The sequence below is a fragment of the Misgurnus anguillicaudatus genome, unplaced genomic scaffold (assembly GCF_027580225.2).
Source record: "Misgurnus anguillicaudatus unplaced genomic scaffold, ASM2758022v2 HiC_scaffold_29, whole genome shotgun sequence".
NCBI classification, from domain to species: Eukaryota; Metazoa; Chordata; class Actinopteri; order Cypriniformes; family Cobitidae; genus Misgurnus; species Misgurnus anguillicaudatus.
This window is the reverse complement of record NW_027395279.1, coordinates 10602295-10674383: the sequence shown is the minus strand read 5'-3', so window position 1 is coordinate 10674383 and position 72089 is coordinate 10602295. Positions and strand designations below refer to the sequence as shown.

Sequence of the window (72089 nt, the reverse complement as noted above, 5' to 3'; positions counted from 1 at the left end):
GTTTGATCTCAGGTATCATTCAATGTCTGTAGCACAAATGATTCAGGATGAGTTATGACCTGAATACTGTGATGGGTTTAAAACACCATACACGCTGGCGACACCAGCTGGTGAAAATGTGTACAGTCATTGAGATCTATAGGCCCAAACATAATGACACCTTCGACAAACAATTGCAAATATGTTCACAACAGTGTAATGCTTTCAATATAATTTACAAATCATTAAATGTCATTAAGTATTAGTAGATATTTGTGTTACGTTGAGTGATTACATAGACCTAACAATATTGTTTTCCAATTTCAAATGTTGCCAAACAAACGGCCTTGTTTTTATGTCATTCATTATACAAAAAGCTTTAAATGCCAAATGACCAGCAAACTCAATAGACAAATTTCATTTCATTAACATTCATAATACAACTGACCAGAAATCAGTAGAGCATAGTAGACATTGATTCATGAGTTCATGCTTTTCTGGAGCTGCCAGAAGTCTTTGCCTAATGAAGCAGTGAGGCAAAAAGTCAGCTGCCTAAGTTTTTGGACAGCCTTGACCAGTTTTAAACACGCTTCGAACCAATGACTCGAAACAAAAGATTTGTAAAGTTTTCAAAGCCTCACGAAGCATTGACCGGAGAGTGTTTAGAAGAATATTAAATATGACACCCAGGTTGTTTGTTATTGTTAACAGTTTAGCCTCTGATATGCTAGCCATGTGCAGTGGTTGTGGCTAGAAAGGATACAGCTATGGCCAAAATCTAATCTCACGGGATTTTGCCATAGCTGTATCCCCTCTAGCCAGACCCATGTGTAGTGCACTTTAAATAAAACAATACTTAATACAAAAATAAATACGCTACACATAGTAATACAACAGTAATTAAACAAGTTACAAGATAAATACACAGGTCACAGTAAATACACTATACACATGTACATAACACAATATGATACAGTATATGATGAACTTCACAGAACAGTACAATGATTCAGGACAGAATGAAACAGTATTGTGAATGTGAGTTAGTTTTATGAATTTGGTGCTCTGATGGCCTAAGTGAAGAAGTTGTCCCTGAGCCTGCTGATCCGGGCTTTGATGCTGTAGTGCTACTATTGGAAGCAGGGAAAACAGTTTGTGGCTTGGATCTTTAATACTTTTTCTGGCCTTCCTCAGACAGCGATCTGAATATATGTCCTGGAGTAAAGTTAGTTTGGTTCCAATTATGTGTTGAGCAGATGGCATTACCCTCTGTAGCGCTTTATGGTTGAGGGCAGTACAGTTCCCAAATCTGACTGAGGTGCCATCAGTTAGTATGCTTTCTATTGCACATGTGTAGAAGGTTTATGAGAATACTCAAGCCAAACATCTTTAGTCATCTGAGGAAAAAGTGGCATTGCTGAAACTTCTTCACATTCTTTTGTGTGTGTGTGTGTGTGTGTGTGTGTGTGTGTGTGTGTGTGTGTTCTGTCTACTTAAGGAGCTCAGCGATGTGCATGCCCAGAAACTTGAAATATTGTTTGTAGTCAGATCTGTTGTAAAGGACTTGATGTTGATATCCATTAATATACTTGAGGCACCAATGAGACTCCGTTATATGGTCAATTGAGTGACCGTCTGCCACACTATTCCATCTTCTGAGGTTGCTCATTTCGCGTAAGCCCTTGACATGACCTAGTCTCAATCTCTAATGCCACAATCTCACCACAACCTGACCATACACGCCAACCCTGTATGGCATAAAACTAAATGAGTTAAAAATATATATATTTATAATTCATATACACTCTCAGAAAGAAAGATACAAACGTTGTCACTGGGACAGTTCCCTTTCAAAAATGTACACATGTATCCAAAGAGTGCACATTAGTACTTCAAAAGGTACATATTGGCAGTTCAAAGATACATATTTGTACCTAAATAGTATATATTAAGACCTTTTTTAAAGGGTACTGCCCCAGTGACAGCTTTGTACCTTTATTTGTGACAGTGTACATTTATATTTTTTGGTTTATATTCCTTACACTAAGTTTAAACAATAGATCCTCTTAAGCACCACTGAAAACTGTGTTCACATGTGTATATATATCATTGTCAAACTCAGCATGAGTGACCTGATGGAAAAGTTGAGCTCATTGAGGTTTCAGTTTCAGTTCTGTTTTAGTTTTGTGGTATTAACCAATGTGTGAAATGTGTGACGTTAGTTGTTCATCAGCTTCTAATACATATTTTTCTTTAATTTACAAAATCGGTCACTACCACAATTATTATGTGCAGTCAGTGACAAATAAATGAAGTTTTACTCTATTTGATTCTGTTTGAAAAAGTTACAACCAAACATTTTTGTGTAGAAATTAGTCTTTGTGACTCTTCATTTGTGGATTTTATGTTAAACATTCATGTATGCTGCATTCTAGTTCACCCACTTATATTATGCCCTAAAAGTATTTATTCTTTTATTGAGAAAGTATACTGGATGCATCTAAATGTACAGTAATAGATTGTAGTACTTGGACATAATATGAAGTGGTTGTTTTTGTCTAGACGCATCCTGTTATTATTTACTTTCACTCACATCAAAAGACATCTTCTAACATTTTAGCTTTTGTTCGTACATTATTTCTTATGCAATGTTCACTTCATATAATATACATTTTTCAATTAAACATCACTAAACACCTTCCTCTCTGGTAATATCAGCAGTTAGATTTTTTATCTATACTTACAGAATGTCCTCCAAGTATTATAAAGATACTTATTTCAACATATAACATTTGGGACACTAATTAAAGGTTTAAATACTATTTAGGACAGATGGTATGCAAAGTTGAAGGCAAGGGAGGTACATGGTGTTGTAGAGGAAGTGTTAAGTGTTTAACACAGAGTGTTTAATGTTTAAGTGTCATTCATCAGTAGATCAGTATGGAGTTGATTTCTCTTCCTCTAGTTCTCTGTGAGTATTATCTTCTCATTTGACTACACATCAATTACTGTCACATTGTTTACAGGATTAAGAGATTTACTGCTCCTGTATTTTTATTAAATCTTCTCATGATGTATGTGTGAATGATGTTTGTATGAAGGGCTGTTCAGGTTTGTCGATAGGTTTGTTAAATCTGCACTCTTAAAACGAATGTGTTAAATTAACACATCTTGTGTCTAGTTAAGGACAACACATCTAGTGTGTTTTCCTTAATTTAACACATCTCTGTGTTATTTTTAGAACAACACACTTTGTGTTGTTTTAACACATCTTGTGTTGTCCCTTTTATTTATATGAACTCTAAATCAGCACGAAATGACACATAAGGGTGTGTTAATTTTAACACATTGCTTTGTGTTAAACTATTTAACACATTATGTGTTAATTTTAACACATTATGTGTCATTTCGTGCTGATTTAGAGTTCATATAAATAAAAGGGACAACACAAGATGTGTTAAAACAACACAAAGTGTGTTGTTCTAAAAATAACACAAGATGTGTTAATTTAACACATCCGTTTTAAGAGTGTGTAAACAGCACAAACACCAGAGAGAGGTTTTGTGTGATTCTGTAGCTGAGATGAAGCTGAAGTTTAACAATGCTGATCAAGGCTTTATACAAAGTGTTTTTCAAACAATACAAATGACTTAATATTTATTAATGAAGAAAAAACATCACTGTGTGTTAAAAGTGGGTTTCAATCAAACAACACATTTAAGCTATAGATACATGTACTGTAGGTGATAACACATATGTTACTATAGACTCGTGCACTTTATACACTCTTAAAATGAATGTGTTAAATTAACACATCTTGTGTCTAGTTAAGGACAACACATCTAGTGTGTTGTCCTTAATTTAACACATCTCTGTGTTATTTTTGGAACAACACACTTTGTGTTGTTTTAACACATCTTGTGTTGTCCCTTTTATTTTTTATGAACTTAAATGACACTTAATGTGTTAAAAACAACACATAATGTGTTAAAAACAACACATAATGTGTTAAATAGTTTAACACAAAGCAATGTGTTAAAATTAACACATCCAGGGTGTGTTAATTTTAACACATTGCTTTGTGTTAAACTATTTAACACATTATGTGTTAATTTTAACACGTCATGCACTCTAAGAAAGGATGTGTTAATTTTAACACATTGTGTGTCATTTCGTGTAGAATGTGAGCTTAAATAAATAAAATGGCTACACAAGATGTGTTAAAACAACACAAAGTGCGTTGTTCTAAAAATAACACAGAGATGTGTTAAATTAAGGACAACACACTAGATGTGTTGTCCTTAACTAGACACAAGATGTGTTAATTTAACACATTCGTTTTAAGAGTGTAGTGTCTGTAATGCACATCTCCAACATTCTGTAACATTAATATGGTAAACGTGGTATAAACGTGTGTTGCAGTACTTCAGTGGTTTTTACATTGCATTAGTGTCATCAATTATGAAATGTTTTGGAATTTTTTTAAAGAAGTGATTTACAGCAGACTGAGGCTATACGCATTATTCAGTCCACCGGTTTTTTATACAACAGTTCTTTCTGGTTCTCGAATCTGATTGGCTAAGAGCTATACGATATTGTACTGATAACGGCACTGTAAACGCTTCACCTTTCGTATTATTCCGCCACCTAGTGAATGGAGGTCCTAAGCAGGCTCATCTCTGAATGGAAAAACACAGACGCGCTGTTTGAATCACTCTCCGTGTGTCTCATTAGTTTACTAGCTCATAAATCAGTCTGTGAATCCCCAATCGGAAGTTATTATTCCTTCAAAGATCAGCGCTCTTGTATGTTACGTTAAAGTTAATGGGAGAAATGTCTTGTCACATCGTGTGGACGATTAACACTTGGAAAGAGGAATATAAACACTCGTTTTTTTATGGAGCTATATCTTTTATCAGAACGCGAAAACACGGTGGAACTGCAGGTAAGCACCGCAGCTTTTAAATGTGGACATTGATCATTTACTTTATCGTGACGTGACTATTAAAACATGTTATGAGATATCGCCACTGGTATATTTATAAGCAGCATGCAAAAACATCTCTCTGACACTTATAAAAAAACGTTTTGTATAGTACTGACAAGAACAAAGTTTAATAATAATAATCGAGTGCTCGTATCGCGTTAAGAATAAATGAGAAAGCAATAGTAACGTTACACAAGTATAGTTTTATTAACTTTTACCTCGCGCCAAAACAATAACAAACACAAAAGACACTAAATATGAATAAAAAACCAAGTACTAGTTTGATCATGACACCAAATACTGCTGATTTGATCTCATTTTGACGATCATCATAAACAAACAAGGCCAACATGAGAGCCAGGGAATCCCTTTCAGAGATGTAGCCCAGAGAGGGCGGTGGTCAGCGGGGCGAGTGAACACTGACGTCCGCTCATGCTTTGGTTCTCATTCGTACCGAATCTCACTAAGCAAACGTTCAAACAGGCGCTATCTTTACTAAACGACTGCAGATTTAAATATAACACAGATACATTCTCGACTGAACTAATCTTAAAACTACACTTTGTGACCAAGAAACGGTAATATAAAGAAACGGCTTTTCTGTCCATTGAGTTGTTATGAGCTTCAAAGCAGCCGAAAGTTTTACCTGTCATTCTGGCCGCCCTCAAATCCGTGGCGGAAGAAGTAGTTCTCAAACAAAGAGGCTTTTAAAATAACTCCGTTGTTGTTTTCTAGTTTTCGTTTTTCAAACGTGTGCCGTCGAACTGTTGTATAAAAGCAATATCGCTCTCGTGCGGCCTCGTGCCTCTGGCCTAATCACAGCCGTGATGATATAGAGCTATATCACACTCCTACTCGAGCGATATTGCTTAAGTATCAGGATGCTGGTCATTCAGCCATCAAAACTAATACAAAAACACAGAAAATACATTGCTTTACAAATTTCCACAGGACACAGAACCTCAGAAAACATGGATTGTTAAAATTAAAAGGGACATATGACCTAATTTGAGATGAGAATAGCGCATTGTCCACATAATATCTGTTTTGGATATTAACTTGTTGGCTAATCTCTAATTTCTTATGTTGTAAGCATTTATTATTCTTAAAAAGAATATGCAACAATACAATCTTTTATGACAACAACCAAGTCTACATCTCCAGTTTGTATAGATCAGGGATGGGCAACTTTGATAATGCCGAGGGCCAGCATTTTTCTCCTTCATACCAAGCGGGCCAGAACCACACACACATTTACATCATTTTTAATTTCCTTTATTAAGAAATAACAATATACAATAAACATGTCTTTAAAGATTTTAACTATAAAACTTAGCAATTATGCTAATTCTAAATCATAACTTTATTTTCAGTGGACAAGCATTTCAGATAAAACTTTTTAACTGCATTGCTTTAACATTGTATCAAGCAAGGCACATTTAAATTAGTATAGAGGAGTTTCTCATCCCGCCCTTAGAGAAAAAAATTATTTGAAATAAATCACACATAAATTCAAAACAAAATATATCAAAAAAATGTTAATAACAATGTATTTTACCTTTTAAATCTGAGAGCAATTCTGGCCCGAGTACGACCTGTCACCCAAACCAGTGGCATTGGTTTTAACCCGACTGGACCCGAATGTAAACTGACGTGTGTGCAGTCTGCAGCCCTGGTGGCCTCGCAACAAATTTGGCGAGCTGCTACATTTATTTAAATGACGAGGAAACAAAGGTAACCGCTAAAATTTACATTTCAAAATATCTGACAATATCTGTATGTACGAAAATTAACCTATCGCCAGCCACTCAATGTCGCAAGCGCTCTTGCAAACAGAGGAGATGTTTGAAAAGGACATTGACACACACATGCGAGAGTTCAGGGCTTCTCGGGTCCGTTCGGCAAAAACACATTAATTTTAAATAACCCGAGACTGGATTATTGTACCCGACCCATGTCCAAGGCACGCGTGAAACTTTTAGACCAGAACCTGATCTGTCAGGACTGGATGATAAACACACTGAAGCAAGGATCCAATTGCAGATAACTCAAAGTTTAATAAAGACAAAATTATAGACAGAGAAAAACCACTGGGCAAGCCAGGGAGCAAAATACTGGAAACAAACTCGGGGACTCAATCCACTGCTCTGCCGGTCACAATAGTCCATGAAAGAGTCCAAAGCTCTCTGCCGCAGAGAGGAGTTGATGATAGAAGTCACAGACGTGCACTGGAGATCGTGCGGCCAGCACGATGTAGGGAACCATCGATTTGAATCGGGGAGAAGAGTAATGACAACCCGGCAATACAGCCAGCTGAAGGCTGGACACCAAACGATCTGTCACAGTGCTACTGGGCAGTAGGAGTTACCAGTACTCTGGACAGCGCACAGCATGTAGTCCGGTAGATACAGCAGAGCGGCGGAGAGGAGCTCACACAGTGCAGCAGAGCCATGGCCACAAACGAGAGACAGCAGGGCAAAAGACCGGCAGGGCAGAGAGAGATATAATAATCCACAGAAGCGGAGAGGAGCGGAGGTGCTGTAGTCCTAATGAGAAGTGAACGAGAGAAAGCAGACAGAGCAGGCAGAGCAACAAAAATGGCAAAAAGACAAAAGGGTCAAAAAATGTATAAATCCAACAAACACGGTGAACACGACATGACAAGACTGAATCAACATAACAATGACGAACTCGCAAGGAGCAACTAAACACAGAGAGCTTAAATACCAAACGAATGGGGAGACAAAACAGAAACAGGTGATGTCGCAGGTGAATGAAATCAGTGCTGATGAGATCACTCCGGTGGCAGACGCGCATGTGAGAGCTGTCAAAACATAAAACACACACACAGAACAAAGCAAAAGAAACAGAACAGTCGAAAAGACCAAAGTCATGACAGTACCCCCCTCCTAACGACCGCCCCCAGGCGGTCCCGGAGGAGGCTTACCTAGTCGCCGATGGAGATCTGCGATCAACTCCGGATCCAGAATGTCCCGGGCCGGGACCCAACACCTCTCCTCCGGACCGTAAGCCTCCCAGTCAACTAAATACTGAAAACCTCTGCCCCGTCTACGCATATCTAGTAAAGTTCTCACTGAATAAGCAGGAGAGCCGTCCACTAGCAAAGGGATGGGGGGAGCAGGAGCAGAGGGAACAGGATTAATACGGGAAAAGAATACAGGTTTAACCTTGGACACATGGAAAACAGGGTGAATCCGACCGAGAGCAGGAGGCAATCTGAGCTTAACCGCCACCGGACTAACGACCTTAATAATACTGTATGGACCAAGGAACCGAGGAGTCAATTTACGAGAATGCTCTCGGAGAGGCAGATCCTTGGAGGAAAGCCATACCTTCTGCCCACAAATATAATGGGGCGCAGGTCGACGGTGTCGATCGGCCGCGGCCTTGGTTCGTCTGGCTGCCTGAATTAAAACTGTTCTAGCTCTGTTCCAGGTGCGTTTGCAGCGTTGAACAAAGGCTAGAGCAGACGGAACCGCCACATCGGATTCTTGTGATGGGAACAAAGGTGGCTGAAAACCCATCGAAGCCTCGAAAGGGGACATGTTGGTAGAAGAAACAGGAAGAGAATTATGAGCATATTCAACCCAGGGAAGCTGTGGCACCAGGAGCTCGGAAATTGAGATGTCAGACAGCGGAGCGTGAACGACAGCGTTCACATTGCCCATTGGTCTGAGGGTGTTAACCTGAAGATAAGCTGGCGGTAGCGCCAATCTGTCTACAGAACTCTTGCCAAAAACGGGAAATAAATTGAGGACCCCTATTAGATACCACGTCAGAAGGCAGACCATGTAAACGAAAGAAGTGTTCAATCAATATCTGTGCCGTTTCTTTGGCAGAGGGCAACTTAGGGAGGGGAATAAAATGAACCGCCTTGGAAAAACGGTCCACCACAGTCAAAACGACAGTGTTACCTTTAGAATTAGGTAAGCCGGTAACAAAATCAACGGCTAAATGTGACCAGGGAGGGAACAGAAAGGGGCTTTAACAGACCAACGGGGGCTTGATGAGAGGTCTTATTACGAGCACACACCTGACAGGCTAATACAAACTGTGTGACATCTGATGACATAGAAGGCCACCAAAATCATTGACGGACGGTAGCCAACGATCTCCGAACTCCAGGATGACAAACAAACTTGGACTCATGGCCCCACCGGATGACCTCGGAACGGAGCGCAGCAGGAACCCACAACCAACCTGCCGGACACCCATCTGGCACTTCCCCCTCTCGGCCGGCCTCCCTCACCCGCTGCTCGATTCCCCAGCGGAGGGCACCCACCACTCGCCCCTCCGGGAGGATGGTTTCGGTCCTCTTAGTGTTAGGAGAATCGAACAAGCGAGCGAGAGCATCGGGTTTCGTGTTCTTAGAACCCGGACGGTACGAGAGGGTAAAGTTAAATCGGTCAAAGAAGAGTGCCCAGCGAGCCTGCCGTGAAGTTAATCTCCTGGCTGAACGGATGTATTCAAGGTTTTTGTGATCCGTCCAGACCAGGAAAGGTTCCGAGGCACCCTCCAACCAGTGACGCCATTCGTCCAAACCCAGTCTGACGGCCAGCAACTCCCGATTACCTACGTCGTAATTACGTTCAGCAGGGCTTAACCGGTGGGAGAAAAAGGCACACGGATGCACCTTCCCGTCCTTAGAGGACCGCTGGGACAAAACGGCGCCTACCCCGACATCCGATGCATCCACCTCAACAATAAACTGAGCCGTAGGATCTGGAATAGAAAGCACAGGCGCAGTGATAAACCGGGACTTTAACATATTAAAGGCTTCCTGAGCTTCCCTGTTCCAGCAAAAACTCTCCTTAGAGGATGTGAGTGCTGTAAGAGGTTTAGCAATCTGACTGAAATTTCTGATGAATCGCCGATAAAAATTAGCAAAACCCAGAAATCGTTGAACCTCCTTACGTGAGTTGGGGGTTGGCCACTCGACGACCGCTTTGATCTTAGCCGGATCAGGACGAATCTCCCCTACGGCAATGACAAAACCCAGGAACGAAACCGACTTCCTATGAAACTCGCACTTCTCCGCCTTAACATAAAGCTGATTTTCCAGTAAGCGTCGTAAGACCCTGCGAACATGCTGAGTGTGTGCCTGCATAGAAGGGGAAAAGATGAGAATGTCATCCAGGTACACAAAGACAAACTTGTTTATCATGTCTCTCAACACGTCATTAACCAGAGCCTGGAAGACGGACGGAGCATTCGAGAGACCGAACGGTAAAACGGAATATTCAAAGTGTCCGGAAGGGGTATTAAATGCCGTCTTCCACTTATCACCCTCTCTGATACGCACCAAGTGATAAGCGTTGCGCAGATCTAGCTTGGTGAAAAAAAACACGCTCCCTGCAAAAGCTCAAAGGCAGTAGACATTAAAGGTAAGGGTTATCTGTTTAACAGTAATGTCATTTAAACCTCTGTAATCAATGCATGGACGTAAGGAGCCGTCTTTCTTCTTAACAAAAAAAACCCCAGCTCCAGCGGAAGAGGTCGAGGGACGAATGAGACTAGCACGCAAACAATCATTAATATAACTGTCCATAGCCTCTCTTTCAGGACCAGATAGAGAATAAAGTCTACCTTTAGGCGGAGAAGTGCCTGGGAGAAGCTCAATAGCACAGTCATAGGGCCGATGGGGAGGCAGGGAGGTGGCCCGGGCTTTACTGAAAACCAGAGATAGATCAGCATACTCCGCCGGACCCCGGTCAGATCGACCGTCGAAACCTGAGAAACAGAAAGAACAGAACCAGAAGAGGCAGACCCAAGACACGACACATGACAAGACTGTGACCAAGCTAAAATAACATTACGCTGCCAATCAACGTGAGGATTGTGCTGTGCCAACCATGCATGGCCCAAAATAACGGGAGAAAGAGAATCATGCAGGAGGTACAGCACAATCTCCTCACGATGATTACCAGATATGTGCAAAATCACGGGTGCAGTGCAATGGGTAACCTGTGCTGTCTGCTTTCCCTTCAGAGTCCATACAGTTAACGGAACCTTGAGAGGAACGGCAGGAATTCCCCACTTCCGTGCCAAATCGAAATCCAAAAAATTCCCCTCCGCTCCGGAATCGAGAAGAGCTCGAGAGGGGTGTTCCATACCATCAAAGGACAAAAGGACAGGCAGAAGAGTGCTGGAAACAGAGGAGATTTCATGAACGGCCGTGCCCACCACGACTCCCGGACTCACTGATGGACATTGTCTCTTAAGTGAACAGTTCCGTGCCTGATGTCCCGGTTTGCCACAATACAAACATAATCCATTAAGCAACCTCCGCTCTCTCTCCTTAAATGTCAGCTTCATTCTTCCAAGCTGCATAGATTCACTCAATACAGGGGAAGGAACAGGTGAGGAATAAGAGGATGAATAGGTCACCTCGTCCTGCAGAGCACGATGGCGTAATGAGTGGCGGTGGCGACGATGCAGAAGACGATTCTCAATACGCAGAGAGAGCTCAATAAGACCATCGAGGGAGCGTGGAAGATCATGAGTAGCAATCTCGTCTTGAATCTCGTCTCTTAATCCCTCTACAAACTGAGCTCGAAGAGCCGTCTCATTCCAACCACACACCGCCGCTAACGTCTGGAATTGGATGGAGTAATCCGTGACAGTGTGATTATCCTGCACCAGACGGACCAGATGAGCTGCAGCCGCTTCTCCCTGTGCTGACCGATCAAATAATTTCAGCATCTCCAAACGGAAATCCTCAAAAATCTGACAAAACGGAGCTCGGGCATCCCAGACCGCCGTAGCCCACTCTCTAGCCCTGCCGGTCAGCAGAGTGATGACGTATGCCACTCGCGTCTCCTCCGCGGCGTATCTGCGGGGTTGGAGAGAAAAAATCAATGAACACTGGGACAAAAATGACCGGCAGGCATTAGGATCTCCGTCGTATGTGGGTGGATTGGTGACATGGGATCAGATGGGCTCAGGATCAGATGAACGGTGAGGAATGGAGCCCTCCAACCGCATGCATTCGAGGTGAGAGTTGAGATCGGAAACTCGAGCGGCAAGGCGTTCCACCTCCCTTGATGTAGTAGAGAGCTGAGCATCCTGCTGCCCCAGCCATGCCCCCTGTTGTGCCAGAGCAGAGCATACGTTGTCGGCATCCGCTGGATCCATCAGTGGCGAGTTCGTCTGTCAGGACTGGATGATAAACACACTGAAGCAAGGATCCAATTGCAGATAACTCAAAGTTTAATAAAGACAAAATTATAGACAGAGAAAAACCACTGGGCAACCCAGGGAGCAAAATACTGGAAACACACTTGGGGACTCAATCCACTGCTCTGCCGGTCACAATAGTCCATGAAACAGTCCAAAGCTCTCTGCCGCAGAGAGGAGTTGATGATAGAAGTCACAGACGTGCACTGGAGATCGCGCGCCCAGCACGATGTAGGGAACCACCGATTCGAATCGGGGAGAAGAGTAATGACAACCCGGCAATACAGCTGGCTGAAGGCTGGACACCAAACGATCCGTCACAGTGCTACTGGGCAGTAGGAGTTACCAGTACTCTGGACAGCGCACAGCATGTAGTCCGGTAGATACAGCAGAGCGGCGGAGAGGAGCTCACACAGTGCAGCAGAGCCACGGCCACAAACGAGCAGAGGCGGACAGAGTACACAGGTTCATTACTTGAGTAAGAGTACAGTTACCCCTTGCTAAGTTTTACTCAAGTACGAGTAAAAGTACTGCAGTCAGATGTCTACTCAAGTAAAAGTAAAAAGTACTTGTTTTTAAATGTACTTGAGTATCAAGAGTACAAGAGTACATTTTAAAATTTTGCATTACTACTGCCACAGTGCACATTGAACCACATGAGATGATTGACAGCTGTACAGCAAATGATAGAGCTCTGAGGTCAAATGTGACACGAATCAGGAAGAGGAGACACACATCTCACTCCGCTCTTTGAGCTCTTCAGATCGCATAATTCAGTGGAAAATGAATAGAAATCTTATTCTGTAAGACTAAATATTATACTAACATGTGATAATTAATCATTATTTCTCCAAATATGCGCACCATTGTACTAATAGCCCTGGCGGATACAATATATTTTATGTATTTGAATACAAATAAACCGGAGAAGACGAGAATGAATGTTTTATAAGTGATGATTTCTATTCAAAATAACGAACGTTACAGATTAATTATTTTGCACTCCTGGAATAAATTAAGATATTAATGTCACTGCAAACCAGTTTAATAACAAACAGTGGTCAAATGTCGAAGCTGGAGTCTTAAACCTGTCTTGTGATGCTGAGTTTGTCCAGATCAAGTAAGAGTGTGATGTTTTGAAGAGTAATGAATTTTGAACAACAATAATCCGGGATCACCAGTGATCCCTGCCGCTCTCAAGGGGTTGAATTTTTGTAAGCGGTGATGAAGTTTTGTTTTGGTAAACACAGCAAACGCTTAAAGCGAAAACTATCATTAACTTGTTTAGAAAATAAAAATAGTCTGGCGAGGTGGAGCCACGGGTTGTCACATTCCCGGGATGGACCTGCTGCGTCTTCATCCATTGTTTCGTCCATGGTTTCTTCTCTTATCTAAATCTGACTATTGGGACTTTGGCGGAAAGCTGAAGGTGATAGCTGATAGGTTGTCCCAATCAGTGGAGCCTGCACAATCCAATCAGTGGAGCCTGCACAATCCAATCACGTTTGAGAAAAGGGAAACAACAAACCGAGGGCTTCTGAGATTTTTCTTTTTCCTTTTTTTAGAAGAAGTAACGGGTACTCACGGTTATGGATAGAAATGTAGTGGAGTAAAGAGTACAATATTTGCCTCTCAAATGTACTTGAGTAAAGTCATGAGTACTCCCCAAAAATAATACTCACTAAAGTACAGATCCCTCAAAATTGTACTTAAGTACTGTACTCAAGTAAATGTACTCCGTTACTGTCCGGCTCTGCAAACGAGAGACAGCAGGGCAAAAGACCGGCAGGGCAGAGAGAGATATAATAATCCACAGAAGCGGAGAGGAGCGGAGGTGCTGTAGTCCTAATGAGAAGTGAACAAGAGAAAGCAGACAGAGCAGGCAGAGCAACAAAAATGGCAAAAAGACAAAAAGGTCAAAAAATGTATAAATCCAACAAACACGGTAAACACGACATGACAAGACTGAATCAACATAACAATGACGAACTCGCAAGGAGCAACTAAAAACAGAGAGCTTAAATACCAAACGAATGGGGAGACAAATGAAAAACAGGTGATGTCGCAGGTGAATGAAATCAGTGCTGATGAGATCACTCCGGTGGCAGACGCGCATGTGAGAGCTGTCAAAACATAAAACACACACACAGAACAAAGCAAAAGAAACAGAACAGTCGAAAAGACCAAAGATATGACATGATCGGGTCTTGGGTCGGACCTCGGGTTTTCTGACTCCGTGAAGACCTATTCTTCACAGAAGCCCAAACATGGGACTATGCTTACTGTGAGGATCTGCTGGACCTAGCGCCCCCTCCTGGTTGGGAGTATTTACGTCCTAATACAAAAATCATCATTTTAAAAGTATTTGATTATGTATAATATGGTCCAGCGGGCCGTATTAGAATTTACCCCGGGCCAGTTGCCCATCCCTGGTATAGATCATAAGAGTTTGTTCCATGTATTTTCTCCATTATGTTTTTTCACTTAATAACATGTGATTGACTTCATAACAAGCTAAAGCAGGGGTGTCAAACTCAATTTCATCCCGGGCCACATCAGCATTACGGTTAATCTCAAAGGGCCGGTTGTATTTGAACGACTGTATGAATGTATCAACTCTTTTATTACTGTACATTGCATAATTTTCTCTGCATTTGCTTACTATTGGTTTTGTTAATAACTCAATTAATACCTAGCTTTGAAAGTAGAAGCCCAGGCAAATAATGACAAAGTGTATAGAGTACAACTATTCTACAGATTATTCTAAAAATAATTGTGGTGACAAAAACACATGTTGTATGTGAGTACACTCAAAATGTTCTGTTATCCTTCATTCAGACACGCCCACTCTAGTATTGCGTGCGTGCAGGGCACTGCTCGTTCTTTCTCATGCAATCATCAACATTATCCCTATAATTACATTACAAAAAGATTTAAGCGGGACAAAAATTAGTTTTGGTGGCTGTTAAAAAAAGCAATGTAGGAAATAACCTGCAAAAAATAAAACTTATAATAACAATAAAATAACCTGTAAACTCTCACGGGCCACATAATTAACATAATTTGTAAACTCTCGCGGGCCAGATGAAATGAGGGGGCGGCCGGATTTGGCCCGCGGGCCTTGAGTTTGACACCCCTGAGCTAAAGTATTTAAGTGATAGTTTGTTGTGCAAGTATCGTTAGAGGTAAAACCCATATGGACCCCCAAATTTGTGTACAATGTTATTTAGTTAGAAAAGAAATCCTGCTTCTGTTGATTCTGGTCAATGTGCTTACTGTAAAAAAAACTTACCAGAAAGTTTTTAACGTATTCATACCTTGCGTTTTTTGTAATCTGTACGAATTGGAGATATTTACTTAGTTGTAGTGTCTGACTGTTGTGTTCATGCAAAGGGTTTTGTTGTACCCAATAAACAACAGGAGATGATGTCAGAAGTGGGATTGTGTGAAGACGCAAGGCCGGCGTCGGGGGGGGGGGGGGGGGGGGTCGGGGGGTCGTGGGCCTAGTTTCTCTGATTGGTTGCATTGCGGCATCTCATGCGTCTTTACGTCTTTAGCAAATTAATGTGACTTGATACTAGCAACGTGTTTTTTCGCGGCATTTTATGGATCGTGTAAAATATGGATATTAGAACATTTAGAACGAACCAGCACTGTCTGCTCCATCCGACTTCATGCAAAACATGCTCAAACTCGGAGATTAGAGGTCGAGGTGGAATTTTCAAATCTACAGGACACTGTTTTAAGGAAGTTTAATGTTTGCACACGCCGGCTTCAGCTTTTTTAAAGGTAAGTTACTGTTGTCAAAGTCAAAGTCAAAGTACCTTTATTGTCCCACAAGGGGAAATTGGATTTGCAGCAATGCTCCACATATAATACATAAACATACAACAACACAAACTGACCAACAGAGATAAAATTCACATTAACGCCCCAAATTACATAATGTGCAAACAACAATTTCACACATAAATACGTAACACAATCAAGTGCAAAAATGCAATTTGTGCAAATTATGCAAATTGTTCTAAGTGCTAAGTGCCATTAACTCTTTCACCGCCAGCATTTTTTTAAAAAGTTGTCAGCCAGCGCCAGCGTTTTTCATGATTTTCACCAAAGTTTAATGCCTTCCAGAAAATGTTCTTCTTTAAATATATAAACATACAATATACCAAATGAAAGAACAGACCCTCTGCTTTAAACAAAAAACCCGTTTCATCCTATCTTCAGAGGTTCTTTTGTAATTAGCTTTTGAATATGGGTAGGTTTCTGCAAAAACACCACATTTTGAGCAAAAAGCAGAGATAATTCAATTTTTGTAACGGACTTTTCATAGAGATCTCATTCAGAGCAATCTTTAAAACAGACACGGACATGCAGGCGCTTGGGCAATACTTCCGGGTTAAAAAGCGGTAATAATAGCGGTATTGCGGAAAGACGGAAAATCTCGTCATTGGCGGGGAAGCGTTTTCTCTTAATTGACGAGATATCTCGTCAATGGCGGTGAAAGAGTTAAGGAGCCTCACAGCTGATGGAATAAAAGATATTTGCATCCTCTTTGTTCTGCATCTAGGAACTCGATAGCGCCGTTCAGAGGGCAAAAGCTCAAACCCTATTCTAAGGGGATGATCCTGTGAATGAGCTATAACTCTAGCTTTCCTCTGGACCTGTTTTATGTATAACTCCCCAGGTTGAGCCTGACCTCTCCTGGAGATCTTGCTTGCCACTTTAACCAAACTTCCGAGTCCATTTTTGTTTGTCAGAGAGAGGCTTCCAAACCAAGCAGCAACACAAAAAGATAAAACCGATTCAATAAAAGAACAATAAAACAAAGTCATCAATTCTGAAGAAACATTAAAATAATTCATTTTCCTAAGGAATTACAATCTTTGTTGGATTTTCTTTGATACAGCGTCAACCAAGGGTTCAAAACACAGTTTGTTATCTAAAATGAGTCCAAGATATTTGTATTTCTCCACAAGCTCAATGTCTATGCCTTTAATGACCGAAACTGTAGGTGAAGGAGGTGACCTGCGAAAGTCAATGATCATGTCCTTGGTTTTGGATACATTTAGCTGTAAAAAGGAGCTATCACACCATTCAACAAAGTCATTGAGGACTGGCCCATGATCCCGCTCATCCCCTGTTAGCAGGCTGACAATGACAGGATCATCAGCGAACTTAAGAATGTATCTGTCCTGATACAAACTGCGACACTGGTTTGTGTACAGGATGTACAGGAGAGGAGACAGACAGCAGCCTTGGGGAGAACCAGTTGATGTAAAAATGACTTCCGATAGGGTGCCATTAGCCCTCACACTCTGGGATCTATCAGTTAAAAAATCCAATATCCAGCCCACCAAATTTAAATCAAGGTTAAAATCCGTAATCAGTCTATCAGCGAGCAGGAAGGGCTGAATGGTGTTAAAAGCAGTTGTTTTAATTTACATAAGCCTAAATGTGAAGTGTGGCTATAGACCGTTAACAGCATTGCGACGTGATTATGGTAATACTGAGTAGTTTGGGATCATCTGCACTTTATACGGGAAATGAGCTGACAGTCTGTACTAGTTGTATGAGTGTGTGCTTGCACTGTATTTGTTGTTTAAATGCCTTGTTTTGCAAGTTATTATTGCTAATTGCATGCCCCCCGTTGGAAGCCGCATGCCCCCCTGTTAGTTATGGTCTGGCGCCGGCTCTGTGAAGACATTTGTATGCAAGTTTGTTAACTGCTGAACTGAGTCTGCTTCAGTCAGCCAACAAAAAGAAAGACAGGCCGAGACACCATCATATCTCAGTTTCAAGTTTCTTAACTGGAAATATTCTCATTTAAAGCAGATGACTGGCTGAAATTGATCAAGCGTTTGAAAGGTTTTGTATCGAATCAGGCTTGGAAACGCAGGCGGATGAAAATCAAGTGAATGGCCTAAACTATACGATGAGTAAAGAAGCTGAGGTCATATTAACTTTACTTCATTTAAGCGCTCAGGAACGAATTAGTACAAAACGGTAAAGAACCGACTGAATGATCACTTAATAGCTCGTAGAAATGTGATTTTTGAAAGTTTAAATGTAATCAGAGACAGCACAGGTGGGCGAGTCTGAGGATCACTTCATAACAGATCTACACTGTGTAGTCGAGCACTTGGAATCCGGACAATTGCGCAAGGAGATGGTGAGAGATAGACTTGTAGTGGTACTTAAGATAGATTAAAAGCTGTCAGACAATTAAAACTTGAATTAATCCTGAATTAACATTACAGAAAGAAATTAAAATACAGAATATAAGTAAAATAACAGTCTCATGCAAAGCATTCTGAAAACCAGAAATCCTCATCAACCTTTTCTGTTTTTTTTTCTTTTGCTTTTGTTTCCCAGAATGCTTTGAATGAGGCTGTTATTTTAGTTTTATTCTGTAAAGATAAAGACTTGTTAATGTTCATTTAACTTTGAACAAATTGTTGCCAGTAAATAACATAAATTTAAATCTACAGTAAGGGGGCCTGCACAGCAAAGCTTTTACACCTGTGGCCGGCGTATGTTTTCAATTGTTTCCAATGGAAGCTTGCCGTTTTTCAAAAAAGCCAGCAGCTAGCTGTTTTCTTCCGCGCTGAAAAACTGTGCTCTGTGGTTTTTCCACGCTCAGCGGCTGAGCGCCGAGAGTTGAAAAATATTCAACTTTGGGTGAAAAGCTCAATTCGTCAATGTCAGTTCTTACACGACCATCCAATCACAGTGGAGAAAGCAGGACATTACCACAGTAACCAACCAGCTCACAGCTCAAGTATCACAGCTACCAAAGCGTTCAGCTGAACAAAGCTGGCACCCAGTTGAAAAACAGCTGGCATTCGGCGTCCTCCAGGCATTTCAGCCACGCGTTTAAAAGTTTTGGTGTGCACAACCCCTAAATCCACAGTTTAATACATACCTCATTTTTAGTTATCCAGTTTGATTCGGTTCTGATGATTTGGCCCACTAGTGTTTTTTTTTTTACATCATTCTGGCTTGGATGGCAAGAACACTGAGATGTTAAGAAGGAAAACAATTAGTTTTAATTGCAAACTTGAATTGCTAAATTGTTTATTTTCTTTATTTTACTTCATGCAAAAATCTATGTGTACCAAATAAAATAAGATGTCAGTGTTTCTGCAAGGATTTGTGGGGCTGAATTACATTACACGCTATTTTATATATTTGTGACATCATCACTTATTTTGAGTTGCATTTTGTTAAAGCAAATGTATCAGTTGTTTGCAAGAAATTTCAGCAAAGAATGTTTTTCTTAGGGAAGATGAAAACATTTAATGTATGCACCAAGATGATGATTTGTAAGTCGTTTATGAAGTCAGTGTTTTCCTTTTGCATTTTCCTTTTGTAGTTTAGTTTGGTAATCTTACATTGGGAACAGTAATAGGTTCTATAGTGGCAGAATAGTCTCTTCAAAGTGGCAGGAAAAGTTATAAGTGTGAGTCAAATCATTGACATTTATAATAGACAGGTTTAATGGTCTCTTTCTTTCTGTGTTTTTAAAGCTACTGTATGATTGAGTTTACGGTGCACAATATAATGTGTGTTCATGTTTCACGTGTAAAAAAAGCACTTTTCACATAGTTGACCATCTCTATATCCTTGTTTTCACTGTCCTAAAAACGGGCTGATGTCTTCCTTGTCCTATGAAGTCCCTCCTTCAGAAATACGTCACGAGTTCTGATTGTGTAGCTTGTTTAGTCTGTTGTGATTTGACAGCAGCTTAGGGCACATTGTCTGGAAAGGTCAGGTCAGATTGAGGAAGCTGTCATCAGCGTAGGACAAACAAATGGGATTTGACTCTGGGATGACAATAATAGCGTCTCGGTGGCATGGTGACTAAAAATCTCTACTAATGCAACTTCTTCGTCTTCTCCGTTGAAGTGTAACAAGGTCACGCCCTTTTTTGGCATATTCCTGTAGGCGGAGCTTAGTAAAAAAAAAACAGAATATTGTTGTCATCTAACTGGGAAGTAGAGGGCTGTAGTCCAAACCAGCCATTCTCTGTAGTCCTTGAAAAGTGAATTCTGATAAAGAAATTGTATTGCTTTGCATTGAACTTTGAGCACTATAATTTTGCAGATATTATTTATGCTCTAACAGCAACATAGAAAAATGGTATCACGAAAAATGGCATCTTTAAATAAGGCACAGTTTCAGTTTCTCTGTGTCGTACTTTATATTGTGTAAAATCTAATCTACAGTAAAATAAAGTGAACAAGCACAGAGGGTCTTACTGGTGTAAGCTGAAATTTTGTTAAAACGTTAAAAGTCATTACACCTTTTCAATGTTAGGATCACAAGGAAGGCAATATAAAGACACTGCACAATGTCTCTGAGGTATCTCTATAATTGTATTGCTTATGTAATTCTGTGTTTGTGTGTCAGCTCCCACTATAGATATAAGTTGGTGGGCGGGGCTAAAGAGACAATGATGAAGAAGCAGGCGTTGATCTTCTTCATTAGGGAGACAAAATCTGACCTGAAATGTTTTGGCAGCTTGGTTTCAATAAATGCTGTTTCTGTTTTTGTACTAATGATGAAGTTCTGAAAATAGTTCAATGACCTCTTAAATATTAAAGTATCAAGGGGGAGATAATATTTATGTGTTCCTCTTTGTTATTTTCCAGTGCTGATTTCAAACATCCACTCTCAACGAACAGAAGGTAAATCAATTTCATTCATTTTAAAATGTGTTTGTTTGTTTGATTGATTTAGTTTGTTTTGTAATTTGTATTATGTTGTACAAAAATAATTAAAATACTTTAAATGCTTAAAGTCCCCATTAAAAAAAATCCAAACTGACAATTCTTATTTTTTTAATGGAATATTGAAGTGTTAATTCTAAGCAGTTTATTAGTTTGGGTCATTGTTTTTTTTTCACAAACTTCAGCTCCCTTGTGGTGATCATTCTCTGATGAGAATTCTCCATCTGTTAGTCTGCGTCAAGTTACATTTTTAAAAGAAATGCCTACTTTTCTATATCAAATAGCCTAAAATAGGCCTAATACAAAAACATAGCCTCAAATTAAGTTTTTGTCTAAGATGACATTCAATTACTTTACACAAATTACGCAAACTGAAATAGCGAGTTGAAAATGCATTTACAGTTTTTTTCGATTGCTAAACGACAGTGAGCACAACTGGAGCTACATGTGCAAAACTCTAACTACAGTCTGTTCTACCAACAGTCACCTGAGCACAACTCTTAACACATGACTCAAAACAGCTCAGTGCAGCCAAACACTATATACAACCCTCACTGAGATAACACACACTGTCACTCAGAACACACTGAGAGGAAAAACACTAACATCAAACACCAATACAGAAATACAAACTTTTCATCTTTACAGTTTGAACAATTTCAGTAACTTCATACAAAGTAACATTTCTTCAAAGAAAAGAGTGACATTCTTTCACATGATTTATTGAAATTTTTAGAACATAACAATTCTTTAAGGTAAATGAAAATTAGCAGTTTGCTTCAGTAGTCTGGAGTAATTTGCAGAATTACAGTAACAAGAAAAAAAAGTAGAAACTAAAAGTACATACTGTAATTCAAACAAATAATTGAGGGGCTAATCCTGCCTCTCTCTAGCATCAGGCCACTACATGCCACCATTCTCCCTCCACGAACCCGTCTTCCTTGTTCCATTTCTAAAATTAGTCTTTCTGAGCTCTACTACTATTTATTCATATTTATATATATTTATATTTACATATTTATGTGGAATTGCAGTCAGCAGTGTTTGAAAGGCACAAGGCTAAAATCTTTTCTGTTTTGAATGTGTGGTTCACAGTTTTGACAGCAGTGTGTTAGCATTTGAACAAAGAGCTGTAAATCCACAGTGTTGTGCAGGTTGTGGTTAAAGTCATGGGATAAGTGTGTAAAGTTTTGAAAACTGTGTTTAAGCAATGAAAAACGAACTAGAGTTTGGTCCACATGAACTGCTGCTGTGCAGACTGTAGTTAGAGTTTTGCACATGTGACTCCAGTTGTGCCCACTGTCGTTTAGCAATCGAAAAAAACTTTAATAGAAACACTCCCATATATCGCAAAATGTTTTTTTTTTACTCGGGTGAGGTGGCTTTTCAGGCAATGCAAAAAGGAACATCTCGCAAAACTGCAATGTAAACGTAAAAGTCACATGATCTTTCTTTAAATATGGCTCAGTATGTTTGGTTGGAAGACAAGACAGAAGTGTGTTCGACTTCAGGTGGCACTGCAAGAATCAAATTGATCTCGTGGTATTTTGATGGCATCTGCATATTGGTCTGCGCAGTGTTATAAGTTGAACAGCAAGAGAAAACAAAATTACATTGTAGTTGCATCACATTGGTTCAGAGGTGTAGTGTATAGACTGTTTCATCGGACGCACGTGATACACGTCTGGCTCCGAACCTTACTTCCGGTTTCGTTTTTGTAATGGTCTGACTAGTTGCTAACCTGATCTCTTGAACAAATGCCTCGTCGAAAATAACAAATGTTTTGGTTTCCTAGGTAATCTATGTGTTGTTTTTTTGCTTGTTATATAAATAAACTACGTTTAAAGAACTTTGTTGTTATTTATTCTTAGCGGAGTTTACCGGAAGTTACGTGCGGGACCGCGACAGCCGCTTGTTTTTGTTGTTACTGCTGAAACCGTCTATACTACTTAAGTATTTTAGTTACATTTTCCAAGCATCTGTGCTTTGTCAGAGTGTTTGTCTTGGGAAAAAAATCTTTACTTTACTAAAATATGTTCACTACATTTGTACTCACTACTCACTACTAATTCATACTGTGTATTCCTTTTATATTGCATATTACAATTGATTTAATACCTAATTACATACAAATTTTGTACTTTTACTTTCTTGAGTAAAAGTACAAAAGTCCTTTTTTCTTAGGTAAAAGTAAAAAAATTACTAGATGTTTACTTAAATATTAAATATAAACCAAAAACTTGAAATTATGAAATGTAGTGGAGTAAAAAATTATGATAGTATGCTTTGGAATGTATGTTTTCCAAAAAAAAACATGAATACATGAAAATTTACTTTTATGTAGAAAGTAAAAATACTTAAGTATACACCTCTGCATTGGTTAATGGAAACGTTACTTCATATCAAGGGCTAGTTTGTCTAGTTTTTTTCTGTCCACTCCCAATAAAAACAGAATGTTGTGCTTTTCGCAAAATTAAGCAAATAAACATGATGCGTGTTTTGTTCTCCCTCCCTCAGTGAAGTCCTTTCAGAAACATGACAGAAAAATTTACTGTAACTTAACGAATCAACATGATCTCACAAAGTTCCGTGGGAATTTTTTGCTCATTTTTCCGTGACATTCTCACGGATCTCCGCATATTTCCGTGGCCCTGCCACGGACTTTCTTTTCCGTGGCATTCTCACGGATTGGTTACTCAACTGCTTTTTCCTATTTTCAAACCATTGTCGCTTCGGTTTAGGGTTAGATTTGGTGCTTGCATTACTTTGTCACTGTAAATATTGGTTTATACAATTTTTTCTGATGTATTCTTTTATATTTTCTAAACTTTAATCAATTGTCACCTGGCATTGGGGTTAGAGTTGGGTTTGGGTAGGGATGTCATTTTATGTAAATCTAACCCTAAACCGAAGCGAAAATGGTAAGAAAATAGGACAAAACAGTTGAGTAACCAATCCGTGAGAATGCCACGGAAAAGAAAGTCAGTGGCAGGGCCACGGAAATATGCGGAGATCCGTGAAATTCGTGAGATCAGGTTGTAACGAATACTTGTCATAGAAAGAAAAGATACATGTCTACATAATGCTTGGAATGTCTGCTTTTGGAAGATGTAAGTGAAATCGAAAACAAATATTGTAATTCGTTGTTAACTGTGTTAGAAGAGGGAGATGTACCGTCTTTCTCGTGTTACTGCATTATCTATAATGAGCCACGCCCCGCTCCATTGAAGAGAAGAGCAGAGATCATCCATATTCATTAGTCAACCCCAGTCAATGGAGACTCCGTCTCTGTAGCCATTCAGTGCTGTGTTGAGTTTTAATCCAAGTGTTGATGACATGACATCTACTTGTTTACTCAGACTGTAACTAAAGTTATCTCCAGACGTGAGTGTGTGTGCTTCATCAAACAGACGCGTTCGACGTCCAAACGCACACACAAACACACGATGCCTCATATTTGACACGCTTTGTGGTATCATTATGAAAGATGCGATTGCAAACATAACATCTACTTGTTTACTCGTGCCTAAAGTTATCTCCAAACAGACACGAGTGTGTGTGCTTCGTCAGTGACGCGATGTCCAAACGCACACACAAACACACAATGCCTCATATTTGAAGCGCTTTGTGGTATCATTATAAAATATGCTTTCTTGCCTGTAAATACAAGTTATCTCCAGGCGCTTATGTTTTCTTTGTGCTTCCGTCAGACGCGGTCGACGGCCAAAGACACACACAAAGCCTCATATTTGACGCACTTTTGTATTAAGACGCATCTAAACACATCTAAAACCCTGTTTGTTCGCGTATATCTCTGCACAGTAAGTTTATTTAACGCAGGATCACGCATGGGAAGGCATTTCTTTTGTGTTGCTTTCACAAACAAACACGTAACAATAATGGCGTCGTCTTACTGCCTAAAGGGTCAGTATGCAGCTCATTATGTAAGTGTTTTGTTCTTCAGCTGTCAATCACAGATTATTCAAGAGCTTCCATCCTCCTTGCATATTGCCTTCCTAACCAGAAAGTGACTTTGAAATTGTAAATCAATATATTGTTTTATGTGAATGAGTAAGCAGAATGATTTTCACATCATTTGAAAGAAAAAACTCTAGACTACTAGATCCTGTTTTGAAAAGTCTTGGAAAAAAACATGTTTAGAATGGGTTTTTTGGACTTATATCAGTGACTTAAAAATTTAGCTTTTTCAAAAACCACGCATAAACATTTTTCTCTCAAAAATACAAACATGTACATACATGTTGATCATATAATATAGTAGCCCAGTTTGTGATGAACGCAGTGTTATAAGACTTTTGCCATTATTATGTTTTTAAGCAACTGAAAAAAGCACAAATGTCAGTGCATGTCAAAACTTCTCCAGGGCCCTAAAAACCCCTTAGACCCCAGAGGGTTAAAGATAATTAAAAATATTTTTAATAAAATAAAGCTGGTACATCACTAATAGAGATCATTTATACGTGTGTTTGACTTCATGGTATAACACAGGAACCGACAGGCGGATGACACTGCGAGAGCGGTTCGAAAGCAAACTCTTCCGAGGATTTCTCGACTCACCCTCACGGTACTTTGACGTCATCAGCCTGTCGTTCTTGCCATAGATATGCATATAAAGGCTAGATGGCTCAAGGCGGAGTCCCTAACGGCATCACCTGGCGGCCATCTTACGACAGGGCGCTCGCTCACTCGTAGCATTGAGTTTAATGGTGCAGGTACTTTTAAATGACCATAACTTGCTCAATTTTCTACCGATTTTCAAACGGTTTGGGTTTTTACAAACGTTATTAACGTGGCTATAATTCTGGATGCTTTAACATGTTTCATGAATTTATTTTTTATTTTTAGTATAGGTATGCAGTGTCATAGGTACATCTTTGACGTTTATAACAAACCAAACCGTTTGAAAATCGGTAAAAAATTAAGCAAGTTATGGTCATTTAAAAGTACCTGCATCATTAAAACTCAATGCTACGAGTGAGCGAGCGCCCTGTCGTAAGATGGCCGCCAAAATGCGGACGTTGCACTCAATTGGCCAGCAGCGCGGACGAGCCATCTAGCCTTTATATACATATCTATGGTTCTTGCAGCGCGGCTTGAAGTCGAACACATCTATAATAGTGGGGTTCCCGCTGCAGGAGGTCTCATGATGACCGTTGCTTTTATAATCTTTATTTTCGCATGTAAAATCCTTTTTTGTTTTAACATTCAAACAGACTCGGTTCTCCCCCACACTGGCGCTATGCATATTGCATACATTTTTCCAGAAGTAGTATGATTTGTTATCTCTGGATAAATAAACATGTTCTTTTCCACTAGGAAATTGTAGCGCCATCAAAGTGAATTGTATTCATTATTTGAGCACATTTTTGAATATGGCCACTTGTGCAATAAAAACTGCACTACGACAAAATGTAAGACTTGTGTTTGCTTTTAGCCCTGTTTTACTCAGAGTTTTATTTAGTGGTTTAGTCTTAGTTGGTTAATTTAGTTGTGCTCTAATCACATCATTTAAAAGTCTTTATTGTCGTGTGTTTATTAAGTGTTTATTGGCGGTTGTCATGACAAGATTTGGGATGTCACAGTACAGTATGTTTTGTTTTGATATTATCTTGTTTTAGTTTATATGTTGCTGGAGTTGCACTTAGAATTACAACATTTGAAAAGCATTATTAAACAACCATGATTTTCAGTTTGTTTTTCATTTGTATTGCTTCTGTACACCGTGTGCAGAATTATTAGGCAAGTTGAACCACTCGGTGAGAACCACTCGGTGAGTAGTACAGTTTTGAAAATGAACGTTAAGTGTTGTTTTACTTTTAATGACATGTTTGTGCATGGTCATTGACTTCCATTCTGAAGCAGTCAAGAGACGCTTCTAAATGAGTCGAAGAGTCAAGACTCGACCCATTGTCAAAATTTCTGTGTCCATCACTGTAGTTCATCCAAAACAAACCAGAAATGAGACTCAAAGTGTTAAATACCGGAATTATCCTTTAAGCAGATACTATGCACTAAAAACATAGTAATATAGTAATATAGCAAAAGTCTTGGGTGATTTAAGCATAAGTAGTCAAAGGACAAGTTCGGTATTTTACACTTAAAGCCCTGTTTTCAGATTGTTTATGATGAAATAGAACGGTTTTGACTGAAATTTGGACATAGGATGCTGGCCCGAGAATGGTCAGGTCGAGTGGTCAGGGGTGTTCACTGATATGCTCACACAAAAATCGCTGCAAAAGATGCTTCAGGTGAACATGATAGCAGGGCATGTGTAAAAACACTCAATATTATCTTAGCGATAAGGTGCTCACCCCTTCAGTTTAGTGTCCCCTGCTGATTTTACCCATGCATGAACAATGAACAAATGCTCACCAACTCACCAAATAAAACAAAGGCACACCAGCCAGCAAATAGCTATAATTACCTTGCTTGTTTCTCTTATATTGTGGTGAACAGATACATACCCCTATAATAATTAATAAAACAAAAACTTATTATTGTCCTGCAGTCCACCTGTTGACTGTATCTGCTTTTAAAACAGAGTAATTTTGAGTTTCTCAGGGCTGTTGGACAGAAATGATAAAGATAAAGTGATGACGTTCAACTCTGTGAGGGTTTCAGATGACAGCAACTCTGAATCAAAACAAAACTGACAAATATTTTTATAGTGTACTCGTTATGATGTAAACATTAATATAACATGATCATTGTTACCAGACACAACAAAAAGATATTTTTTGAAAAAAAAAAAAAACTTTACAACTCCCAGTGATTTTATATTGACAGATATAACACCAACTCTGACTGTGCAGCCACAGACGTCTGTGTTCATTGGAGACACAGTTAATCTGACCTGTGAGGTTCATCAGTCCACTGGGTGGAATTTTTTATTTACCACACCATTCACCAAGACTGAATACGTTGAAACTACAGGAACTAAAACAATCACATCTGTGCGAGTCTCTGATGGAGGAGAGTACAAGTGCAGAGCCAGAAAAAGTGACAACGTTAATGTTTTAACACAATACAGTGAACCAATAACAGTGACAGTACACGGTAAGTATTTATACTCTCAGAATTCACTTTGTTCTGAAAACACACTGTCAGTTATTTTACTAAACGGGTGGCTATTACAGTTACTGAGGAAAAAACATGTAGTCCTTTGGTTTGAATATGCAATTATGTAAGAAAAATTTATACAAAACATTATTCTAAACAGTTTCCATGTTTTAAATAGTTCCAAATTATATTCTATTAAATTCCATTCAAGATGCGGTAGAATGTAAAACTGTATTTATCTAGGCATGGATAAATAATAAGAGTGCTGCGGTAATGACATAGAGCCTTCTTGTGTAAACCTTGTGCATGCAAAATACTGCTGGCTGAATATATGATCTTATGTATAAATGTTGTTCTGAGATTGTAATTTTATAATCTTGTGTGGTTTTATTTTAAAGGTCATGGTGCGATGGTTAAAAAGGTCTCATAATATCAAAGTTTAGAACTTAAGACGTAAACTCTACTCCTGCGATGGGTGTCACCTCCCAAAGAGATATAGATAACAGATTGTTAACAATCCCATTTGGTGCTTCTTCGGGTCACAAGAACCTAACCAACCAAATCCTGGTTTGGGAAGTTAAAGATTCTTGTCTCATCTGTTTATATAAGGTGGCTTGGAAAGAGACTCTGGGAGGATTCTAGAACCAGAAGCTCCCACACTATGTGTGTATTAAAGCATAATGGAAAAAATCTTTAAGTATCTTCCTACACCACTTGGTGTGTAATATATCCATTTTGGAAGTACTCTGTTGCCAGTGTCTATATGACTTTGTAACTTTTGCAACTGTTGATCATTTTTTATAACTGGAATTGAATCATATTTTGTATTGTATTTTTTTATTGATGTTTATATCTGGAACCTGTCTGGTATAATAAATTGTTACATTTGATTAATTTAATAGAACAATTTGACAATTTTGTGTCTGTGAAATACGCAACGGACGACATATACTCTGTGCGATATTGTGTCCCTAATGAACGAATAACTAAGATTATGAAAATTTATAAATAGTCAATTTCTAAATTATGATCAACAGATAATTGATATAATGCACCAAATTCCTACACACTAAAAAATATTGGGTTGTTTTTTACCCTGGGCTGGGTAGGACAGAACACATTTCTGGGTTAAAGTCACTGCTTTAAGTGGCCCAAAAGAGGTGCCGGTACTCTATTTTTTTATACTCTTTATTTTTTTTTGCTGACTCGACTCCTATATTGAAGGGGTTTTATATTTAGCAGTCAACAGACGACCTTGTAAAAAATAATTAATCCTTTTATAAATTTGTGGATTTGCTTGAGCTAGAAATAGCTACTGAACATAAATAAAATGTGCAAAAGGATTTTGAAAAAATACCATTAGAAAGAGCTAAAGAGTTTTTGAACATAAATAAAATGTGCAAAAGGTAGATATGTGAGTAAAATTTTCAGCATGGTAAATGCTAAAACTAGTAGTTCAGATAGAAAAAGCTTGAAAAAAACTTTAAAATGACACCAAGACCATGTCTATGGGGTCAAGAATAACAAAATACTGGCCATTTGAAACTCTAAAGTCATTTATTTTGTCCCATTGTTTTCCATTTTGCGGGTGGTAAAACTACTGTGCACGTCGTTCAAATTAATTGAAATTTCGTTTACTTTTAGTTTAGCAATTAAACTAAATGTATATTACAATTTCAAGAATGTTTTCTGCACATCGCCTGAGGAAATCCGAAGTTGCGTCGAGGGGAACCAAACTGAAAGCCGCGACAGCGGAGATTATCCAGCATCACGTACCTACAAGGCTTGCGTCTGACCTGCAGCTATCATTCTGGCTTGGTGGGATGTTAGCGAGTCCTCTGATTCTGAAGGTGTTCTTTTACTACTCAGAGTCTAAAACAAGGAGGGCATATTACGTGTTCATTGTATTTTCATTTTAACCGAGCAGCTATGGTTGAGCGTTTCACACACAAACACACACCTCTCCAGAGCACGTTGACAGTGTCAACTTGACACTGACTGAAGGACGCATGCGCTTTTAACTTGTAAACGCAAGGGTGTATGGGTAATGTAGTCTCTGCTCTCGGTGGAACGAATTAGGAAGCGTACATTAAGGGCGCTCTGAAAAGCGGCATCGCAGCCAAATGATTAAATTAAACCTCTGATTTTTAAACAGATGAGCGTTCCGGTACGCTAAAAGCACGTTCTGGGCGCACGTAGAGGTGGTGGTACGCTCAAGAGCTATTTTTAGAAGTGGCGGTACTGAGTACCGGGGCGTTCCGGCCCACTTAAAGCACTGGTTAAAGTGACCCAAAAAATGGGTTGTTTTAACCCAACTGCTGGGTTGTTTCAACATGGTTGATTAATAATAGCCCAGCAGTTGGGTTAAAACAACCCATTAATTGGGTCATTTTAACCCAGAAATGTGTTCTGTCCTAAATATTTTTTAGAGTGCAGTATATTAAATTGGAGTCAGATTATAATTTAAACACAGATGTCAAAGAAAGTAATTAAATCCTGATAAATAGAATTAATCTTTTAGAAGCGCCAAGACATGAAAGAACACGAGATCCCTTCACTGTTGGGCCGATGGGTGGCTCCTTACAACACACATAGCTTCTAAAATGAGCCGCTCTGAGGAAAAGTCAATCAACATTATTATTCATGACCCTGGGGACAAATCCTCGAGTTGTAAATGGACATATAAAACAGTATCTGGGTAATTTTTGCACCTAGAGTTATAAAGTCACATAGCTTCTATGTAGATATCAGACAACAATGTAACATATTGTAATAAGGGATTCTTTAACACCTTTAATATTTTGATTATAATTACACTTTAATGTATATCTTTAAATATAAAAATCACCACTGCGGATTATATGTGGGTTTTTTCTGTAAAATATGACTGCACTAATGATCTTTTACCAGTTACAGTAACAAAATCTTGTTAAAAAACTGACAAGTGTCATTGATTTTATATTGACAGATAAACCAACTCTGACTGTGCAGCCACAGATGTCTGTGTTTATTGGAGACTCAGTTACTCTGATCTGTGAGGTTCATCAGTCCACTGGATGGAAGTTTCTTTTCATCACACCATCAAACCCTCAATCCTTTGAAACTTCAGAAACTAAAACTAAAACAATCAGATCTGTTCAAGTTTCTGATGGAGGAGAGTACAAGTGCAGAGCCAGAAAAGGAGAAAACCCTCACTTAGACACACAACACAGTGAACCAATAAGATTGACAGTAAAGGGTAAATATTTGAAGAGTTTGGTTCCAAAACGCAATAAATCCATTTTGACAAATTTTGGTAAAAACGTGTTTTCTATACCAAGAAAGTGACAAGATGAAAACAACTATTTTCTGTTACAAACTTTCACACAGCATCTTTAGGTTATAAAAACATAAAAAATTCAAATCCATAAGTTGATTTTCAAAGATTTATTATAAAAACGGATTAATTTTTCCACAAAATGCAATAAATCCATGACAAGTTTTTATTCAAAATGCTATAAATCTATTGAATCAATAGCCTATATAAATGTGCATTCATGTTTGCCATGTTATATTCATTTAGTTGACTATTTGTACACACTAATTAAAAATATAAACATTAATGTTATTAATCAAAACACTTACTTTGTCATATTAAGAACCCTGTCATTGCGGTTACTTGACGTCTTCGCTTAACGTCTTTCACAGAGATCATCTGTAAAATGTTTTTGGTCCTGCTCGATTTTCGTTGACTTTGAGTAAAATAATGGAAAGTTTTTCATAAGATCCTCTGGGGTCAATGTGTTAGCATGAGAAGCTTGATGCTGTCGGGAGAACAAGCACCCGTCTCCCGAGTGCCTCTCAGGGAAAATATTAGATGCTGATGGCTTACGTTTCTTTCCCATCACAGAAAACCATCACAGGTTTAGCGATGCAATTAAAGTATTATTTTGTTTTGTTTGTTGATCACGTAGTACAAAGTAGATGAGGAAAACCAGGACTCCGTGTACTCAGCGCGTCCGCCATTGTTTGTTTACATTGCGTGAACGGTGGGCTGTAATATCAGAAATGGAGTTATTGCGTTCTGTAAAAAATGGGAAGTGGCGTTTGTCGCATTTTGGGAAAAAAGGGAGAAAAGATGACAGAATAACACGGCGGATATTGGATTTTGCGTAAAATTAAGAATTTACTTTTAACTACTGACCTGATATAATGCTGATTTTGGCAGTAACTCATTTTTTTCAAAAATGGCGTTTATTGCGTTTTGGAACCAAACTCTTCATTTATACTCACATACTCTGTTCTGAAAACATTATGAAAATTATTTCATAGGACACTGAACGGCAATTACGTTTATAGATAATACAACTTTTAAAGCTTTAAATTAAATAAGACAAATTATGTTTGTTTTATGTTTAAAATCGTGTTGAATTACAAAAGCTAAAACATTTACCTTAATATAAATATTCAATTTAAATAAAAAAATCAAATTTTGCTAATTTAGTTCTTTATTATCAGCAAGAAAACACCACTAAAGTTTGTCTACACTGTAAAGAAAAGTTATAACAACTTGGTTTTGCAATTCAATTTAACCTATTATTTTACGTTTTGAAAAATATAATAGTGATAAGTTGTCATAACATAGAAAAACTGTTGAAAAGTTGAAATTGTTTAACTTAATTTAAGTTAAAGTAACATAAAAGTATATGTTTATTTGACATAATTTTTACAGTCTATTTATATTCAGATAACAACTTAAAGGTTTAATCTATCAATAATACTGTATGAGTTTCAGATTCACTGTTCACAATGATTTTATTTTAACAGATGTAAAACCAAAACTTACTGTGCAGCCACAGACGTCTGTATTCGTTGGAGACACAGTTACTCTGATCTGTGAGGTTCATGAGTCCACTGGATGGAAGTTTATCTTCATAAACCCTTCAAACACTGAATCCACTGAAACTACAGGAACTAAAACAATCAGATCTGTGCAAGTCTCTGATGGAGGAAAGTACAAGTGCAGAGCTGGAAGAGGAAACCCTCAGGTTTATACACAACACAGTGAACCAATAACAGTGACAGTACAGAGTAAGTATTTATACTCACATTATACACTTTGTTTTATTAGCATGATAACATTAATTCCTAAAACGTTGAGCAAGTGCAATAATGGTTACAGAGGAAAAAACTATAATATGATAGCATATATGTTTTGCAATCAGTGTTGGGTAAGTTACCCAAAAAAAGTTATTAACTACTAGTTACTAATAACATATTCAATCATGTAATTGGCTTACTGTACAAATTACTTTCTCCAAAAAGTATTTGATTACTTACTTTATTCTTTCTAAATCCTATTTAGTAAATGATACAAAGATAGGCTTGAAATGGCTTGAACAAATCATATAAAAGTACATAAATTATTCTGGTACCACTTTAGGGTCCAATTCTCTCTATTAACTAACTATCAACTACTTTTGCCTAAATATACTTTATATACTGCTAATTAAAGTTTTTAATTTTAAGTATTGACCGAAAAAGGGCATGGTAAAGGATGTAGAATAAGGTTTTGCAGAATAAGGCATTCATATGTGCTATTTAGGTTCTAATAAACAGCCAATATCTTAGTAATATTAATGCTAATAACCAACCAGTGATAATAGTATTACTATTATTCTTATTTACTATTAAAATATTTAAAGTGAGAAGGATTCATAAAAAAACATTTTAAACATTAGACATTATAGTATTTTGATGTTAAATCCACTATTGTATTATTTAAATATAATTGTTCTACAGTCCATACACAGTATGTAGTTAAATTACATCTGAAGTAAATGTAATTAAATTACTGGAAAAATAAGAGTAATCCCTTACTTTACTTCTTCAATGGAAAAGTAATTAAATTACAGCAACTAATTACTTAGTAACTAGTTACACCCAACACAGTTTGCAATCAAGTGTTTATTTGACATTATTTTCAATGTGAATTGTTGTTATTGTACAGAAAGACCAACACCTGAAGTGTCTGTTTGGCCTGCTGATCATGTATTCAGAGGAGAAACTGTCAATCTCAGATGTGTCATCAATGGAGGAGGAGTCAGCAGCTGGCAGTACAGCTGGTATAAAGATTCAATCATCCAGCAGAATAAACTTCAGTATTACACAATCAGATCTGTTACTGAATCTGACGCAGGTAAATACACCTGTAGAGGAACAGAGACCAGAGGATCACAATACTCACACATCAGTAATGCAGTTACACTGACAGTATCAGGTGAGTCTGTTTATTATCCTTCACAATATACAGTCTATATATATATATATATATATATATATATATATATATATATATATATATATATATATATATATATATATATATATATATATATATATATATATATATATATATATATATATATATATATATATGAAGAGTTTGGTTCCAAAACGCAATAAATCCATTTTGACAAATTTCGGTAAAAACATGTTTTCTATACCAAGAAAGTGACAAGATGAAAACCACTATTTTCTGTTACAAACTTTCACATAGCATCTTTAGGTTATAACAACATTAAAAATTCAAATCCATAACTTGATTTTCAAAGATTTATTATAAAAACTGATTTTTTTACAAAATGCAATAAATCCATGATAAGTTTTTTTCAAAATGCTATAAATCTATTGAATCAATAGCCTATATAAATGTGCATTCATCTTTGCCATTTTATATTCATTTAGTTGACTAGTGTTATACACTGATAAAAAAAAATAAACATTAATGGCATAAATCAAAACACTTACTTTGTCATATTAAGAACACTTTCATTGCTTCGGTTATACTTGACGTCGTTGCTTAACATTTTTCAATGTGTCGAGTGCCTCTCGCGTGAATTATTAGATGTTGATAGCTAACGTTTCTTTCCCATCACAAAAAACCATCACAGGTTTATCAATGCCATTAAAGTAATATTTTGTTTTTGTTTGTTTGTTGATCAAGAAGTACAAAATAGATGAGGAAAACTAGGATTCCGTGTACTCAGCGCGCCGCCATTGTTTGTTTACATTGCGTGGAATGGTGGGCTGTAATTTGTGGAGCGGATTTATTGCATTCTGTGGAAAAGGAGGAGTGGCGTTTATTACGTTTTGGGAAAAAAGGGAGGAAAGATGACAGAATAACACGGCGGATATTGAATTTTGCGTAAAATTAAGAATTTACTTTTAAATACTGACCTTATAAAATACTGATTCTGGCAGTAACTCATTTTTTTCAAAAATGGCATTTATTGCGCTTTGGAACTAAACTCTTCATATATATATATATATATATATATATATATATATATATATATATATATATAGTCAACTCAGGTTATATACACAGGATTAAAATTACTTCTACAAGAGGGACTTGACATACAACAAAATATACACTCATTATTATGAAATAAAATATTAATATTTATGCGGCAACTGTATTGAACGTTGAATATACTAAAAGCAAGGCTTGTCATTAACTTTTTTGCTCACCCGCCAAAGTGGCTAGTTGGTTTTCAAAGTTACTAGCCACTCAGCATTTTCACTGGCCAAAATTTAGTTGTTGGTAAAACTTGATTAAACTTGACTTTGGCATCCTAAAATTACTTTAATTTTACTAATTTTACTTGATTTAGCTAGATTAGATGCAGAATTACCACCTCAAATTAAGACTACATTATTTAGCTGGTGTATCAGTATAGATCATATCATATATTTAGGTGCATGAAAAACATGCTAAGTAAGGCATAAATAGATTAAATTCTAATGAATATATTACAAGTGATGCAGGGGTGTAGAAGATTACCTGAAAAGATAAACACAAAAACCCTAGACAAACATTATTAACAACAGCAGTAAATTTATTTGCAAATGTCGAGAGGGCATTATTGTTGCACAAAGTAGCCTTCATTAACTCTTTCACCGCCAGCATTTTTAAAAAAAAGTTGCCAGCCAGCGCCAGCGTTTTTCATGATTTTCACCAAAGTTTAATGCCTTCCAGAAAATGTTCTTCTTCAGATATATAAACATACAATATACCAAATGAAAGAACAGACCCTCTGGTTTCAAACAAAAAAAAAAAACGTTTCATCCTACCTTGAGTAGTTCTTTTGTAATCAGCTTTTGAATATGGGTAGGTTTCTGCAAAAACATCACATTTAGATAATTCCATTTTTGTGACGGACTTTTCATAGAGATCCAATTCAGAGCGATCCTTAAAACAGACACGGACATGCAGCAGCTTGTCATAGGGCAATACTTCCGGGTTTAAAAAGTTGCGGAAGGGCGCCACCTGGTGGGTAATAGCGGTATTGCGGAAAGACGGAAAATCTCCTCATTGGCGGGGAAGCGTTTTCTCGTAATTGACGAGATATCTCGTCAATGTCGGGGAAAGAGTTAAAATGATGTGCGAGCGGCGAACCTCTCCACTGCTGAGTTTCCTTTGATTTTGGACAAAACTGGGATGTGTGCATTCAGGTATGTGCTATGAATTTCTCTCCACTCTTGCCCAGAGAGTGTGTACGCAACAAATGGTCTCAGTGTTCTCGTACACACTGCAAACTTTCGGGAGTGACAACCGCATTTAAATGCGGGAGTGAATCCCCTAAATGTTCGTTTCATGTCTGTACGGAACAAGACTCACTCCCGTGATGATTGACACAGAAATAACCATAGCAACGTTCTGCCGTCTCGCGTGCTTATCACTCACAGCTTTCACCAAAATAATCTAACAGCATTGTGTTTTGCAATAAACCTCCATCCTGGCATTGTGTATTGTACGGTTCTTTTGTGAGGCTGCTTCACAGTGCGCAGTCTTGCAGTGTTGCCAGGTCCTCTGCTTTTTTGTACGTAAGTATCGTTTTGGCGCTTAACTGTTTAAGGCTTTTGGCTCATGAAACGATCAAGTTTTGGTGTTAATAAAGTGTGAATGTGCCGGTCCCAATATTTTGATCTTTGAAGTAAAGCATTTAGATTTATTTCGGTTTATTATTGGACTTGATCGCTGTTTTTTTAGTGCAAGATTAGGCAACACTAGTCACCAAACCTTGTGCCTCTGTCATTTTCTGAACCGCACATACAGAAGACTTTTTTCCCCTTCTAGGCATGGCCGTAGCTACCATTGAGGACACCGAGGTCATGTCCTCGGTAGTTTTTTCTTGAAGAAAAGCCATCGTTAGCCAACCAGAAGCAGGATAGGCTCATACACTATATACATGCACAGTCCGAGCAGTGCCGTGTTGCCAACTTGTTGATGACTTTGTCGCTAGATTTAGCAACTTAAAAAAAGCGAAAAAGGACAAATCTAGCGATCTTTTCTGTCGTGGTTGGAGACTGACGCGAGATCATGTATCATTCTCTACACTCAACGAGCAGCGGGTGCTGCTGCTAGACACTCACAGACAGCCCGGTCCTCACGTGCAGTCCGCCCGAGTCCCTCACGCCCGCAACGACAGAGCGATGGAAGTACAACAAGCTCAAAGGTAGCGGTCGCAAACACAGAGTATAATAAGCACTGCTTCTATACAAGAATAGTATGCAAGAAAGGCAAGAATGTTTATGTAACATGCAACGTAAGAAAGAGTCTCTCCACGTCTGTAATTCTAATCTAATAATGAAAATGAAAAGGCTGTAACAAACTTAACTATCATCTGGAAAGCCAGCAAAAGATGAGCAGAGAAGGAGGGAAGGTGAGAAAGTTAAAGGTTATGCAGCAAATAGCCTACAATATGGGATGCAATACGGCAATCAATGAGATTAAAACCTACACTACTGTTCAAAAGTTTAAGGTCACTTAACTAAAATGTTAACTATGCTCTTAAAAATCATTAAATCTGAAGGCTTATGGTTAAATGCTTGAAATTACTTTTGTAGACAAAATATAGCTGTGCCAAACAGATTAATTTTTGTTATTAGAAACCAAAAAATATATTTTTTGAAATAGATGACTTACACTGAATATTGAAGAAAAAGCAGCCACCAAGAGCCCATATTATATATAAACTCCTTCTATACTCTTAAAAATTCATCCTTAATTGAAAATTTAAGAAGCTTCTTGAAAAAATGACACAGTTTCTAGGCAAAGGGTGACTTGCACTTCAGATGATGAAATGTAACCATTGATTTATTTTGGATGCTTTTAGTCACCAACAAAATTCTCACAGACACAGTTACATTTGTGCTATGTTGTAGTTTGGAGGTGTTTATTATTATTCTGTAATATGGAAAAAATGTAAATAATAAAAAAATGTCCTCGGTATTTGAAAAATCCTGGCTACGGCCTTGCTTCTAGGAATTTATTTTTTCAGAAGAGAGATCTGTCATGTTTATGATGCACGTTTAAATACTTGATTAACTACTAGTTGTTTAGTTTGGTTATGTACACACTATGCAGAGTTTCTGTAAATGCGTTTGTCACTACCTGCATTTTGCGGGAGTTAATTTGGTTGTAGAATGCGGTTGTGAGTCCCGAACTGAAGTGTGTGTGTACAGAACAGGATTATGTCATGACCCAGTTTCTTTCTCTCTTTCTCTACATTCCATACACACACACACACACACACAATCACACACACAATCATACACACAATCATACACACACACATATCGCCCGCTCTCATTACTCTCTGCCGCAGCTGTTTCCACTCTGTCTCTCTCTTCACCTGTTCCTCATCTTCTCTCATTAACCTAGGCTTTATCTATCGTGCCCTGTCTTTGTCTTTTGTCAGATTGTTAAGCTATGCAGACGTGTTCGTTTCTGTATTGGATTTATCTCTACTATTCCCTGTCCTGTCCTGTCCTGTCTCGTGTGTGAGGATTACATTGTTACTGTTGGAATTACCCCCCCTGCGTTTATTTGTCATACACAGAACTGTGGCTCGAGAGAGACTTGTGTTGTACCTGTGTGGTGCTGCTGGCTGGCATCGGTCTCCTCTCGCTGTCTCCGGGTGCCTTGTGAACCCCGCTGCCCTTTTCGTTCTGTTCTGCCACAGAGGACTATTTAGTTATCGTTCTCCAGCCACCTGGATACTATTCTGTTCATCTGTGTCTTTGTTGGTGCCTTTATCCTCTGCCTGTGGCCGCATTAATAAACTGTGACATTTTTCTGCTATCCCTGCATTTGAGTCCTTCATTCCCATAACAGAACAATCTGACCAAGCATGGACTCAGCGGGTAGCAGCCCCTTTCAGGCAGCCGGTCCCTTTCAGGCTGCCGTCGAACAGCAGGGTGCCCTTCTAGGACGGCACGAGGAGGACATCACCGCTGCCCGACATGCGGTCGAGACGCTTGCTGCCCAGATGTCTGACCTCTCGCAGCAGGTACATCATATCCGCCAGCCGCGGGCCTCATCACCGGTCACTCATGTTCCACCGGAGCCACGGATTAACAACCCTCCTGTCTATTCGGGTGAACCTACTCAGTGCCGTGCCTTTCTGACCCAGTGTGAGGTGGTTTTCTCCCTTCAGCCAGTGACGTATGCTAGGGAGCGCTCGAGGGTCGCTTATGTCATCTCCCTTCTCACTGGTCGCGCCCGGGAGTGGGCCACGGCTAACTGGCAGGCGGAATCGGATTGTGTTCTCAGCTTCGCTCAATTCAAGAATGAGATGATCCAGGTCTTCGACCGTTCTGCCCATGGCACTGAGGCTTCTCGTCAGCTGTCCGTCCTTCGACAGGGTAGAGGCTCGGTGTCTGATTTTTCTATTGAGTTTCGCACCCTCGCTACCACCAGTGGCTGGAACGAGCCTGCTCTCATCGCCCGGTTTTTGGAGGGTCTTAGTTCGGAGATCAGGGAGGAGATCTTCATTCGGGAGGTTCCTCTTTCCCTCGACGACCTCATCGCTCTCGCCATTCGGGTTGAGAAGCGGTTTGAGCTTCGCCGCAGAGCCCGCCGCACGGTGACAGCGGCTTCCCCTTCCTCATCTGTCAGGGCTGCACCTGTTTTCGCCGAAACTGTGCCGGAGCCTATGCAGTTAGGTGGTCTTCGTATCTCTCCCAAGGAACGGGAGAGAAGGATTTCTAACCGTCTATGCATGTACTGTGCAGCCGCTGACCATTTTGTGTCTGCATGTCCGGTAAAAGCCAACGCTCGCCGGTAGATGGAGGGTTACTGGCGAGCGCCATCACACAGAAAACCCCTTCCAGGGCTTGTACGTCACTTCCGGTCATGCTTCATTGGTCTGCTTCATCAATTGCCAGTTCTGCCTTAATCGACTCTGGGGCAGAGGGAAATTTTATTGATGAGGATTGGGCTCTACAACAAGGTATTCCTCTCATGCATTTAAGTGACAGTACTCCTTTATTTGCCTTAGATGGCAGTTCATTACCCAAAGTACAGAAAGAGACTGTTCCACTGACTCTAACCGTTTCTGGTAACCATAGAGAGACAATTTCTTTTTTGATTTTTCGTTCTCCATTTACCCCTATTGTTCTGGGTCATCCTTGGCTTAAACGCCATAGTCCACATATTGATTGGTCTAAGGGATCAATTGTTTCGTGGGGGTTGTCTTGTCATGTTGAGTGTTTAGTATCTGCTGTTCCTCCTGTCTCTTCTGTTTCTGTGTTTCAGGAAGAGGCTGGTGATTTGTCTGGAGTTCCGGAGGAGTATCACGATCTGCGGGAGGTCTTCAGTCGTTCACGGGCCACCTCTCTCCCTCCTCATCGTCCATATGACTGTGCTATCGATCTCTTACCCGGTACCACGCCTCCTAGGGGTAGACTTTATTCTCTGTCGGCTCCTGAACGGGAGGCGCTAGAGAATTATCTTTCTGATTCACTTAATGCGGGAACCATCGTTCCGTCGTCATCTCCCGCTGGTGCGGGGTTTTTCTTCGTAAAGAAGAAAGACGGTTCGCTCCGTCCCTGCATAGATTATCGAGGGCTGAATGACATCACTGTTAAGAATCGCTATCCTTTGCCATTGATGTCTTCAGCCTTCGAGATCCTGCAGGGAGCTAAGATTTTTACCAAGCTCGATCTCCGCAACGCATATCATTTAGTGCGTATTAAAGAAGGAGACGAGTGGAAGACCGCCTTTAACACGCCCCTCGGTCATTTTGAATATCGGGTCCTCCCTTTCGGTCTAGTCAACGCCCCCTCCGTGTTTCAGGCCCTTGTCAATGATGTTCTCCGCGACATGCTTAACATTTTTGTGTTTGTCTATATTGACGACATACTTATCTTCTCCCCGTCTCTCCAGGTTCATGTCCAGCATGTACGCCGTGTGCTTCAACGCTTACGTGAGAACCGGCTATTTGTCAAAGCAGAGAAGTGTTCGTTTCACGTATCTTCGGTCACGTTTCTGGGTTCAGTAATCTCGGCAGAGGGGATTAGTATGGATCCTTCAAAGGTTCAAGCGGTGGCAGATTGGCCGGCTCCCAATTCTCGTGTCTCGTTACAACGCTTCATTGGCTTTGCAAATTTTTATCGCCGCTTTATCCGAAATTTTAGTCAGGTGGCCGCCCCTCTCACCGCTCTAACATCTGTCAAGTCACGCTTTGAATGGTCAGAGTCCGCTCAAAAGGCTTTTGATCATTTAAAGTCTCTCTTTACTACCGCACCCATTCTTATTACGCCTGATGTCACTAGACAGTTCATCGTCGAGGTTGATGCGTCTGAAGTTGGAGTGGGTGCTGTTCTATCACAGCGATCTGCAGCTGATGGAAAGATCCACCCGTGCGCCTATTATTCCCATCGTCTTTCGCCTGCGGAACGTAATTACGATGTCGGCAACCGGGAGCTGCTCGCCATACGCTTAGCGCTCGGCGAGTGGCGACATTGGTTGGAGGGTTCTTCTATTCCCTTTATTGTCTGGACCGACCATCGTAATTTAGAATATATCCGTTCCGCTAAGAGATTAAATGCGCGTCAGGCTCGTTGGGCATTATTTTTCACGCGCTTTGACTTTTCTATCTCTTACCGTCCCGGTTCAAAGAACGTAAAGCCGGATGCCTTGTCTCGACTCTTTGATCCCTCGACCTCCTCCTCGTCACCGAAGGAGATAATTTCTCCTGGTCTCGTGGTGGGAGCCGCAGGGTGGGGAATCGAGAAACAGGTAAAGCGCGCTTTATCGCGCGTTGCCGTGCCACGAAATTGCCCTAAGGGCTTACTCTTTGTTCCGGTGCCCACACGCTTGGCTGTCCTACAATGGGGACACTCATCTAAATTAACTGCCCATCCCGGCGTTCGGGGCACTCTTGCGGCCATCCGCCAGCGTTTTTGGTGGCCCACATTAGAACGAGACGCTCGCCGCTTTATTGCTTCATGTGCGGTTTGCGCTCAAACTAAGGCTGGTAATGCTCCGCCAGCCGGTCTGCTCCGTCCGCTGCCTGTTCCTACTCGTCCATGGTCTCACATCGCGCTTGACTTTATCACCGGTCTTCCCCCGTCTAATGGTAACACAGTCATTTTGACGGTGGTTGATCGGTTTTCTAAGTCTGCCCACTTTATCCCACTCACTAAACTCCCCTCTGCCAAGGAGACCGCCCAGATAGTTGTAGACCATGTATTTAAATTACATGGTTTACCCTCTGAAGTAGTTTCTGACAGAGGACCACAATTTTCCTCTCTATTCTGGAGAGAGTTTTGTCGCCTCATTGGTGCCACTGCCAATCTCTCGTCGGGCTTTCACCCCCAAACTTGTGGCCAAGCTGAACGAGCCAACCAGATCATAGGTCGGCTCTTACGTAGTCTCGCATTTCGTAACCCATCATCTTGGTCTGAGCAGCTCCCGTGGGCAGAGTATGCCCATAATTCGCTCCCATCCTCTGCCACGGGACTGTCTCCGTTTCAGTGCTGCCTCGGGTACCAGCCTCCTTTATTCTCTTCACAAGAGGTTGATTCTAGATGCCCGAGCGTGCAGACATTTATTTCTCGCTGTAAACGAACCTGGAGAAGGGTAAGATCCGCTCTGTGTCGCTCTCGTAAACGCATGTGCATCACTGCTAATAAGCGTCGGATTAAGAGCCCCCGCTATTTGCCGGGTCAAAAGGTGTGGTTATCCACAGCAAATTTACCTCTCCAGTCTGAATCTCGTAAATTGGCTCCTCGATTTATCGGACCTTTCCCTATCACTAAGATTATTAATCCTGTCGCTGTCAAGCTCCGTCTCCCGTCTAATCTTCGCCGGGTACACCCCGTTTTTCATGTCTCTTGCATTAAGCCTGCCCCCCGCTCGTCCCCTCGCTCCGCACTTTCTGCCATTCGTATCGAAGGGTCACCCGTTTACAGAGTCCGCAAGATTTTGGACATGCGTCGTCGGGGGCGTGGACATCAGTACTTGGTCGATTGGGAGGGCTATGGTCCTGAGGAGAGGAGTTGGGTTTCTCCCCGGGACGTCTTGGATCCTTCGCTCATTGATGATTTCCTCCGGTCTCGTCAGGCTTCCCCCTTAGGAGCGCCAGGGGGCGCTCTTTAGTGGGGGGGCACTGTCATGACCCAGTTTCTTTCTCTCTTTCTCTACATTCCATACACACACACACACACACACACAATCACACACACAATCATACACACAATCATACACACACACATATCGCCCGCTCTCATTACTCTCTGCCGCAGCTGTTTCCACTCTGTCTCTCTCTTCACCTGTTCCTCATCTTCTCTCATTAACCTAGGCTTTATCTATCGTGCCCTGTCTTTGTCTTTTGTCAGATTGTTAAGCTATGCAGACGTGTTCGTTTCTGTATTGGATTTATCTCTACTATTCCCTGTCCTGTCCTGTCCTGTCTCGTGTGTGAGGATTACATTGTTACTGTTGGAATTACCCCCCCTGCGTTTATTTGTCATACACAGAACTGTGGCTCGAGAGAGACTTGTGTTGTACCTGTGTGGTGCTGCTGGCTGGCATCGGTCTCCTCTCGCTGTCTCCGGGTGCCTTGTGAACCCCGCTGCCCTTTTCGTTCTGTTCTGCCACAGAGGACTATTTAGTTATCGTTCTCCAGCCACCTGGATACTATTCTGTTCATCTGTGTCTTTGTTGGTGCCTTTATCCTCTGCCTGTGGCCGCATTAATAAACTGTGACATTTTTCTGCTATCCCTGCATTTGAGTCCTTCATTCCCATAACAGATTAAGCATTAAAAGGTGAAGTGACAACCGAATTACTATGCAGTGTGTACGGGACCAGTATGCGCTGGGTGCAGAGAGTGCTCATGGGAGTTGTATTTTCCCAGTGTCGCATTGCACATTGTTTACTTTTAAGAAAACTACAATAAAAAATATATTCAACCTGCCAAAGTGGCTAGTGGGATTGGCTGTCTTACCCGCCACAAACAAAATCTACCCGCATCCGGCGTGTTGGTGGGTGTTAATGTCAAGCCCTGACAAAAAGCTACCTTTAACTTTTCCTATGCAAAAAGAAACATCAGTGTTCAGTGAAAAGACTGAAGTGTGAGATAGAGGATCAGTACAGAAACTGCAGATATCTGTGGTATAAAGACACAACTGAAGTGTTTAACTCTGAGCATTACACTATAAACAGAGACTCTGTGTTTTATTCTCTTGCAGGATCAATACCAAAACCTAAACTCACATCAGATACTGAAGGATCTGTACTGACAGGTAACACAGTGACTCTGAAGTGTCACATTGATCATTGGTCTACTGGATGGAAGTTTTACTGGTACAAACATACACAAAACACTGAGAAGACGACAACAGAAACAAACTCTTACACAATCAACAGTGTTAAAGTTTCAGATGGAGGTCAGTACTGGTGTAGAGCTGGAAGAGGAAACCCAAACTATTACACAGACTACAGTGATGGACTGTGGATAAATGTTACAGGTGAGAGATGACATGGATCTCAGTCACTGTAGACTGAATTTAATCTGACAGTCTGTTATGGGTTGTTAGAAATTTCTAATGTCAAAAACGTTTTTGCCATCATTTGCTGTCCTCTTTGTTATTCCAAATCTTTATAACTTCATCTTCTATTTACTTGTTACACTAAATAAGAAATTGGAGAAGAACAGCTTTAGAAGACTTGGAGGCATGCTCCTGATTAGGGTTGGGTATCATAAGAAATTTTATTGTTCCGATTTCAGTTCCAGTTATGCCTAACGATTCCCGTTTCAGATTCCGATTCTACATTTATCACTTTCAAAATATTTTAAATGTAAAGTGAATTAATATTTTCAGTCACTATATAATTTATTCCTGTTGAAGTAGCCCTTGTAAGATCTCACGGCCACGTTTTCCGCATGATTTTAGACATGAATTGTGAAACAAATATTAAGAAATTAAGCACTTAAAACTTAAAGGAACAGTATGTAAGAAATTTATATCAATTAATCATAAAATGGCCCTGATATGTCACTAGACATTAAGAAATCATTTTCATTTCAAATACTTATATCACTGACAACAGTGGTCTGGCCAGGATATTGTCATTTAGAAAGTGGAGTTGCAGCCCTCAACAGATGTTTATATTGTCATTTTGTGTATTGGCCACCAGTTGTGTGATTGCAGTACCAGTTTTAGCCAAAAGTTTTGTGATTGCAATACCAGTTTTGCCCACAATCCTACATACTGTTCCTTTAATAATTCCGTGCGGTTCCGATTCCTTTTAAAAACAGAACCGGTTCTGAATAAGAAACTGTTTTCTGTTCCCAACCCTACTCCTGATTCACTTTTATTAAGTGAAAAAATATCAGCCTTTTTTTAATATATTTATTCGTTGTGCCTTTTTGGAGAAAAGAAATTCATGCAGGTTTGAAACAAACATGATCGTTAAAGTTTTTTACAACCCGTTTTTTGTCAATTGAGAAATGTTTGCTGTTTCCCCAACTATGGTCTTTGTTTAAATCAAATCAAGTGTTTAAATATATGAAAGGTTGTGTACATGTGTTTTGTTAAGCATTTTACATGATGATATAACGAATTAATTATAAAAAAATAATTGTGTTTGTACAGAGAATCTTAAACCTGTAGTGAGTGTTGATCCTGACAAACAGCTGTTCAGAGGAGAAACTGTTACTCTGAGATGTGACATACAGGATACAGGAGACACTGAGTGGACATACAGCTGGACTGTAGAGCCATATAACTTGTATAGACGGTTCTACTGTAAGACACAAGAGTGTAAGATCAACAACATTCAACAGACTGACAGTAATAAATACACATGTAGAGGAAAGATACGTGAACAAAACGCAGAGATGAGTGATGCTGTTACACTGACTGTATCATCAGGTGAGTTTATATGTTTGTTCATCATTATTAGTGTGAAGAGATGAAGTGTAACATGTTATTCATGAGAGATTGATCACTTTCAGATAAACCACAGACAGTTTTAAGTGTTTCTCCACAGCAGTGGTTGACTGAAGGAGATTCAGTGACTCTGATGTGTGAGGTTATAAATTCATCTACAGGCTGGACATTCAGCTGGTTCACTGTTTACACAGGTAATATCTCATTCATTTCATAACATCAACTCAACTGGGTTAATTCAAAACATTTTAAGGCTTAAATAGATTTTCATTATTTAATTTTAAAAACATTTATTTCACATTTTGACTCTTTGGTGAATAAAGATGATTATGAGCTGGTGTCAAACAGCAGTAGAGGTGTTAAAGGCATCTACACAGTGAGTTCAGTGACTGTGAAGCACACAGGAGTTTATATGTGCAGAGCAGAGAGAGGAGATCCAGTCTATCACACAGACAGTAACACACAAACACTGTGGATCACTGGTGAGTTCATCACACACAACTAAACCACAACAATCTCTTACACTCTGTGTCTTATATCATTTATTTATTTATTTATCTCTTATAAAGATGATTTTCTGTCATTTTCTTCTCAGGTGTTTCTCCTTCAGTCTCTCTGATCATCAGACCCAACAGATCTCAACACTTCTCATCTGAATCTCTCTCTCTGAGCTGTGAGGATCACAGTAACTCTACTGGATGGACAGTGAGAAGATACACACACAAACTGAAACCTTGTTCATCATCAGACACGAGATCTACAGGAACAACATCTAACTGTACAATCAGATCTCTCAACACATCTGATACTGGAGTGTACTGGTGTCAGTCTGAATCTGGAGAGAAACTTTATCCTGTTAATATCTCAGTACACAGTGAGTTTGTATTTATTTATTTTAGAGGCAGAAAATCTTAACAATCAGTGCATAAAGACATTCATGAACAGAATTAAATCATTTCAATAATCAGTAGCTATTAAATATTTTTTTTAAGTATAAATGCATATACTTGCTTCTGCAGAACTTAAAGTCCATGCAAATTTCAATATTAAATGTGTTATCAGTTTGTGACACCACAGAAAAATGTGATAAACCACCCAGATAAATGTGAATGATTAAAAAAATGACTTTAAACTGACTAACAACACAGGGCAGATGCAGATGGTTGCCAGAGTGTTGCTATGCGACTGCTAAGGTTTCCAAGTGTTTTTAGACCAGCACTACAGTATATTGTTGCAAGTGTTTTCTTGCTGGTTGCTAGTATGTTGATAGGTGAGTATTATATTCTGGACCTTATATAATGGTTAAAGATGCTCTTTCATTTTAAGTCTATGGAATTTACTTTATTTTTCATCATCTACCAGATGTAACACGCTGAGAGAAAATAGCAATAATCTGATATATTTTTATAATTTATAATCATCATCATTTCTTCTGTTGTGTAGATGTTAATGTGATTCTGGACAGTCCTGTTCATTCTGTGACTAAAGGAGATAATCTGACTCTACGCTGTTTATATCGAGATAAAAAACCCTCTAACCTGAGAGCTGAATTTTATAAAGATGGATCAGTGGTGCAGACTACAGGAGACATGATGATCATCCCTACAGTCTCAAAGTCACATGAGGGTTTCTACTACTGTAAACACCCAGAGAGAGGAGAGTCTCCAAAGAGCTGGATCTCAGTCAGAGGTGAGAGTCGATAGAAAGGATCTCAAGAGATTTGTTTGTTTTGTTCAGATATACTGCATGATAATGTGTTTGTGTTTCAGGAGACTCTCAGATGAAGACACGTAGCTTCAACATGATCACTTTTCTGCTGGCAGTTTCTCCATATTTGTTAGGGACAGTCGTGCTGATTGTCAAATGCTGTAGACTGAGAGGTGAAACATCTCTTTGATTTATTGGGTCATTATAATCTATTATTATACTGAATGTAACAAATTAGTTAATATTGTCATTATTACTCAGTGTGTCTGGATTATTTCTGAATAAATTAACATTAATGTCTGTATGATGGATGAGTTGTGTTGAATTTGTTGTGGCATCTTGAATTTGTATCATATTTCACTTTATTAGCGACACTCTTTATCTGTACAGATCCTTTGATTTAGATTTTTCTAATGTTTCTTCTTCATCTACTTAAACATCTTTGTTCATTTTACTTATTATTGTCACCCTTAGCTTGCTCACTGAGAGATTTGTCAGCCATTTTTCTTCATAAAGGGTCGTTGAAATGTGATGCATTAGATTAAAAAGTGCTATGCAAAATAAATTGAAATCATCCTGCCTCTCTCCTTCTGATTTTCTCATTCAAAAACACACTTTGTATGCATTTAGTGACACAGACATGACTTTAGTAATCTTTTTTTTAGTTTGTATGGTAGCCTGTTTCCGTCATGCGCTTTAAAAAAAAATTATATTTATTAAAAGTCATAATTATGAGATTAGAAGAATTCACTTGAATGAAATGTTTTTCATGATCTTAAAGGGACAGTTCACCCCAAAATGAAAATCCAGTCATCATTTACTCACTCTTATGCTGTTACAAACCTGTATGACTTTCTTTGTTTTGATAAACACAAAGGAAGATATTAAAAAACAATTTTCATTTTTGGGTGAACTATCCCTTTAAAAATTGTTTAATCCAAAGTGCATGTAAAAAAATTTGATAGACAAAGTTTTTTTTTAGTTTTTATTAATTTAATGATTATATGCTGGCCCTTTGCCTACAAAATCAGTTGTCCTCGGTTAAGAGATAATCATTTCAACTTGATTAAAAAAGCCAAAAGTAATAATTGAATTGAATGATATATTTATCACATGAAAGAGTACATTGTAATATTTATTAAAAACTACAAACAGTGAGTTTTGAACAATATTTACTATTATTTTGTGATTGCTCAAAATGTGTCCCACATATTCGTCACCACCGTCAGATATTTATAAAAAGCAATAAAATCAGACAACTACAGGGTCAACTGCATTCCCGAGGACCCCATTTTCAAACCTTCAACTCTACTGCATGCTTCAAGATCACTCAAGCTCCTGTAGGTTTGCTATTTTCTCTTTAACTTGTTGTTTAAACTGCTACTGTGACACACTGTAAAAAAATTATGTAGAAATTACAGTATTACTGGGTATAACTTACTGTAGATTTTACATTTATGTTATTAAAGGGAAACCAGGTAAGTCTGCGTAATATTTCTCTACGAGCTCCCCCTAGTGTCTGAAAGTAAATGCTTTTAAACACACTGTCGTAAAAACAAACTGTTGTCCCTCCCCCCTCTGAACCAAGTTTATCAGCTTATTTCCAATCCAGTTATGTTTCCCTTCCGTCAAGGGTTTTTGATGCTTCTTTCCCGGCTCTGCCATTTGCAACAATCGCTAGCCATGTTTAGCTCGCCTGCCTCTGTGTTGTTTGCTGTAAAGTGATACTGCTTCTCGCGATATCTGAGACTTTGCGAGACTGAAGGACACCGGGTCGGATACAGCGAAGTTGCAAGTGGGTATTCTTCCTACAGACGGTAGGGGCGGGCGCAAGAGACTTCATTCGTCCGGTAATGAGTCATTTAACCATATACCGACTTACGAAGATGATTTATTAACATAAAAATGCTGCCTTGTGTCCCTTTAACTGGCAACAGTTTGTTTAAAGTTAAATGAACATGAAACATTTTCAATCTACATCTTTTACAGTAAGTTACTGGCAACCAGCTGCATAATTACAGCAAATTTTTACAGAACATGTCAACACTGTCATCTTTGCATAAAAAATATTAGATTAGATTATGAAATAAATGTAAAATTTTTAAGAAGAGGTCTGAAGTAGCGAGCAACAGAGAGGAAACAAGATGGCTAATGTGAACAACTCATCTATTTCATGTGAAAGAGTAGGTTTTTGTCACCACCGTCAGATGTCACCACCGTCAGGTTTTCTGTCTTTTCTGTCAGGTTTTATGTATTTTAGGAAGTTATGATTTGACATTTGTTCATCACAGTGCTCAGGATTGTTATTTTTTGGACCAAATATTTATATAAAGTATAAGCAAGAAGCCATTGACTTGAGTGGTATAAATTTTGGAATTGTATGTTGTAATGAGGCCACTGTCACCACCGTCAGATTGGTGTTTTTTTTGGTGGAGTTTTATTTGTTTTAAATAAATATGCTTACAATATATTTTTTCAGTGCTGTTGAGTTATTAAAGTAATAGTCTCTCTTAATACAAAAATATGTTTATTAAATAAAAAATCATTACTTTTTCTATTTAGGCTTAAAGTAAATGTACGAGTAACTGGAAAAACGCCTATTTTGTGAAGAAAAAAAAAAGATACAAACAGGGGAAGTTGCACAGGTAAATTGCTGAACAGCCAAGACCTTGGTCTATAATGATATATCTTCAAATGTTGTAATTTAACTAACTTTTTTTTCCAAATTTAAACCTGTTTTATCCAAATTCCAAAGAATCACTGTACTGCGAGAATGATAAAAGAAATCATACAGAGGAGTCTGATTACAAATCGCTCTCGCACTACTCTGATGTCATCCACCTGTATCTAATGTGGTAGATATAACCCCTTTTTTAAACATTTTGATTTTACCGGACGAAATCTATCAAAGACAATGAGAGCTGATGTTGGGGAATATAGCCAAATTCGTGCCAAATTATTATTGATTCAGTCAAAATCTCTCCAACTGCTTTGCACACAAAAGCTTTAGCTTACATGAAAGTAGGGTAAGGACTTGAGGCTTCCTAAAATAATGAATGGAGTAGAGATGTATGTCTTTATTATTAGGGCCCTGCCATCAAGACATCAAATGTGCAACAAACACAACGCAAAACACCATTCATAAGCTGAAATGTGTAGCCTACTATCTCACACACACATGCTCAGTACACTTCCATTATTAACTTAACCCCTTCAGAACTTCCAATGTTTAATCAGTGTGCCTTATTTTGATTGGTTGATTATTGATTAACTAACAACAAAATGTTATGTTATGTTGTTATGACGACGTGTCAAATGATGTATCAACATGGCGGATGTAGTACATCTGAATTCATTCATACTACCTATTTAAAGTGCACCTATGTCATTGTTAAAAAACAATGTTATTTTGTGTATTTGGTATAATACACAATTTTGTACAAAACTTGTTGATTTGAAACGCTCTGTGTCCCTGATTGGCCAGCTAATCTGTACATTGTGATTGGCCTGAATACCTCTGATGTCAGCTGGAAATGTGACGCTCCTTACCATGTTTGAAAGATTCGCTAACAATGCAATGCTAACAGGAGTTAACTTAACAGGCTGAACAGAATCAATAAGAACAGAGTGCTTTTAGAGTAGTTTATTTCTGATAACAAGGAAATAAATGTCAAGTAAATTACCTACGTTCATATATCATATCTAACACGTATCAATTATTACACAGAGTTAACGTTACTGTGTAAAATGTATGTATAATGTTAGCTGCACATCCTTTAATTGAAGAGTTTGGTTCCAAAACGCAATAAATCCATTTTGACAAATTTTGGTAAAAACGTGTTTTCTATACTTTCACATAGCATCTTTAGGTTATAAAAACATAAAAAATTCAAATCCATAAGTTGATTTTCAAAGATTTATTATAAAAACGGATAATTTTTTCCACAAAATGCAATAAATCCATGACAAGTTTTTATTCAAAATGCTATAAATCTATTGAATCAATAGCCTATATAAATGTGCATTCATCTTTGCCATGTTATATTCATTTAGTTGACTAGTTGTACACACTAATTAAAAATATAAACATTAATGTCATTAATCAAAACACTTACTTTGTCATATTAAGATCACTGTCATTGCGGTTACTTGACGTCCTCGCTTAACGTCTTTCACAGAGATCAGCTGTAAAATGTTTTTGGTCCTGCTCAGTGCTTTAAGTGGCCCAAAAGAGGTGCCGGTACTCTATTTTTTTTTGCTGAGTCGACTCCTATATTGAAGGGGTTTTATATTTAGCAGTCAACAGACGACCTTGTAAAAAATAATTAATCCTTTTATAAATTTGTGGATTTGCTTGAGCTAGAAATAGCTACTGAACATAAATAAAATGTGCAAAAGGATTTTGAAAAAATACCATTAGAAAGAGCTCTTGTAGAAAGAGTTTTTGAACATAAATAAAATGTGCAAAAGGTAGATATGTGAGTAAAATTTTCAGCGTGGTTAAATGCTAAAACTAGTGGTTCAGATAGAAAAAGCTTGAAAAAAAAAACATTAAAATGACACCAAGACCATGTCTATGGGGTCAAGAATAACAAAATACTGGCCATTTGAAACTCTAAAGTCATTTATTTTGTCCCATTTTTTTCCATTTTGCGGGTGGTAAAACTACTGTGCACGTCGTTCAAATTCATTGAAATTTCGTTTACTTTTAGTTTAGCAATTAAACTAAATGTATATTAAAATTTCAAGAATGTTTTCTGCACATCGCCTGAGGAAATCCGAAGTTGCGTCGAGGGGAACCAAACTGAAAGCCGCGACAGCGGAGATTATCACGTACCTACAAGGCTTGCGTCTGACCTGCAGCTATCATTCTGGCTTGGTGGGATGTCAGCGAGTCCTCTGATTCTGAAGGTGTTCTTTTACTACTCAGAGTCTAAAACAAGGAGGGCATATTACGTGTTCATTGTATTTTCATTTTAACCGAGCAGCTATGGTTGAGCGTTTCACACACAAACACACACCTCTCCAGAGCACGTTGACACTGACTGAAGGACGCATGCGCTTTTAACTTGCAAACGCAAGGGTGTATGGGTAATGTAGTCTCTGCTTTCTGTGGAACGAATTAGGAAGCGTACATTAAGGGCGCTCTGAAAAGCGGCAGCGCAGCCAAATGATTAAATTAAACCTCTGATTTTTAAACAGATGAGCGTTCCGGTACGCTAAAAGCACGTTCTGGGCGCACGTAGAGGTGGTGGTACGCTCAAGAGCTATTTTTAGAAGTGGCGGTACTGAGTACCGGGGCGTTCCGGCCCACTTAAAGCACAGGTCCTGCTCGATTTTCGTTGACTTTGAGTAAAATTATGGAAAGTTTTTCATAAGATCCTCTGGGGTCAATGTGTTAGCATGAGAAGCTTGATGCTGTCGGGAGAACAAGCACCCGTCTCCCGAGTGCCTCTCAGGGAAAATATTAGATGCTGATGGCTTACGTTTCTTTCCCATCACAGAAAACCATCACAGGTTTAGCGATGCAATTAAAGTATTATTTTGTTTTGTTTGTTGATCACGAAGTACAAAGTAGATGAGGAAAACTAGGACTCCGTGGACTCAGCGCGTCCGCCATTGTTTGTTTACATTGCGTGACTGGTGGGCTGTAATATCAGAAATGGATTTATTGCATTCTGTAAAAAAGAGGCAGTGGCGTTTATCGCATTTTGGGAAAAAAGGGAGAAAAGATGACAGAATAACACGGCGGATATTGGATTTTGCGTAAAATTAAGAATTTACTTTTAACTACTGACCTGATATAATACTGATTTTGGCAGTAACTCATTTTTTTTATCGCGTTTTGGAACCAAACTCTTCAATTCTTGCCAGGCTGCCGAACCTCCGCGAAGTGCTGTCATCTCCCCTCGTCTAAACAAGATCTTAAGTCTTACATTTGACCTGGTGAAACGTGCAGAAACCTTGTAAAAAACAAAACAAACTACTTTATTTAAAGTAGCACAGCCAAAATTTCAGGAGCAAATACAATGGAAATATCTTATGTGGTTTCTGTGGTGTTCTGGTGGTTTGCTTTGTCAAAAGATTTCACCATGAAGTCTCTGTGTTATTCTGCTCTCCAGGGGCCTCATTTATAAAAGTGCGACGTAGGAACTGTCCTACATTTCATCTAAGACCATTTCTGAAATGATCGTAAGTGTGATTCAGAGAAAATGAGCTTACGCACAAAAACCGTGCGTACGCCTCTTTTCCAGATGTGCGGTTTATAAATCACAAATGATCTTAAAATTGTGCGCAGCTGAATGCTCTTAGAACTCCGCCTTCTAAACGCCCCTAATTTAATTCAGTAGCATATAAATATTAAATTTTCAAAGGCCAAATTCTCTGACTGCTACAATGGCGAGTGGTAAGAAAACATATTTGTTTTTAATATTTCTAAATTCTAACATGGAAACTTTATTGACATCACTCAAGTTAAGGCGATTATTAGTGGATCTTTCAATTCACGGGTTTCATTTAAATATAGTTTTACATGTAGGCTAAACGTAATATTTGTGTCTTTAAAGTTTTGTTTCAGTTTGCCATGCCTCGCGGCGGTGTTAAAATAAGATATTTTCGACTTTAAAATTCAAAGATCGTATCTTAAACTGTCGGAATATATTCCATATTGATTCATTTGGATTTACAGATGTTAAACATTAAAATCGATGCATGGGAATAATTTATATTAATTTTTGAAATACCCATCACTCTTAAATGTCGCATGTCCCTGATACATCGAGGCTTCACAATTTAGTTCCTTTCACTACGTTTTAATCATTAAATTCGATCGGTTTTACTTTTATTAAATAAAGCGCATGTTCTGTAACATTTACGTGTGCGTTAAACACCGCGAAACAATTTTGCTATATTTTTAATTTTTTTTTGAAAAGATGACGAACTACAAAATCGTTTCCTGAACATATAGCTTGGGCGCCATCTTTTTGCATTAGAATAGGGCCGGAGTGGGACTCATTTTCAGCCCTGGAGTTTCATGCCTTAGACCGGCCCACTTTAGTTCACGACTGACTATTAAAATAATATCTTTAAACCCTCAGTAGTATAAGTCTGCAGTAGTGCACTGTTCTCTGCAGCCTTGCAATTCACTGTATTTTTCAAATATATAATTTCATATTCCGTGCAAATGCAGTAAACAATTATAATTTTTGCCATAATTATGCAGCCCTACCATAAGACCATAATATTACTAAAGTAAACTTATTCAAAAACTAAAGGAAACAAATGTGTTTGTATTTTCCTCTATATTTCTATTTCTAAAAAATGGTGAGTCTTGAGATTAACTGTTGGGTTGATAACGTTTGGAAACCCCTGATATACAATACACAAGCAAGATTTATCAAGTAGGCCTATGCATTGGAAACAAATGGAAATAATCTGTATCTTTTTTTTTAGTACTTAGATCATGTCTATTGCTAAATAACGTAGGCCTACATTGTGTTAAAAAAAGAAAACATCATGGATATACTTTTGAAACTAATGAGTTTTGCATCAAATAGATTTTTGTTCCTCTTGCAATAAACGATGAATAATGACTATTCATAGAGAATTCATCTATGACTTGGATAAAAAAAATACGTTTAGAGGCCAGCCCGTTTGTATTAAGACGCGCTCAAGTTTATTTAAAATATAATAGACGCGCGGCCGGCAAGCGCACTCAAAAGACGCGCTCAAGTTTATTTAAAATATAGACGCGCGGCCGGCAAGCGCACTCAAAAGACGCGCTCAAGTTTATTTTAAATATAGACGCGCGGCCGGCAAGCGCAATCAATATAGACGCGTCTGAAACAAAACTCGTGTTCAAGTAAGCGCTTTGAAAACCAGAAGACAGCGGCACATCCTGCGTTTCCCATGCGTTTTAGATGTCAATGAACCCTAATGCAAGAATTCTTCCAATAAGTGGTCGGGACTCGGGACACAATCAACTTGTGCATAAAGCGGCGGGGACATCTCTCACCCGCAAATACGCGTCGTCCCGGTGGCATGACAACACCGGCCCTCGTGGCCAAAAAAAACAGACCGGCCCACCGGGAATCCTCCCGGTTCTCCCTATGGCCAATCCGGGCCTCAATAGGCCTATTTTAAAATATCAAAATAGGCCAACATATTTTGTTTTAAAATATATTCTAAAACCTGGTTAAATTATTTTGGAGCAGCCTAGTAGGCCTTCTCCACCGTTTATTCTTGTTCATTTTCTGTGTGCATCATTGTTGCATGTTTTTATGTTTCTATTCGGAATAAACAAACAGCGCAGTTTACACGCTTCGTCCTTGTTGCATTAGTTCATTAAGAGAATTCTAAACAGATTTCTGTAATTCAAACAACTCTGAATTGTAGTTGAGAACGTCACGGCGCACTATTAAAACATTGTCGGTAATGTGTCGGTCGGGCCGGGCTCGGACACAACGTGCAGAAGCTTCGGTTATGTTTTTTTGTGCCCGGTCTAAGCTCTTATACAGATGATGTTGACGCTGTAAACGTTTCGAATATTTATTTATTTTTTATCAAACATATTCAACACTTTTTTTACATTAGCCAGGGGATGAAAGAGAAAAAGAATTAAATAAAAACATGGAAATGCTGACATACATCAATACATTTAGCAGCTTTCTTGTTTATCAGATTATTAATAGATTTTAGGTAGCCTATTGCTTAACTTCTAATAAAAAATACGGAATAATGGTTTATAATCACCATATTTACATTTATTTATAATAAACGTTGCAAACAAAAGTGACACATTAATCAAATAATATTTCTTATGTAATAAGATATCATAAGAGAAAAAAAACGAATTAAATATTTTCCAAACAAAGTCTTAAGCAAAATATATGAATTCTAAAAATAGAGGGCAAATCTAACCATTTTTTTTTTTTTTTTTTTTTTTGAATAAGGACAACTCCAAAACAAATGAAAAAATGTTTCTGTATGTTGACCACAAAAGGTACAAAACAAAAAGTTTCGAATATGCCTACCTGCAATACTGCAATACTGCCACAAGGAAACGTGCGTACGTCAAGTCGGAACCTGACGTGGAGGTAAGTACTTTTCCACGTCAAAGACAAGTTTTATAAATCTGAGCGTTTGAGTGGATTTGAGCGTACGCACGGTCTAAGATCAAATCTGTGCGTAAAAACGCTTTATAAATGAGGCCCCAGGTTCCTCTTTTCATGTTCAGTCTGTGGGGTTTTTCACTTTAAGTTTTCACACAGAAATCTTAAGTTTGGTTGTTTAGAAACAAAACAGCATAAAAAAGTTTGATCTCAGGTATCATTCAATGTCTGTAGCACAAATGATTCAGGATGAGTTATATTTCTAAACTTACCTATAAATAAGTCAATGAGATCTATAGGCCCAAACATAATGACACCTTCGACAAACAATTGCAAATATGTTCACAACAGTGTAATGCTTTCAATTTATTTTACAAATCATTAAATGTCATTAAGTATTAGTAGATATTTGTGTTACGTTGAGTGATTACGTAAAACTAACAATATTGTTTTCCAATTTCTCAAAATGTTGCCAAACAAACGGCCTTGTTTTAATGTCATTCATTATACAAAAAGCTTTAAATGCCAAATGACCAGCAAACTCAATAGACAAATTTCATTTCATTAACATTCATAATACAACTGACCAGAAATCAGTGGAGCATAGTAGACAGTGATTTATGAGTTCATGCTTTTCTGGAGCTGCCAGAAGTCTTTGCCTATAATGAAGCAGTGAGGCAAAAAGTCAGCTAAGTTTTTGGACAGCCTTGACCAGTTTTAAACACGCTTCGAACCAATGACACAAAACAAAAAGATTCGTAAAGTTTTCAAAGCCTCACAAAGCAGTGTTTTGAAAGCGACCATTACTAATGTGTTCATCAACTTTGAGATGCTTCTGGTAGGATAAAGACAAATTTTCTCATTGACCGCAGAGTGTTTAGAAGAATATTAAATATGACACCCAGGTTGTTTGGTATTGTAAGCAGTTTAGCCTCTGATATGCTAATTAGCCATGTGCAGTGGTTGTGGCTAGAAGGGATTTCTCTAATCTCACAGGATTTTGCCATAGATGTATCCTCTCTAGCCAGACCCATGTGTAGTGCACTTTAAATAAAACAATACTTAATGCAAAAATAAATACGCTACACATAGTAATACAACAGTAATTAAACAAGTTACAAGATAAATACACAGGTCACAGTAAAAACACTATACACATGTACATAACATACGCTTGTCTAGAACAAAGCACTCACATACCTCATATGGGTAATATACTATTGCCGCAATAGTTAACCTGTCTGGAACCGAGCCGACTTGAACCATTATAATGTTTGACACTTGCATTGCATGCGAACGGCCCCTACGCTAATAGAATTCTGTTTTTCTCTCCCTGTCTCGTCCTCGACCACGAGGACCATGAGACAAACAGACCCAGTTCCGGTTGCTGTGAAGATCATTGCATCACTGATCCACTGGCTGTCCTTCAACGTGATGACCAGCCGATGCCCGACCAACGACCACCGGCTAAACCAGTTTAATTCGCTTACCCGCCTCTTATCCCTACCGTTTCTTTATATATATATAAATATATATTAATTCCTCCCAAGGGTTTTTGTCCTTCTAGGACTTTTTCCCATTGGGTTTTTTTTCCTAGAGGGTTTTTAGTCCCAGGGAGAGTCAGCCAACTTTGGCTTAACTTAGCACTTTACTGTATACGTTACATTATTAATATGCTCGCTTGTACGGTTTAACCGCTTTCTCTACTTCTTATATTATCTATTGATTTTCTGTGTTCTCCTCTACATCTTCTCATGTAAAGCTGCTTTGCAACAATTAACACTTGTGAAAAGCGCTATATAAATAAAATTGAATTTAATTGAATTGAATAACACAATATGATACAGTATATGATGAATTTCACAGAACAGTACAATGATACAGGACAGAATGTAGCAGTAGTGTAGTGGTGAATGTGAGTTAGTTATATGAATTTGGTGCTCTGATGGCATGGGGGAAGAAGTTGTCCCTGAGCCTGCTGATCCGGGCTTTGATGCTGTAGTGCTACTGTTGGAAGCAGGGAAAACAGTTTGTGGCTTGGATCTTTGATACTTTTTCTGGCCTTCCTCAGACAGCGATCTGAATATATGTCCTGGAGTAAAGTTAGTTTGGTTCCAATTATGTGTTGATCAGATGGCATTACCCTCTGTAGCGCTTTATGGTTGAGGTAAATACAGTTCCCAAACCTGACTGGGGTGCCATCAGTTAGTATGCTTTCTATTGCACATGTGTAGAAGGTCCATGAGATTACTCAAGCCAAACCTCTTTAGTCATCTGAGGAAAAAGTGGCATTGCTGAAACTTCTTCACATTCTTGTGTGTGTGTGTGTGTGTGTGTGTGTGTGTGTGTGTGTGTGTGTGTGTGTGTGTGTGTGTGTGTGTGTGTGCGTGTGTGTGTGTGTGTGTGTGTGTGCGTGTGCGTGTGTGTGTGTGTGTGTGTGCGTGCGGGCATGCGTGTGTGTGCGTTCTGTCTACTTAAGGAGCTCAGCGATGTGCATGCCCAGAAACTTGAAATATTGTTTGTAGTCAGATCAGTTGTAAAGGACTTGATGTTGATATCCACTAATATACTTGAGGCAGCAATGAGAGACTGTTATATGGTCAATTGAGTGACCGTCTGCCACACTACTCCATCTTCTGAGGTTGCTCATTTCGCGTAAGCCCTTGACATGAACTAGTCTCAATCTCTAATGCCACAATCTCACCACAATCTGACCATACATGCCAACCCTGTATGGCATAAAACTAAATGAGTTAAAATATATATATTTATAATTCATATACACTCTCAGAAAGAAAGGTGCAAACGTTGTCACTGGGACAGTTCCCTTTCAAAAATGTACACATTTGTATCCAAAGAGTGCATATTAGTACTTCAAAAGGTACAAACTGGCAGTTCAAATATATATATTTGTACCTAAATAGTATATATTAGGACCTTTTTTAAAGGGTACTGCCACAGTGACAACTTTGTACCTTTATTTGTGACAGTGTACATTTATTTTTTTTGGTTTATATTCCTTACACTAAGTTTAAACAATAGATCCTCTTAAGCACCACTGAAAACTGTGTTCACATGTGTATATATATCATTGTCAAACTCAGTATGAGTGACCTGATGGAAAAGTTGAGCTCAGTGTGGTTTCAGTTTCAGTTCTGTTTTAGTTTTGTGGTATTAACAAATGTGTGAAAGACGTCAGTTGTTCATCCGCTTCTAATAGATTTTTTAGTTTACAAAAACGGTCACTACCACAATTATTATGTTTAGTCAGTGACAATAAAAGTAGTTTACTCTATTTGATGCTGTATGAAAAAGTCTTGACCAAACATTTTTTTTGTAAAAGTTAGTCTTTGTGACTCTTCATTTGTGGATTTAATGTCAAACTTTCATGTATACTGCATTCCAGTTCACCCGCTTATATTATGCCCTATAAAAGTATTTATTCTTTTATTGTGAAAGTATACTGTATGCATCTAAATGTACAGTAATTTATTGTATTACTTGGACAAATTAACACATAACAAAAGTGGCTGTTTTTGTCTGGACGCATCATGTTATCATTTACTATCACCAAAAGACAACTTCTTACATTTTAGCTTTTGTTCGTTCATTATGTTCACTATATATACTGAAAAAAATGATTCATTGAATTTAATCAATTTATTTAAGCTACATTTAAACAAAAGTTTTATATTTTATTTTACTTTACTAATTGTTTTGTTTAAATGTAGCTTAAATAAATTGATTGCAACCACTTACCTTAAAAAAATTTATTAAATTCAATGAATAATTTTTTTCAGTGTATTATATATTTAAATACTATTTAGGACAGAAAGTACATAAATTGTGATGCAGGGAGGTACATGGTGTTATAGAGGAAGTGTTGAGTGTTTATTACAGAGTGTTTAATGTTTAAGTGTCAGTCATCAGTACATCAGTATGGAGTTGATTTCTCTTCCTCTAGTTCTCTGTGAGTATTATCTTCTCTCTATGGATTTGACTACACATCAATTACTGTCAAATTGTCTACAGGATCAAGAGATTTACTGCTCCTGTATTTTTACTAAATCTTTTCATGCTCTTCTCATGATGTATGAGTGAATGATGTTTGTATGAAACAGTCAGTCAGGTTTGTCGATAGTGTTAAATCTGTAAACAGCACAAACACCAGAGAGGGATTTTGTGTAACTGTGATTCTGTAGCTGAGATGAAGCAGAAGTTTAATAAAGTTGTTGATTAAGGCTTTATACAAAGTGTTTTTCAATGCAAATTACTAAATATTTATTAATGAAGAAAGAATATCACTGTGTTTTAAAAGTGGGTTTCATACATGTTGTCAATCAAACAACGCATTTAAGATATAGATACATTTACTGTACGTGTTGATAAGACATAGGCAACTATAGACTTCTGCACTTTATAGTGTCTGTAATGCACCTCTGCAACATTCTATAACATTAATATGGTAAATGTGGTATAAACGCGTGCTTTTTATCAGTAATATTTTAGACGTTGCATTAGCGTCATTAATTATGAAATGTTTTGAAAAGTGGTTTAAGAAGTGATTTACAGCAGACTGAGGCTGTACGCATTATTCAGTCCGCCGGCATGATGATGGTCATCCAGGGCGTGCACTTTAAACCAATTGTTTTGTATCAGGATGCTGGTCATTCAGCCATCAAAACTAATACAAAAACACAGAAAATGCATCGTTTTACACATTTCCACAGGACAAAGTACCTCAGAAAATGTGGATTATTAAAATTAAAAGGGTCATGATCTAATTTAAGATGAGAATATCACATTGTGTACAGTAATATCTGTTTTGGAAAATAACTTGTTGGCTAATCTCTAATTTCTTATGTTGTAAGCGTTTATTATTCTTAAAAACACCAGTATAGTGCAACAATACAATATTTTATGGCAACAACTAAGTCTACATATCCAGTTTGTATAGATCATAAGAGTTTGTCCCATGTATTTTCTCTGTTATCATGACATGAACATTGACTTTATTACATGTGATTGACTTGATAACAAGCTCAAGTATTTAAGTGATAGTTTGTTGTGCAAGAATTGTTAGAGGTAAAACCCATATGAACCATCAAAGTTGTGTACAATGTTATTTAATTAGAAATTAATTCTGCTTCGGTTTATTCTGGTCAATGTGCTTACTGTAAAAAAACTTACCAAAGAAAAGTTTTTAACGTATTCATGCATTGCATTTTTTGTAATCTGTACAAATTGGAAAAATGTACTTAGTTGTTGTACTATATAAGTGTAAACATGCTTACAACATTAGAAATGAATGATTAACCAACAGGCTAATAACAAAATAGATTTTATTTACACTTTGCGCTGCTCTTATCTTAAAATGAGGTCATATGTATCTCACAGCCTCGTTTTGGAATCATCATGGCGGTGGACTGAATCAGTTTGTCTACAGAGAGGGTAGAGGTGTGATGGATGCTATTCTCTCTCTTTTAAATTTGGTTTACAAATCTTTGGAGAAATTTAAGACTGTTATTTGTTGATTTCTCTTCTGCTTAGTTTCAACACTATTAATAGAGGAATTATCTTATTATAATATTGATTTAAATGTTGCTGGGTTGATTTTAGAGGAAGTGTCTCACTGTTGTGTTCATGCAAAGGGTTTTGTTGTACCCATTAAACAACAGAAGATGGTGTCAGAAGTGGGATTGTGTGAAGACGTTTGTATGCAAGTTTGTTAACTGCTGAATTGAGTCTGGTTCAGTCAACAAACAAAAAGAAAGACAGGAAACAACACCATCATGTCTCAGTTTCAAGTTTCTCAACTGGAAATAATCTAATTTAAAGCAGATGACTGGCTGAAATTGATCAAGTGTTTGAAAGGTTTTGTATCGAATCGGGCTTGGAGAAGCAGGCGGATGAAAATCAAGTTAATGGCCTAAACCAGGGGTTCCCAAACGTTTTTGTCCCAACCGGCTTGGTGCACCCCCAATCCCCACTTCAAAAAAAAAAAAAGAAAAAAAAAATGCTACAAAGATTTTAGACTCATGTTTAATCATGCGCAAATAACTTAGAAAGCTTAGCTATGTCTGACATTGTAAAAAATATTTACGCGTGTTGCACCATCTGAAACTACGACCAGACACAGCTACGCTCAGCGTAGATGATGCGCGCCCCCGTGTATGCATTTAACCACTGTGATATTTAGATGCCATTCGAGTTTACTATGGTAAAAAACGTACACTTACTGCCGTCAGCTAATAGATGATATATGAGAGTTTCCTCATGTTTACCAGTGCGCTCTCCTTCTAGATGCGTGCGTAACGTGCAGACCCATCATTCACGAAAGCCTTTACTGTTCGCACAAAAGGTGTATAATAGTTTGCTGATTCTTTATAACAGCTCAAGTTTAAAACAAAATTAAATGAAAGCTTTTAATAAGTTCTCTACAGTGTCTTTGTAAGTATTTATGTATTTTTACCATGCATGAAAACACATTGCTCGTGTATACTGTGCATTAGACGTGCCCATGTCTTGTCATATTTCATTATTTCTTTTTTTGCCATAAAAAAGTCTCTCTCTCTTGGTCCCTCTCCTCCTTTGTGACTAACAACTTTATCATAATACGTCCCACACTTGACAGTTTCCCTGATTTCAGCCAGTTACGCATATTTATAATATATATGGAATGAATGAAAGGAGTTGGCACGCATTTAGCGGCTGCAGTGCGTTATAGTTTTTTATTTAAAATAAAAGCAATTACAAAGGAAATGTTTACTGTTCATTTTTTTATTTATTTATTTATTGTATGGAAAAATCCCACTTAAAGAAACAGACCGCCATTACATTTTTCCTCTCGCGCACCCCCTGGTGGCTCTCACTCGTAGCATTGCGTTTTAATGGTACAGGTACTTTTAAATGACCATAACTTGCTTAATTTTTTACCGATTTTCAAACGGTTTGGTTTGTTATAAACGTCAAAGATCTACCTATGACACTGCATGCTTATACTAAAAAATAGAAGAAATTCATGAAAAATGTTAAAGCATCCAGAATTATAGCCACGTTAATAACGTTTTAAAGGGAAGGCAAGTCTGAGTGTCATTTCTCTACTAGCTCCCCCTAGTGTCTGGGAGTAAATGCTTTCTATATCTGAGACTTTACGAGACTGAAGGACACCGGGTCGGATACAGCGAACTTGCAAGTGGGGTATTCTTCCTACAGACGGTAGGGGCGGGCGAGAGAATCTTTATTCGTCATGTAATGAGTCATTTAACCATATACAGACTTACGAAAATGATTTATTAACACAAAATGCTGCCTTGTGTCTCTTTAAGAAACCAAACCGTTTGAAAATTGGTAGAAAATTGAGCAAGTTATGGTCATTTAAAGGTACCTGCACCATAAAACTCAATGCTTAGAGTGAGCGAACTGTCTGTGGTAAGATGGCCGCCAGGTGAGAACGTTAGAGACTCCACCGTAAGACATCTAGCCTTTATACATATCTATGATCATAGCTACCAAAGTGCTCAGCTGAAGAAAGCTGGCACTCAGCTGAAAAACAGCTGGCATTTGGCGTCTTCCAGACATTTCAGCGCGTTTAAAAGTTTTGGTGTGCACAACCCCTAAATCCACAGTTTAATACATACCTCATTTTTACCATGGTAATCCGGTTTGATTCGGTTCTGATGATTTGGCCCACTAGTGTTTTTATTTAACATTATTCTATGCTTGGATGACAAGAACAGTGAGATGTTAAGAAGGAAAACAATTGGTTTTAATTGCAAACTTGCTAAATTATTTATTTTCTTGATTTTAGTTAATGCAAAAATCTGTGTGTACTGAATAAATAAGATGTCAGTGTTTCTGTGGGGCTGAATTACATCACACGCTATTTAATATATTTGTGACATCATGGGCGTCGGAAGCAAATGAAAAGTGGGTGGGTCCTGGGAATGAGATATCCGTCGGTAAACAATGCTGTCATAAGAGTTTGAGCATGTGTACTTCTAAAACACAATCGATTAAACATATGTATGAATGACTTTATGAATTATCTGCAAATGAACCTCGCAAATAATAACAATACGTGAAGACGTTCGACTCTGTGATATCGCAGATGAAAAGTAATTGCAGGCTTCTGTAAAAAAAACTTTAAAATTATCCAGCGATCGTGGCACCATAATCAAAATAAACTATTTTACAGCAGTAATCATATTTTAACGAGTAGTCTATACTTTTAACGTTTGAAAGGAACCACATTTAGTGCTGTGTTAATTATCATTAAAAGCAAAACGGGAGAGTCTCCGTGCCTCCGCGACAGACGCAATTCTTCTGGCATCTCTCCTCCTCATCTCCTCCTTTTTTCTTCTGTGTCTTGAACTTGGGGCTCGAGTCCGACCTAAGGTTCGAGCTGCCTTTAAGAACAGCAAGCTAAGTTCGTTTACTGTTAATTATTAAGACTAAATGGGCAGGCAAACTCGTGAAACAATGAAAGTAAAATAATCCGCTATAATATGGTTTTACACGTCTATAGAAAATATACTATAAATAAAGCAGTTATTAATTTTCCTAATGCATGGTTGTTTGACGTTTACTTCTGCTTAAAACATTATACATTTGGCAAAGGAGGTTTTTCAGCACTTTGTTCAGCAACTCAGCGACCACTCACCCCCGCGAATTATGTTTAAAAGCTGAAACGGGTCAGCGGTGTAAAAAAGCAAAGGTTAGGGATCCCTGCTCTAGTGGAGTGGATTTTGACTAACAGCACTTTGATAAGTGAACGGACAAATGCGCTAAATTAGAGAAAGAGTGGGTGGGTCCATTATCATTGGTCTTAAAAAGTGGGTGGGTCCTGTCCCACCCACGTATAATGGTTCCGACGCCCATGTGTGACATCATCACCTAGATTTTGAGTTGCATTTTGTTGATGCAAATGTATCAGTTGTGTGCAAGACATTTCAGCAAAGAATGTTTTTCTTAGGGAAGATGAAAACATTTAATGTATGCACCAAGATGATGACTTGTACGTCGTTTATGAAGTCAGTGTTTTCCTTTTGTATTGTAGTTTAGTTTGGTAATCTTACATGGTCAAACAGGAATAGGTTGAATAGTCTCTTCAAAGTGGCAGGAAAAGTTATAAGTGTCAGTTTGTTCGAGGTGGGTTGGGAAGGGATTGTAAATGTAAAATATAATCTCTGTACAAATATTAACATTTGTTTTTGAATAATAAAAATATATGTAAAAAAAGTTATACGTGTGGGTCAAATCATTGACATTTATCATAGACAGGTTTAATGGTCTCGGTCTTTATATGTTTTTGAACCTACTGTATGATTGTGTTTACAGTGCGCATTATAACATGTGTTCATGTTTCACGTGTAAAAAGCACTTTTCACACAAGTTACGTATCTCTGTTGTGTTAAGTTTGTTTTGGTTGCTGCCCAACACACATTGCACGCACGCATGCACGCACACACACACACACACACACACACACACACACACACACACACACACACACACACACACACACACACACACACACACACACACACACATGGTTTATCTCCATAGACGCAATGCATTTTATACTGTCCAAACTGTTATATTCTATTCCCCTTACCTACCCCAATCGCGAATCCCAATGTCACAAAAACCTGTTGCCAGTCTTTAATCTATGAAAAACTACCATTTAGTATGTTTTTTTAGCGTTTCTGTTTATGGGGACAATGTCTGTGTCCCCATAAACCACCTTAATAGCATGATAAACACTATTCATGTCCTCATTAACAACATAGACCAACCCACATACGCACGCACACACACACACGCACACACACACACACACGCACACACACACACACACACACACACACACACACACACACACACACACACACACACACACACACAAAGTATTTTACTTTCAGATAGTTTATCAGCTTTGTTTAAACTATAAGATTTTCTCTTTGTTTTTCCAGTGCTGATTTCAAACATCCACTCTCAACGAACAGTAGGTAAATCAATTTCATTCATTTTAAAATGTGTTTGTTTGTTTGATTGATTTAGTTTATTTTTGTTATTTGTATTATGCTGTACAAAAATAATTGAAATACTTTAAATCAGTGGTTTTCAATTCCAGTCCTGTCAATTCCAGTCCTCTTACAGTACTTTGATGTCATTTGCTGATCTCCCTTCACTGCGCCACATGAAATCAAACACACATGCATATCATGTTACATGACTTCATGTTGAAGCATTGGTTTTTAACACTTTTTGGGGCAGCACTCTCCTATGCATAATCAAGGTCCCTTACATCGCATCAATCAAATACATAATTATTGTTATTATTATTATTATAAATATAAACTAGGTGCATTTATGAACAATCATTGTCTGATGCAGAAGTCAATAAGTCAACTGCCTAAACTTTCGGATGCTGCAAGCATGAAATCTCTTGATGTTAAAGCAATGCACAGTTTTATGTGACAAAAAAATAAATACTAGAAAATATTAACAATAATATATATATATTCATAACCATATGATAGATAATAAAAATAGCTTTTAAAATGTTTTTTAAATGATTAAAATCGGATAACTATGAAGAAAGTTATGGAATTTTAAATTTGAAAATTACGGGTCATTTTTGTACCCAATTAAAACAATAAAACTATGAAAAACTGTGTCCTCTTCCGCTTCACCAAACACTTTAAAAAGTTCATAACTTCCTAATTTCTTGGTCTATTTGCATAATTCCCAACAATCACAACTTATATATAAACCAAAAACTTGAAATTATGAAATGTAGTGGAGTAAAAATTATGATAGTATGCTTTGGAATTTATGTTTTCCAAAGAAAAACACGAATAAAATACAAATACATGAAAAATTTACTTTAATGTAGAAGGTTAATGGAAACACTGTCATGTCATAAGGGGCATTGTTAGGCACAACACGAAGCAGAAAAACCCTGTTATAAAATGCACTGTAACACCACTGCTTCGCGTCCTTATTGCTTTTATTAAACGGTTACTTCATATGCATAGCAGGATTATGAAGATGACCTCTTTTAAAATGTATATAAAAATTTATTATTTCTGATTAACCACTTATTAATTAATGAAATTAATCCACGCATATCTTTCCATATGAAATCAAAATCCTCTCAAATAAAAGCTATATTTGCATATATTGTATTAAACAGACATTTCATTGTTTCTTAAATATTTCTTAATTGACTAATAATGCTGGCGAGCAATTTAAAATGTTCAGATATTATTAATACATTAATTGATGATTATGTTATTTATCATTTATAAATCAATAAATGCATGCATGTTGCATGGATGTATTTATTAATATGTTTTTCAAAATCATGCCAATAATGTAATCTAGAGATTCTAATCCTTCGTTCTGTATGATTACTTTGAAAAATACTGCACAAATTGATGAAAACTGAGAAGTTTTGGAAGCCAATATGATTGAATGGCCGATTCTGCTTTTGACAACAACGTCACTTACGGATCGTAAGTGACCACATGCGAATGTTACAATCAATCCCAAACTTCACCTAATTCGAGTTAAATGTATATTCTATCAAAAGTATTGGGTTTGAAACAAAAATATACTCACCTTCATAGCGGATTTTGATGCCAAACACTAGAGAAAGTTTGCTTTCGCATATAACTTTCTTCTTACGGCAGTGATCTTGAAAATTCAACGTGAGGAAGTAATTTACAGTCAGAATACAGTTGTAATGACACGTAAGGAGTGGAAAAAAAATGCAGGGGAAAATTCAACAATGTTTATTAAATATAAACAGAGAGAGAGTATTAAGAGTCAATGCGGAAGACACAGTCCGGTGTTGGTGTTGCTGACAATGGTGGCGAAGACTACGGTGGAAGTTGGTGTAGAGAGTATTGAGTGCGACGTTGGTGGAGTGGTGAGCAGTGGTGAAATCCAGGCTGAACACGGGAACATCCACACGAAGACGACGACAATACACATCCAACTGTAACAGTAATCCTGAAGCGACACGAGACAACCAAACAACACGGGACCGAACACAATGAAAGAATCTGGCAGTGAACAGAAAGTCATGTGAGTATTTATGGAGGAGATGTAATGATGAACAGCTGGAGCGAGACAATTAACACACAGGTGAACTGAATCACTCTAATGAGCACATGGCAGAGGTGAGTGAACAAACAAACACACACACACGACACGGAGGAAACAGTTGATTTCCTACCGTGACAGTACCCCCTCCCCTAGGAACGCCCCTTGACGTTCCCAGCCTGCTTTACCTGTCGATTGTAATCATCAATAAGGCGGTGATCCAGTATGTCTCGAGCAGGAACCCATCTTCTCACCTCCGGACCGTAACCTTCCCAATCCACCAAGTACTGAAATCCGCGTCCCCTCCGTCTAGAGTCCAGAATACGGTTAACCGAATACGTGGTCTCCCCATTAACGTTACGAGGCGGGGGGTGGGACCGGGGCAGGCGGATTAAGACGGGATGAAATCACCGGTTTAATTTTGGAAACATGAAAGACGGGGTGAACCCTCCTGTACGCCGGTGGAAGGCTAAGACGCACTGTTACCGGATTAATGATCTTGGTAACAGAAAACGGGCCAATAAATTTGGGAGCAAGTTTATTCGAGACGGAACGCATCGGAATATTCAGGGTTGAAAGCCACACTCTTTGACCGACGACGTAACGGGGAGGCTTCGACCGGTGGCGATCGGCCTTGGCCTTGGTGCGCGACCTTGCCTGGAGCAAAGCTCTACAAGCTCTGGTCCAGGTACGGTGACACCTCTGGACTAGTGCGTGTGCGGAGGGGACCGACACCTCGGATTCCGTACTGACAAAATTAGGTGGTTGGTACCCTAAACTACACTTAAATGGAGACATGCCCGTAGATGACACTGGCAGAGAATTGTGTGCGTACTCCACAATTGAGAGTTGCTGACACCAGGATGAAGGATTTTTGGAAACCAAACATCGTAACACCCTTTCGACATCCTGATTGGCTCGCTCGGTTTGACCCTTGCTCTGGGGATGGAACCACGGATGAAAGACTAACAGTCGCTCCTAACAATTTACAAAACTCTCGCCAGAATTTGGACACAAATTGGGGACTCCTGTCAGAAACCACGTCTGTCGGGAGGCCATGTATTCGGAAGACGTGATCAATGACAGCTACCGCTGTTTCCTTGGCTGATGGTAATTTGGGCAAGGGGATGAAATGAGTCGATTCAGTGGGCACCGAGCCGGAGGCGTTACCCCTTCTAAGGCTGTCAAAACCTTCGATTCGACCTCCCATCTGAGCGCAGAGACAATGATGGTCTCTGGTAAAATGGGCTCGGGAGTAGCAGTGCGATCGGAACGCTCAAAAAGACGGGATAAAGCATCGGGTTTGATGTTTTTGGAACCCGGCCGGTAAGATAATGTGAAATCGAAACGTCCGAAAAAAGTGCCCACCGAGCCTGCCTGGAGTTAAGTCTTTTGGCGGTTCTAATGTACTCGAGATTCTTATGGTCCGTCCAAACAATGAAAGGTACACCCGACCCTTCAAGCCAGTGACGCCATTCCTCCAGTGCTAGCTTGACTGCCAACAACTCTCGATTGCCAATGTCATAATTAACTTCCGCAGGAGATAAACGGTGAGAAAAATACCCGCAAGGATGAACCTTTTTGTCTGAGGATGCGCACTGGGAAAGCACTGCTCCCCACCTCTGACGCATCAACCTCCACTATGAATTGACGTGAGCGATCAGGGGTGACAAGAATGGGAGCTGAAACAAAGCAGCTTTTCAGTTTGGCAAACGCAGCCTCGGCTGCGTCTGACCACCTGAACATCAAACTAGGGGAAGTCAAGGCGGTCAGAGGTGCGGCTAGTTGACTGAAATTGCGAATGAAACGCCGGTAAAAATTGGCGAACCCCAGAAATCTCTGCAGGGCCTTGTGAGACTCTGGGGATGGCCAATCTACCACAGCCTTAACCTTCTCAGGATCCATGCGAACACCCTCAGTCGAAATGATGTGTCCTAGGAAAGAAACAGACTGTGCATGAAAAACGCATTCTTCCGCCTTGACAAAAAGCCCATTCTCTAGCAACCGCAGAAGCACCCGTCGTACGTGTTGCAAATGTTCCTGGAGAGACGAAGAAAAAATCAATATGTCATCCAGGTAAACATATATGAACTGATCTACCATGTCTCGCAACACGTCATTAACGAGTGCTTGGAAGACTGCCGGCGAGTTCGTTAGCCCGAAAGGCATGACGCAATACTCAAAATGGCCTCTAGGGGTGTTAAATGCAGTCTTCCATTCAGCCCCCTTCCTAATACGGACCAAATGATATGCATTACGTAAGTCCAATTTAGTGAAGACGGACGCTCCCTGCAACCTCTCGAAGGCAGAAGACATTAACGGCAAAGGATAGGTATTCTTTACCGTAATGTTATTCAACCCTCGGTAATCAATACAAGGTCGCAAGGATCCGTCCTTCTTCCCCACAAAAAAGAACCCCGCCCCCGCTGGAGAAGAGGAAGGACGAATGAACCCCGTTGCCAGAGAATCAGAAATATATTTCTCCATGGCCTCCATCTCCGGAACAGATAGAGAGTATAACTTGCCCTTAGGCGGAAACGTACCTGGCAATAACTCTATTGCACAGTCATAGGGACGATGCGGAGGTAGAGAATCAGCCCGAGACTTACTGAACACCTCCTTCAGGTCGTGGTACTCCGCGGGCACGTTAGACAAATCCACTGCTTCCCCCTGAAACACAGACTCAGACACAGATAAACAGGCAGAGACAAGACAGGACTTATGACACTCCTCGCTCCAGCTGGTAACAGAACCCAGTTTCCAGTCAATCTTGGGGTTATGGGAATGGAGCCAGGGGTGTCCGAGAACTATGGGAGAGAGAGCAGTGTCAGTAATGAAAAACGAAATAGTCTCAGTGTGGTTGCCAGATGTGATGAGTGTGATGGGTGCAGTAGTGTGCTTGATGGTGGGTAGCGGATGTCCATTGAGGGCGAAGGGCGCAATCTGGTGG

At 38.7% G+C, this 72089-nt stretch overlaps 1 protein-coding gene across 1 annotated transcript; it reads left to right on the top strand.

Annotated features, from left to right (window-relative positions):
* The first annotated feature begins 14144 nt into the window (after window positions 1-14144).
* LOC141362838 (Fc receptor-like protein 5) lies at window positions 14145-48219 on the top strand. Its single transcript, XM_073865096.1, has 10 exons — window positions 14145-14279; window positions 27732-27975; window positions 30947-31216; window positions 32785-33052; window positions 33972-34237; window positions 46274-46407; window positions 46516-46690; window positions 46804-47082; window positions 47652-47897; window positions 47978-48219. The coding sequence occupies exons 1-10, from the start codon at window positions 14145-14147 to the stop codon at window positions 48103-48105; spliced, it is 2145 nt and encodes a 714-aa protein (XP_073721197.1). The 3' UTR covers window positions 48106-48219.
* The last annotated feature ends 23870 nt before the right edge of the window (window positions 48220-72089 follow it).

Coding starts and splice junctions, on each gene's coding strand:
- LOC141362838 (XM_073865096.1), top strand. CDS start 14,145: ATGACGAACTCGCAAGGAGCAACTAAAAACAGAGAGCTTAAATACCAA. Junction 14,280..27,731: donor CTCCGGTGGCAGACGCGCAT/GTGAGAGCTGTC, acceptor CTGACTGTGCAG/CCACAGACGTCTGTGTTCAT. Junction 34,238..46,273: donor AGTTACACTGACAGTATCAG/GTGAGTCTGTTT, acceptor GATCACTTTCAG/ATAAACCACAGACAGTTTTA.